The following is a 72,089-nucleotide window of genomic DNA, read 5'->3' as shown; positions in this document are numbered from 1 at the left end:
GCACGTGTCACTCCAGCATATAAATTTACTATTCTCTTATTGTGGAAAGAGCCTACAGCTATAAGGGGTGTAGTTGTTATGTGTTTGGTCAACTACCCCCGTTATTATATTATATTCAGACGGTTGCGTTTGAATGTGTGATGTGATATTATATGGATCTCAATTAAGAAAACACATGCGGGTATTAATATAGTTTTATATTTTGTATGAAGCACAATTAATAACACTGGTGATATTACACGGTCGGATAACACGACAATATATTAATGTATATGAATTGACAAGTACAGGTTTAAAATAATACTTTTACATTTGCTAATTTAAGGAAAGGACTATCCTAACGACTACATTTTGGAAGCTCTCGTTGACAACTGTTTTTGTTTCCGTCTCGTTATTGTCCATGTTCAAAAAATGTGCATATACAATAACATGCCAGTTGTAGAGTTGGATAAAACCTCTATACTGTTCGACATTAAGGAAAAATTACGCCGCAGTATAAAGCGCGGTGATTTACATAACAATACTCTTTTTCTCACTCCTGCGGCAGGTCGTAGGTGTTGCAATGCTAATTAAGTTATACGAGCAGGTTACGTTGGGTTCATTTGTGGTTGATTTGAAAATGACTCTCTAGTAAGCTGGCTAAATAAATAAAAACAGAAATTGTTCAAAACTTAAATAAATCATAATATTATATATATTACAACTGAATATACATATATTTTTTACATTTTAATGACTCAATTTCTATCCCAAATTATAAATTAAAAAACCTACCCAACTTCTAAACAGAAAATATTGATTTATTATTGCCTTGAAAGTCGCGATAGAGTGAGTAGGAAGTATTTTTGGTAATATATTTGTTTCATTCCTGATACAAAATAATTCATAATTAGATATTATTTAGAAATCATTCAATTGTTTTAAAAAATAAAAAATAGTTCAAAGCAATTATTAACATTAAATGATTTGAAAATGGTATTAATAACAAAAATCGGTACAGTTCGGTTATGAGGAATACAGCGGCAAACACATTTTGAAAATAGCCGATATACTGAATTATTTGTTAGGTTAACCTAACCTAACCAAACCTAACCTAATTTAACCTTACCCAACCTAACCTAAACTATCAAATAATCCAGTATATCGGATATTTTCAAAATGTGTTTTCCGCTGTATTCCTCATAACCGAACTGTACCCAAAAATCTAGTTTGAAAAACGTAATTCAAATATTTTATCTCAGCTATAGCAGCCACATCAGGTGAAACATTCTGTACCCAGGTAAAAAAACCTCGACAAACAAAAGGAGTACTTGGAAGATTTAATCAAAAATGTACCCACCTGTACAGGTGTACGTTCTCGGGCTCACAGAGACACCCATCAATCACGTAGGGATGTTATTATTTTCACTTGGCATATTATTAAAATCTTTGCAAAAAACAGATTAGTCCAGATAGTAAGATTTGAAATTTATTTGAAATTTATTTAGAGCCGTTGAAATATCACGAAAAATGATATAGTGATTTGTAAGTGCCGTGAGATCTTTATAAATCAACTAGAATATTGAACTGCCAACATGACGGATTGCATTTTGGCATGATTGGTAGATGTAATTGATAATAATGTCCGTAACTCACTTTAATGATCTTACTGAACTAGCCTTCATGTATTAACTGGCATTTTATTTATTTAAAAAAATACACATTGAGCACATAACAAATTATTAATTCAAGACGTTTATAACATGACATGAAAGTACGGGTAAATCAAATTGGCAGAGTAAAAACAAACCAAAAAATATTTTTATAGAAATAAAAATAAAAATATTCAAGATAATTAATTACAAGATAAAAAGAACTTTTTATTTACAACGTTTTTAAATTTTCTGTTGAATCATATAAATTTGACTTGACTAGCTAAAACGATCAAAAAAATTTGTACTTGATAGAAATACTGAATAAGTATAGAATACTGAAATGTCATTTTGACATTTCATATTGATTTTCATAGTAACGCAAGTATATATTAATAATTTAGTTGCTAGGACCCCAGACTCTAGCAACCAATAGTTGTGTCGAAATAACTTTTCATACAAAACAGAATTAACTGAAAATGAATTCAATTCTATTTAAAGATGGCTAAAAGTATTAAAAATGCTTTGGCATCGTGTTCTGATATATTCTAAAAATTTCAAATGTCTAGCTAGTTGGGAAGTTAGTTAAAAATCGATTGCAAGATTTGTACTGGATAAACAACCACCGGAAAAATAAGAATACGACCTAGTAAAAACGTTGTAAAAAATACGAATTAAACAATAAAAAAATTTTTTAGAGACAAAATACATAGTGCATCACTAAAAATGTCTACATCTTTAGTGTGCGGTCGAATATGCAACATCGGTGCGACGTTCTTACAAGGTTTGATTTATGGCTGTACCGAAGACAAGACGAGTTTAGTTGTGCAAGCTGACTGAGGGTACTGTGGCTCAGGACAAAAAAAGCAATAAGGTCTTTTGCAAATTGACCCTTATTAAAAAGCAGGTAGAGTCGATTCTTCCATCATTTTCATCTCTATTTATCTGCTTATTACAAAATAAAAGCATTTATTTTAGTGGAAATAGACATACTACAATATTTAATGTGTGCGGGATGTTGCCATTTTAATTTTCAAACACCACTTACTTAATATATATTTACGTCTATGATTCAACACATGTAGAGTTGGGTTTCGGGAATTCTCGAGAAATTTTCGAGATGTTCAATCCCGAATCTCGAGAATTTAAATTTTTAACATTTCGGGAAATCGCGGATCTCGAGAATATTTTCTCGTGAATCGGGATATCTTTATTATCAAATATTAATTGAAAAACGATTTTTCTATATGAAAAAGTAGACAGAAAACATAAAACGTTTACAGACTGATCGCCCCGACTGTGTTAAATGCCCCATTTAACACAATTAAGCCAACTTCGACTCAAAATAAGCGCAATTTTTCAACGTCAGGGAATTCTGTGTCTCAAAAACGAACGGGATTGTCAGACGCAACGATTGACAGTCTGGGTTTTTTGAAATTCCATTTTAATAAGTAATGTTTTGAATAATTTTTGTTTTTCTACTTCTATTTGTTTGTCTTCTTACATAAATAAAAAAAAATCATATTTTTTTTGAATTTGTCTGTTTTTACACTGATTTTAGGATTTTTTACAGGTTTTTTTTTAAATTTCCCGATATCTCGAGAATTCTCGAGAATTCTTTTCTGGAAATCCCGAATCTCGAGAATTCAAAATTTCATCATTTCGGGAAATCCCGAATCTCGAGATTGAGATTTTCTGGGGAAATACCCAACTCTAAACACTTGTGATAATAGCCGTACGATTCAATAAAAAAATGTACTTCTATATTATATTTCAACCCATTTATGCGGTTGATATATATCTAAAACTTGATTTTATTAAATTACCCATATTCCCAATGTATTATTATATTCATATACTAAGACAGAAACTCAATATTTAACCAAACTCAATGTATTTCGGCGAATTTACTTGTTGCTTCTGAGCTCTCTCACACCTGTCAATAATTGTTGATTCGCATACATACACGTGCCGTATAGTATATAATATTGTTGAATGTATATTATGCTGGTCTACGCTGTCTACAGAGATCTCTACAGCGTAGCGGTACGGTGAGGCTACGTTTGGAGATTTCGATACCTTACAACAACAAGGTTCCATCAATATTTTAAACAACATAATACAATAAATATTTATTTAGTTTTTGCTAAAAAAATGGTGCGTGTAGATTTTATATTTAACCCCACAATTATGTTGTGAATATAATTTTCCACGAGTACAAGTACGTTTAATGAAAACGAAGTGAAACAAAAAATGAAACCAAGGGGCATGCTTTTGTGAGAAAAATCAGACAGTCGAAGATGTGACTAACATCTGCATCTTGCGTTGCGAACCAATAACTTACCAGTTATTTGCTTTGCTTCAAATAACTTAGCTATGTAGCGGTCAACGACCTCGGACCTTGCCAGCATTATTTCGAAAAATTTAACTAACGCATAATCGTCCCATCACCAATCAGCATATTATACACGTATGACATTCTTCGATTTGGTTCGAATACCTGGGGCATGGTTATCAAAACGCTCGAAGTTGCAATAATGCAAATTTACCGAATATTCGTGAATATAAATATCGAGTTATAGTTGATGGGCTATTTTTAAAATCAATCTTAATCTCAGTCTGTTCAGTAATCGCAGTCCTTCAACATATCAGTCTTATCGTAAATTTTATCATTACTTAGCTCTGTCATTTTATCATTGTACTTATTTATTTGTCAGACATAAACTTCCTCCTCAATTTATTCGAGCTACTCCAAACAGATTTTCATATCTACACCTTCACATCTCAAGATATTTATGATAATTACTTACAATCGATGATTTACGTACCGATATTGTAATTTTATTAAAAATCGATCAAAAATATTGTGCAATATTATATATGATGATAGATTTATAAAAATATTGGCCAACCCCGAATATTATTGATAGATTTATGGAAATAGATTGAATATAAATTAAAATATGATACGTAGTTAATTAACTGTAATTTGTTATAAATATCTAACAAATACTGCGTCACTGATAGTCCACCTCATTCTAACTATATCAAACAAATGATAACTCACTAGGCCACTCTTTTGAATAGTTAACTACTTCGAGTGCGACACAGATAGTGTGCAATGCGTTGTTTTCACCACGTGATCCCCTCGGATTCAATTTTCGTTTCGCTTCGATTTCCATTGAACGGACTTACACACGTGGGTAAGTAGTTTTATTACGTTTCGTGGGTATACTTGTCTTGTATATAAAAAAAACCATAATAAATTAAAAGTTAATGTACTTTTGTTGACAAAACAATATTTTTTAAAACTGCTGTAACCACAGATATCATATGAAAAACTTTTAGAACATCTCCTCACCCACCTCCTAATCCCCAGCGTTATTATCACCAGACAATGTATGAGCAATTATGCGTCATGAGAGACCGTGTTGCAAAGAGACATTCAGTTGCATCTCGATAGCGGGCTTCTAATAGCTTTCCGTCGCTTAAGTGATTGACTCAATAGATACAGACTCATTCAGAATCTATCATCATCATTCATATACCCTCACATATAATCCATAAAACTGTGTCACAAAGTGCATTAGTGTACAAACCGGGTGACCCAAAACAACAATACTGCGCGAGCGAAAGTTTATACCAGACCACGAAGCCATCGTACATCATCACAAAGTTCAGTGTCTGGCATTCTGTTTCATCGCCCCCACCCCTAGATCCGACCTCCTCATCTTCCCACAAAATAATTCTCTTTTTCTTGGTCGTGCACTCATGGCTGAGTCGTCACCACATTTAAATTTCGCCATCCTTTGAGCGACCAAGACTTTCCATCCTCCTCGAATGGATCTCCACCTTGTCGTGGTGAGGAGGCTTGCGTGTTCCGAGGATTCGTAGGGCTATGCTGGCGGTAGTCTAACTACCGAAAGGGTCTCCCAAGCCAGACAAGTCTATGATGAGGAGCCAGATTAAGAGGGATCCACTGGAGGAAGGCAGCAATTTCTTCAGTACTGACTAAGGGTGGTGATCAAGGGGATTGAAACAGTCTTAGAGCAGACACTTGAAGGCGGTAATGAAAACATTATGAACGGTTTCAATAATGCGATGTGGAAGGCAACGGTAAACCACCACATTAAAGTCCCACAAAAACCACATGAAATGCAACAAAATAATTACAGTCCACTTAAAAAGCGCAACCATAAAATAACCATAAACCATAAAAACGTATTTATTTACATTGAAAATAATTCTCTTAGGTAGGTACATAAATATTGTATGTGATAAATTAATGTTGAATCATATGCTGAGAAAAATCATAATGAGTAAAGTATATTTTCTACATAGCATCTCGAGCATTATAGGTTCTCCTGACTTTAATAGATACCTCGTTATAAACGTAACCTAAAATACACCAATCATTGATTTACTCATTCTATTGGTATACATTAATAATTACAAAAAAACGACATGGAACCCTGTAATCCCGGGCCGTGATTAGACGGAGCGGGTCGATACCTCGCCTGGCCTGGCGTAAGAGCCTTTCACGCGAAAACAGGGTCGTAATTATCACGCGGTACGGGGATGTTTTTACTGAGGTTTTGCGGCAAGCACATACTTTATTCGTACACGCGTAGGTAAATAAAACCAACCGACTCCAAAGATTATGTTAAGTAATGTTTTTTTTCTGCTGACTTAAGTAAATAATTTCAAGTCGTGACTTAATGATGCTTTTTAAATTAACTGGCTTATTTTTTTTTTATCCTATCACACGTTATAGCCCGTTCAAGCAAGGAACGCAGCAGAAATCGCAGCGCGTCACAGGCGTAGAGGGTGTCTCGAATACCCAGGTACATCTTAGAGTCGTTTCAGATGGGACACCGGTGTCGCGCTCGTATATAATATAGGAGGACTCTGTATTCGAATAAAGAAGCCTATGTATTATGTTTATGAACGCCCCAGAGATAATGAGTCAACGCATAATGTCGCGTTACAAATTAGAACATAAAACTGGCTGCGGTAATAAAAACAATTGTATCGGCGACTTGAGAATGTAGCAGCCGACGGAAAAGTGTACTGGCCACGCGTTGACTCATTAGATCTGGGGCATTCATAAACATAATACAATGGCCCCTTTATTCGAATACAAAGGCTTCCTATTTTATATCGAGTGCGACACCGGTGTCCCGTCTGAAACGGGCCTTACACCTGCGAATATTAATCGAGCCTAGCATGAGCTTCAGCAGATCGCGCGCCAATTTACGCATTCGGTTTTTTTCGTGAACATTAAGAGTTTTGCTGTCGCAGTGTTGATAGGCTAATAACATTTTGTCTTGCAAAGTGAGCGATTATCAAGTAGTATGATGTAAAATTGGTGATGTGATTCCAGGAATTTAAATCGGTGAGGTAGACGTACCTTACACCAAGTAAAATACTTTGTTACGCGTTTATCGAGCGTTTGTTGGACGCACGTAGAAAAATAAGCAGTTAGTAAGTATTTACAAGCCAAAAAAGATTCTTGGCGATCCGTTTATTTGTTGGTTTTTAAGGAACACAAAAAGAAAATGTGTATGGAAAAAACCGTTAGCGCGTCCTCTGCTCGGGTGTTGCTAGAATTTGAGGATGTCGCGCACGTGTTTGAGGAATCATCCACATGGCAAATACACCGCGAATTCTGCCACGTTCTTATTCATATCATCATATTCTCACAGGTATGTGTGAGTATGCGGCATGAGCTACTCCAGCCACCAGCCTCTTGTGTCTCGTGTAGTGCGACGGATTGAGCTAAGAAGAGCTAAGACATACGGCGCTACAAGCTGTCTGCCAGACGTGCATTGCATTGCCTATGCACCAGTGTCCGTGTCAACTCGATACCTATAAACAAAACATTTTGCAGCGTCGCGTATTAGCTCTTAGTCAGTCTGATTGAGAGAGAACGCTAATATAAAAGTGAGCATACTTACCAGTGGCGTAGACTTTTTACCGAATGAATATTTTAAGATTTAAAGTTCTCCTTGATTTCTAAGGAAACCATTTAATTACGTGATATTTTTATTTATCAACTAAAGTGCTAGAAACAATATTTACCTGTATTCTAATTAATTTTTTTTCGACCATGTCTGATTCTAATAGGATCATATGGGACTCCACAGAGTAGAGGTTTGTATCTCAGATTTTGTTTTTTTTTTACGAGAAATGGATGTCAGCCACTTGCTCAACCTATTAGATACATACCCTAACTCACGCACAAATTGAAAAACAATATGTGTACTTGCCAGATCCAGGATTCGAACCTGAGACCCACGGCGTGATAGTCAAACGCTTATGCCGCGCGGCCATCGTGGGTGTATTTTATTATAATTAATTTTAATTAGGCAGTGGTATCTGTCAAATTGCAATAAAATCTCTGGATTATTCAAGCCTACTCGACTCTTTCAAAGTATAAACAAATACAGTGATGACGTAATACAAGTAAAATCTGCGTTCTATGTGTAAAACAAGGCTATTAACAAGGTGCTTGCCACAAACAAAAAACCAAAACTGCATTTTTGTAAAATACATAACAGTCCAATCCTGAGTCCGATGGCGACTTATTATTCTGCTGGGAACGTTTGGTTTCAATATCAGTTGTAAATATTTAGAAAAATATGCTGACTTCAAAGCACTTTTAATTTGACCATGTCCGATCCTAATAAGATCATATGGGCCTCTACAGAATGAGGTTTGTATTAACATATATTGTTTTTACGAGAAATGGATCTCAGCCACTTGCTCAACCAATTAGGTACATACTCTGACTTATACACAAATTGAAAAATAATACTGTGTAGGTATTAGCCAGACCCAGGATTTGAACCTGGAACCCACGACACTATAAGCATTTATTAAAATATAATTGAATTACTATGAATAACAACACATACAAAATTATGGTAAATACATAAATATATTATATTATATATTAGCAAATAGAAATGCTAAGGTTTGTGGGGAGTCATCACTGTGGGAGCCATGGAGTGGTGGATGAAGACGTCGGAAGGAGAGATGAGAAGTCAAGATTTGGTGGTTGATCCGATGGATGGAGGACCGAGTTTTATTTGCAGCGTAAACAGTCGGTACAAGAGTATGTTACAGTAGTTATGTTACAATACTTATGATATGGTTCCGAGGTCCGAAACTCGGTGGGATGAGATGCTGTGTGGGGTGATATAGAAAGTGAGATTCTAACAGGCTGGGAAATTATATTCGAGTGACAATATGTCCGATGAATTATGATCCGTTATTTATTGATGTACTCACAATCAAAATAATATCTTGAAAAGAATATTTAGGAAATAATTATTGTAATTGAGTCAGTCATATGGAGTTTGCGTCATCGGATATAGCTGTCTATGTGGAAAAATGGATATCGCGAAAACAATTTGCAGTAAGCTATTTGAGTTAACAATAATTGGGAAAACTCCGGGAAATGGATATTATTAGAGAATTTGTATTTTTGGTAATATATTTAACATCGCCGATCAATATGCTGACACGGATTGAGTTGTTTATCACCATAGGTTAGTAAAAATAAACAAATGAATAAAAAATATAAAATAAAATCTACAACCACTTTCCGTTCGCTGAAAGAAGTCACTCCTCGGAGACGTATCATATCACATCCAATCGTAATATTGAATACACGATGGCAAAATAAAAAGTTTATCCAGCCGGGAGCCATAACTTTGGCAGTGTTTTGATGGACGTCTCCAGTGCCAAAAAACCAAAACCTCAAATATAAATGACCCGTAAAAGTTTTTCGAGTATTTATTTTTCCGTTCGCCCATTTTCCTGGCGGTCAGAAATAAAAAGAAAAACATCATCGGAGCGGCAGATGTATCGATGCTTTTATAGGCTTGAGTGTTTTCTCTTTGGGGCTCATAATATATTATCTATTAGACGATAACGTATCTTTTTCCCGGCAATATAATATGTTATAGAAAGAAAATAGGTATATGAAAGTCGATCAATCTCAATAAAAACAAGTTTTTATATTATAATTGAATATAAAAGTTGCGAAACTTTATCCATTCTAATTTAACACAACACAAAATCACATTACATATTTATCAAAGTGAGACACTAGTTCAAATACTAATATTAGCATGATTAATATTATACATTTTTAACATGCTATACTTTATTAACATAATATAACATATTATCAGGGGCGGCTCTATATTAAGGGTTCATAGGGACCACCCCCACATCGTTATCATGTGGAGAATGCGTAAAAAACGTCCGATATTTTTATCATCGTCCCATTTTTAGAGAGATATTTATTATTATTAGGTAATCACATAAATAAAGCAATAATTGTAAATTATGTAACAACATAATAATGATTACGCGGTATTAAAATAACTTATTAATTTAATACGCCCTATTTCACGGTGACACCTATGTACAAATTAAGAAAGCAATGGCATCTATTTTTCGCTAATCGGGGTCACTCTGTCCCATCCCGTTGCTGCGGTACAAATATCTTTCTACAAAATGTGTGAATGCATTAGCGTTATTATACGTATACTAGGGACCAAATAAAATGTCCCCATCGGTGAGTAAAAACGCTCGTTATATGTTGTTGTTCAAAACTGATGATGGTAAATCTCTAATAATTACTATTATTAATTAGGTTTATATTTTTAGGCACGATTTTTAGATGTGATTAAGTAACGACTCAGATAATCATATTGTTTATTCTGAAAAATTACTCATTTTCTCATTAATAAATTCATGTTATTATAAGTAGCTTCGTACCTAATGTACCTATAATAATATGAGAATGTAGGTAGGTACATAGTTGTACATATATTTAATAATTAATGACTAAACCCCACCACCTAGAAAGTCATCGAGCCGCCACTGCATATTATACATTATTATACATTATTAACATGACACTAGTTCATGCACTAACTTTTGCTGTTGAGATAGGTGGCGCGCTGGAGCTGGTGACGAACTCACACAACTAGTATTATTATCATGGTACGGTTTACCTCACTTGATTACCTTTCACGGTTACATTTGTTTGGGATGAAGATGGTACTGAGTTTACGATAGACGCAACGTTTGCTCTAATCATGGCAAATGTAGAAGCAACGAAGGTAGAAAGATAACTGATGAATGAGTCACCCTGTGCGAGTGGCGATTTACGCTCAAAGCCAATGCATTCTACCTATCTTGCACTAAGTGTCCATTATTTTCCATATTATATGTGTTTTTCGAATAAGACAAACAATCATCTAGACCCTAGGCAGGGGTAATTAACCTGGTCCCTACCGCCCACTAGTGGGCGTTTCAGCTTTCATGGTGGGCGGTAGGGGTTTTAAAAACATTTTCATTATGTTTTCATAAATTGTTTCACAACATCAGCCTCAGGGATCTCATTAATAATTTAATTATTTAAATGTAATTTCATTAGACTTCATGCTTCTATGTACCCAGGTAAGGTATAGATAAAAACATAGATTTAACTACAGTAAGTTGTTTTTTAAAGATTAATTCTGCTAAACTTAGCGAAAGTCTGACATAAAATATTTGGTAAGTAATTATTATTATATGCGTTAACTTGCTGTAATTCTGCTTTATAAATTTTAGAAAGTAAAGTTACTTCCCTACTTTAAAAATCACAATTAATGTGGAACCGGTTGGCGGTTAGAAAATTTTACTACTAACAGAGATACAAAAGTGGGCGGTAGGTATAAAAAGGTTGACTACCCCTGTTAGAGACTCAAAATAAATGATTAACTTTCAACAGTGTGTTTGAAACGCATTCTGCAGTTTTTTGAACATATTTTTCGGCGCGGATTAAAATATAATCTCGAAAAAACGTTGATTTTGGATAGTCTCCAGGGCAGGAAAAGCAAAGGAAGAGTTATGGCATACTGAAGCGACCAAGACATTAGTGAAGGGGATTACTCTGCCATTATAATAAGAATCTTAGTCGCTGAGAAGAGAATGACCAAAAAGAGAAAAGAAAGTAAGAGAAGAATGAATGAAACACACAATAAAAGAACTTAACAAAAGTAAAACACTTAGTATTTTCTAAATGAGCCATAAGAGAAAAGCTCTAGCTGTAAATACGATGCAGTTAAGTGCCATTTTAAAAGCACTCTCCGCGTAGTGCAAAGCTCATTACTGCTCTAGTTGTCTATTCGACCGACGTATATAATATCTACTAACAATTCTTAGAAAAATGTTCTTACTGCGAGTACGTTTACACAGGTAAAATTCTCTTAAGCGTGATGAATGAAAAATTGTTTGATCATATTATTCATTCATACTTTTTTTCTTAGAAGTACACTATTTCCTAAGTAAATCTCACAAATACTAAAACAAGCCCATCAAGTGAAATATATTGACATATTATATCCAAAGTAATTTGGTTGACTACATCTATTATCCTCTCAAATGGAATATTCAACGTTCTGCACTCTAGGAAAACAAATACTTGTTGTTCTTATTTACTTAACAGAGGCATACAGATTCACATCACTGAGTCAATGGGTCCTTTCACCAGACCAAAACCAAGCACACATTAAAAAACCAAGATGCATTTATTGCCAACCACGGATTAAAATTACATTATTTTATTAGCACATAAAAATTAATCACAGGCGAAAAATTCAAAATCGAGATCGGATTTTTCTAGACTTTTTTAGTACCACCATAATTCCAGTGGGTTGATGTAATTAAGAATGACAAATAAGCGCTGGGAATCATCAATCAGAGATGAAGTTCAGAGTGTAGAGAACAAAATGGAGGATTCTATTTATGGCGATCAAGACGTGTCCGGAAACTTGTACGTATGCAGTTCGCCGTATCACACTTCATGGTGAAATGTTGTACTTTAAAGGAAGTCATGTGCAAACAAATTTTGAAAATAGCTAATATACTGGATTATTTTTTACCACGTTTTTATTAGCTCGTATTCTTGTTTGTCCAGTACTAATTTTTTCTTGTGTGTCCAGTTCATTTTTTTCTTGTTTGTTCATGTTTTGTATTGGACGATTGAAGATTTTTAACTAACTTCCCGACTAGCTAGACATTTGAAACTTTTAGAATATATCAGAACACGACGACAATGCATTTGTTTAATACTTTTAGCCATTTTTAAGCAGATTGAATTCATTTTCAGTTAATTCTGTTTTGTATGGAAAGTTATTATTGTTGGTTGCTATGAGGGTCCTAGCAACTAAATAATTAATATGTACGTGCGTTACTATGGAAATCAATATGAAATGTAAAAATGACATTTCAGTATTCTATATTTATTCAGTATTTCTATCAAGTACAATAAAAAGTTTTTATTAATACATAGAATTTGCAAGTTTATATGATTCAACAGAAACTTTAAAAACGTGGTATGTAAAAAGTTCTTTTTATCTTTTAATTATGTTAGGTTAGGTTAGGTTTTCATTCTTGAATTCATGAATTTTGCCAAAATTAACTATAAAAATTGAATTAATGTTCATATTGAATCTAATAAAATTGGAGACCGTATAGTACACGCTCATTTCTTTCCGATAAGAAAGCCCACGGTGAACTGTGCTACGGTGAAATGTTTTACGTACGATTTACATGTAACCGATCAAGATCCACCCCTAGCTGTAGTGGTAGAAAAGAATAATAACATTGAGGGAGTTTAAAAATCTTATGAAATATTATGATTTGCGACATCTGACTTGATTCCAACTAACGATGTGCATTGTCGAGGGAGCCAACTCGATTGGCCGAGAGTAACATAACACGGTGCGCGATTGCTTTTAGTAGAATATCCTTACTTCCGAGTATTAGATTCTTATTAGACCTTTGCCTTTCAGAAAGGAGATTGTTCGTGGAATTGGCAACAGAGATGACTTTGATACAACTATTATACAATATTATACTACCACAGTATTTTCCAATGACATTGAGTAACAAAACCTTTTATATTAGGTAGGTACCACATAACTGAACCATTCAAATATTTTAGTATTATATACTGAAATACTGTACCCTGTCATGCCACATTATTGGTGGGGGGGGGGGGGGGGCTGATAGGGCTCTAGCCTAGGGGCCCGGGCTCAAGGGCGTCTGGCGTAGCGGGTCGCCGGATAAACGAGATACACACACATCTTAAATTTGCTCTAAAAGTAAAAAACGTCACTATTTCATTTCGGGGTTACTACCATTTGAAAATATAAAATTGTGCATAATTCGATGTGTTAAAAATCGATAAAAATACACGAATGAATTTCATTTGCCCTTTATCTATATGTATGATAAATGGATTCTGTACCCACAAAAACTTTGAGAAATCAAGGTCTTTAAAATAATTTGAAAAATGCAGCACTAAACCATCCAAGTGTTCAATAAAAAGATTCTTGCTTGTTTCAATATTCTTTGAGTTCAAATACCCTTTGAATCACTTTTGCACGAGATAGCCAGCGAACTTCACAATAATACAGAAGTGAGTGTAATAGCTTCCATATCTACACACAATTTTGCAAACAGCCTAGATCTCAACGGACTGTTCTTAATGTAGTTTATAATTTTTGTAAAAATGTTGTTAAGTTCCTCGCTCATATTATTTGACACTAGAGCTGCTCTATGAAGCATACAGTGCGTCCAGATAACATGTGGTGCTTTCTTTTTAACTAATGCTTGAAGACCTGCTTTGTGTCCGGACATTGAGTGAGCACCGTCAGTAGTCAGTACACAGTCCAATGCAATTATTCCACGTTATGTCGTTTTCTTCAAAAAAACTGTCCATTATATTAAAAATTTCAATGTATGTGGTCCTTCCAGGAATGGGTTTGCAAAATAATATATCTTCTAATATATTATTTTCCCCAACATATCGAACATATGCAATTAAATGGGCATCTTTATCTATATCAGTCACCTCATCTACTTGTATGGCGAATTTCGAAGTACGCAGCCGAGAAACTAATTGATCGCAAATATCTTCAGATATATCATTGATTCTTCTTCCGACTGTATTATCAGCAAGCGGAATTTGTCGCAACTGTTTTGCATATGAGTCGCCGAACATTATTTGAACCATATCAATAGCTGCTGGTAAAATTAGAGTTTCTCCTATTGTATGTGGTTTCTTAAATTTTGTGATTCAGAGACATGGTACGAAGCCAATAATAATGCATTTGGTGTTACAGAAAATATTTTTTTGAACGTTTGCTTTTGGTTATTAAGCTCATTCAATTTTCTTTGAAAAAATTCTATGGGCTTATCAACATATTCAGAATGTAGAGTTTCATGGTGCCGTTTTGATTTGACTGGTCTCATACTATCTGAAGCCAAAACTTTCGAACACAACAAACACATTGGTTTTTCCAAGCCATCTATACTAACACTAGTAAATCCTAATGATAAATAGGATGAACTGTATTGTCTTTTCTTGGGAGCTTTACTTCCTTGTTCTATTTCGGTTTTATTCCCACTAGTATCAGCATCTTTTCTCTTACAACCACTCAAAAATGTATCCATTCCACTAAAAAATATTTTATTATTATATTATATTAAAGAAATCACGTCAAAAACAATTTAAAAAAACAATATCACACCCTGCCTACACGCTTCAGATTGTTGACACTTTAGCTACGAGTGACATTTAAATTTGAGGTTATTGTTTTCATGCAACCAGCGGTCGTTTTGTGCATTACCGAAACAGAGCGTTTGCAAAAGCGCCATTTTTAAATGTCTCCGCTCCAAATATTTTTTAATAGGATTTAAATATATGTATTATATATTAAAATAAACATTCATGCACTGAATTTTTACTGTTACGTTAAGATATGAAATTTTATTTATTTGTAGATATTATGGTATAAAAATTAATTTATTAAAAAATTTTGGCGCCTCCCCTGGCAATAGATCGCGCCTCCCAGGTTGGAAACCGCTGCTATAAGGGGATCCGGAACACATGTCCCAACCACGTGAAGCGTCTCTTCATAATTATTGTAGGCTAATTTATCTGACATGCTCAAGTCGAGTGTTAATAACGCGTTCGTTCCAACGGACCCATAAGATTTGGCGGAGACATCGATTCTCAAAGATCAAACGTCGAGACCTTTGAATCTTAAGGCCCCGTCCAGCGAACGGGCGTTCCACGGAGCGTCGAGCGGCGCGCGCAACTCAAACGTATAATCGTATAAACGTATAACCAAAAAAAGACATTGTCTACGAACATTTTCACACACGGTTATACGTTTGAGTTGCACGCGCCGCTCAATGCTCCGCGGAACGCCCCTACGCTGGACGAGCGCTAAGGCTTTAAAGGAACACAGGTAGTATGCACTTATTGAACATCAACGTTTGATCCTCATGGTTACATGTAAATTGTACGTAAAACATTTCTCCGTGGCACAGTTCGCCGAACCGTCCGTAGAGATGACCGTATAGTATACGGTCTCCAATTGTATTAGATTCAATATGAACATTAATTGAATTTTCCTAGTCGATTTTGGCAAAATTCAAGAATGAAAACCTGACCTGACCTAACCTAACAAATAATTCACTATATCGGCTATTTTCAAAAATTATTTGCTGCTGGCTTCATGTAAAGTGTAAACCGACAAAAACCGAGTTTAATTTAGGCATGAATTTTATGTCAGTACTACACGACCCAAAGAGTTTGGACGGTCTTTAATATACAGACATATATTTCCGATACAACATTTCACGGTGAAGTGTGATACGGCGAACTGCATAACCCTTGTTCTTATTCTATCGTTTGGGCCCCGCATCAGCTGAAGTACGGCCTTATGGTGGAGAGAGTCCAAAAGAAATTTTTGAGACTCCTTTACTTTCGGCTGTATGGACATTATCCATGGCTCTATCCGACTGACTTTCTTTTAGGTATGCTTACATACTGTAGCTTAAAATTTAAAAGGGATCTTTATTTAGCTATATATTTTTTCAGACTTATACGCGGCGTAAATGTGAACCCTGCCATTCTTGGTGGTGTTGGCTTGTGTGTCTCTACCTTAGGAGCGGCTCTCGTGGTGCAGTGGGTACGGCGTTGGCCTTCCACCCGAGAGTTCTGGGTTCGATTCCTGGTCATGACAAAAACATTTATGTGTTTTTCTCAAAGCCTGGGTGTTTGTGATTGTTCAAAATTACTAACAACCACGAAAAAGCAAGGACAAGGTTATTAAAAATTTAAAAAAAACATACCTTAGGAATCGAGGGCATCCGTTGTTTGTTTCCCCAAGGTGCAGAACTAGCCTACCATTAGTGATGCCAATTAGGAGGGCAATAACCATGTTTAATGAAATCGCTTCGGATATTGATATATTCTACTTACGTGGAGGTGAATTTAAGTGGATGTTGTTTTATAAGTTTTTAAGATAGGGTCTATCGATAGTTTACCCTGTGTGCTTCCATCTCCTTTTATTTTTGTTGCTTTATTTTATTTCTTTTCTTATTTGGTTTCTTATTTTATTACTTATTGTATTATTAAGTCACATTTCTCTGTATTTTTATTTTAAAAATTGTTAACACTTATTTTAAGTCATGTTGTGAACGCTTTGAATTTGTAATTTGTAATGTTCATTATTTGTAAAATAAATAAATTTGATTTAATTTGATTTGATTATATATACTATATACTGGATTATTTGTTAGTTTGAGTTAGTTTAGGTTAGGTTAGGTTGGGTTAGGTTAGATTAGGTTTGGTTAACCTAACAAATAATCCAGTGTATCGGCTATTTTCAAAATGTGTACCGAATTTTCAAATCCCCATAGTAATAAAATTCAAATTGTGGAACGAAATTCAAGACTGACTGATGTTGTTTTTAGCATGTTTCGGAGCAACCTAGTGTAGCCATTTAAAAGCCGACATGACGACGAAGGAGAAGCCAGCAAAGTTTATCTAGTTAATTATAAAATACAATGGTTAAATCCCAAATATGTCACTTTACACCGTTAATTTCCCCATTATACTGTTAATGATAAAATCCTTCAAATATTGCTTCAAGCCTTCAGTGAAGCACTTCCCAACGAGCCGTTAACCCACTGAGCGCGTTCAACGCGAAAGTTATACGATAAAACTTAACACGGGGGGGAAATATCAACGCGTTCCCAGCTCTGGTTTTACGACCTGACATTATTTCAAGGTCTTGGTTTTATAATAATACTATTATAACCACGATTACACATACTAGTGGTAAACATTGCTACTAGCAAAATAATTGCAGGATCCTAATTACATCATCTAGGAGTATTTTCATTTGTCGGTTAAAATTACTCATCTCTGTAGTGGCATTTTGGTTCGGCGAAGGAGGTTGCATGTAAATTGTACCTACATATTACATTTCACTGTATCATGTTTGCCGTGAGCTTTCTTATCGGAAAGAGATGACCGTGTAGTATACGGTCATCTCTATTTGCATAGCCGATTTTGGCAAAATTCATGAATATAAGAATGAAAACCTAACCTAACCTAACAAAACCCAACTTAATCTAACCTAACCTAATAAGTAATCCAGATTTTTAAAATTTGTTTGCCGCTTGTTTCCTGTAAACCGACAAGAACACTGTGTTTTATTTAGACATGAATTTTCTCTCAATACTATACGACCCAAAGAGGTTTGGTCGGTCTGTATTGTACGACCATATATTTTTGATTCAACATTTCACGGTGAAGTGTGATACGGCGAACTGCATACGGACAAATTTCCGTACACGGAAAATAATGGCTAAAAATATTGTAAATATTATAAAGCAAGGTTAGCAAACCTTTTTACGCACGCGTGCTAAAATTATCCAAATATTATTTTTGACTGTCTAACATGCCAGTTCTTCATAGGGAAACAAAAAAAAAATAGTTATTATAATTCTATTAAAAATGTTCAAAAAACATAAGAGTTCTTGTGTATCGATCAAAATCAGAGATTCGCGGCGCGGCTTCCCCGCCGCCTGTTGGGGTTAGTGCGATACTACTATGTGTGACGCATAAAACCTAAGGACCGACATATGAAATTAAAATTAAATGTAATGCAATGCGATCTGTTATTTATGCTTGAATTTCGCCGTTTCCGTTTGCACATCGATCGGTGAATATTATTGGTAAAAATATTATTAAAAACCAAAGAAAATACGCATGGCTATGTTGTCGTTATTTGTTAATATTATATAAAATATATTTATTTATAAAACTTTTTTGTAAAAAAAAAATATTTTTAAAATTATGATATCTATTTTTTTCTCTTCGACATAAAACATTCGCGTGATATGCAAAATCATCTCGAGTTTTACTAGTGGAACGCGTGCCATAGGTTTGCCATCACTGTTGTAATGTATCGAATCAAAATAAAATAAAAATAATATTCTAATTTTTTAAAACTATCGAACGATCGATATTGACAATTTTATTGTATAGATACTTTTTGAGGGCCCTATCCGCATTATACGGCGATATTGCTGATATTTTGTAACTGCCAGATGACGGTTGCAAGGATTGTATACAAACTGTATAGTTTGTAAATATATCGAGTTCGAATGTGCTATTTTTTATTCGACTAAAGTGACATTAATTTTTCGATCTGGACAATAATGGTCGGCACAAGTCACCGAGTAAAATTTGAGTATAACATTCACTGGCACGTTTAGACTCGACAACAGGGACACATATCTATCTACGGCTATGTGGTGTCATACTAACTTCCTTCTGGCATATAGGCATTTAAAACTGAACTTTATATACACTCACGGGAATTGCATTCGGTCGTAAAATGTATTAAGTAATTGACTAGGTAACTGCCGAGGGATTGTGACAGGGAATTGAAAACCATTCGAGGTCTTGTTGTAATAAAAACATTATGGCGTTGAAACATTGGCTTCCTCACAATTAAAATATTAAAGTTAACATGACGTAAGGAGAATAACATCTTTTAATTTAAAATTTGGTTCATCAATTGTATTACTATTGTATTAATTGAGTAACTAAAAATACTCGTAGTGTCTCATAGTTTGAAACACAAAGCACTAAATACTTATCCGGGTACTCCGGGTTCAATTTCCGGTAAATTCACAATACATTCACGAGTCTCGGTGTTTTTTTGTTGTTGATATTTGTATCGTTTTACTACTACTATCCTGAGGTGTTCAAAGTTGCAATCTAACCCCCCGTTAATATATTGTTCAAACTGTTGCGATTGTGTGTTCAATGCAATGAAATTAATATGGACGAAGCATCTGGAAAAAAAAATGACACTCACTTTTTTGTCGGGTCTGCCGAATGGCATAATCTATTCTAACGCCATTACAATAAAGGTGATATTGCTATAAATTTCCGATGCTTTTTGTCGGGTCTGCCGAATGGTTCGGTTCGAACGGGTTCGCTCAAATGAAAATTAACACTAGAAACACTGTTCTAACGCCATTAAAATAAAAGTGATATTACTGTAAATTCCCGATGCGTGATATCGCATAATGGAAATTGCGTGACGTCTACCTATACATGTGCGAATGAAGCTATGCGCGAATTTATTTGCTAGCTACTGTATTGAGTGCGTTGTCCATTAATAATATCATTGGTTAGATGTGATACATGTAGTATGAGTCTCATTTACGGAAACACATGTAGGCATTTATATTGCTTTATATTATTTAGTATGAAGCACAATTACATGGCAGGATAAAATGAGAGTACCTAAGTATATTTATTTATGAATAATTGACAATTGCAGGTTTATAATAATACTTTTAAACTTAGATAATTTAAGGGATCGTCTACATTTTGGAAGCTCTAATTGGCAACAGTGTAGGCTTCCGTTGCGTTATTGTCTATGCTCTAGAAATGAGCATAGACAGTAATATGTCAATTATAGAATTGTGTAAAACCTCTACATCATAACACTCATTGCATGTTATAGTACTAAAAAAAAGTACATTAATTCAGTTATGGCTATCAAATATTTGAGGCTGTGTCAGAAAGGTGCAGCTTATTTCTGGTTCAACCTACATATGTGAACAAACATTTTCAATTATGAATATAAATAAAAACTATTTACTATCAAGCATCACCGATGAACATTTACAAACAGTTTTAAGAATCTCAACCACAAAATAACACCTGCAATTAAAAAAAATGTTGAAAAATGTAAAACAGTTTCATTCTTCTCATTAAATTGTTGGCTATTAGAGAATCATTAATTTTTTAATGTTGAAATTCTCTGATATATCTAAATAATTACAAGATAAACGGAACTTTTTATATACAACGTTTTTAAATTATCTGTTGAATCATACAAACTTGACTTGACTAGCTTAAACCATCAAAAAAATTTGTACTTGATAGAAATAATACTGAAATGTCATTTTTACATGTCATATTGATTTCCATAGTAACGCACGTATATATTAATAATTTAGTCGCCAGGACCCCAGACCACTAGCAATCTATAATGGTGTCGAAATAACTTTTCATACAAAACAGAATTAACTTAAAATAAATTCAATTCTACGTAAAGATGGCTAAAAGTATTTGAAAAGAATACATTGGCATCGTGTTCTGATATATTCTAAAGGTTTCAAATGTCTAGCTAGTCGGGAAGTTAGTTAAAAATCGATTAAGTACAAGATTTGTACTGGACAAACTACCACCGGACAAACAAGAATACGAGCTAATAAAAACGTTGTAAAATAGTATTTTACTTGCAACCCACCGTTAATTTTATATTCCTAATGTGGCCCTTCATCCAAAAAGTTTGCCCAGGCCTGATCTTCATGATTACGTCAGTCACAGTGGATTGACGTGTCACCTTAAAAACTCGACTATTTGTAATGCGGTCGTATCAGTGTGCAGATTTCAATTATGAAAACTCAAGAGTCGAGGTCTTTGGGTCCTGGTAAAATTCCACGTCCATATTGTAAAATTTTCATAAAACACCTGCTACCAATTCGAATACCTTCTATTTTAAATAAACACACCCTTCCCGGTCACCCTTTTGTTCAAAATAATCACTAAATACAAAGCGAGAAAAAATCCTACAACTCCACAACTTTGCCAGATAGGTAGGTTATCTATACATACTGGGTATTTCATTGTAGCTAACAAATAAAGCGAATTGGTTCTACGCTCAAACAAAAGGTAGTCAGAATAAACAGAATTTTGCTTCCAAGAGCCGAGCCATACCTACATCACTTTGACAAATGACCTCTTATTTCTGTAATAATTTCAGATCGATGAGGTAGCCAAGTTACGAGCGTTAGAGTTATTTATGTGTTTATGATCTCTACTAGTCTATCGAGTTTATAATTCTATTTATTGTATAATAAAACTTAGGGGTGATGAAAAACCTCTTTCAAGAATACATGAGAGTATTTATAAATGATTACAAGATAAAAAGAACTTTTTATATACAGCGTTTTTAAATTTTCTGTTAAATTACCATGCTAAATATGCTCAAACTTGTACTTGATATGAAGTAAATAAAAAACAAACAAACAAACAAATATAGAATACTGAAATGTCATTTTGACATTTTATTTTGATTTCCATAGTAACACACGAATATATTAATAATTTAGATGCTAGGACGACCACTTCCTTAGCAACCAATAATAGTCTTGTACTTTTTACGGATTTTTCTGAAATAACTTTACATATAAAACAGAATTAACTGAAAATGAATTGAATTCTGCTCAAAGATGGCTAAAAATATTAAAAGAATGCATTGGCATCGTGTTCTGATATATTCTAAAAGTTTCAAATGTGTAGCTAGTCAGGAAGTTAGTTAAAAATCGATTGCAAGATTTGTACTGGACAAATAACCACCGGACAAATAAGAATACGAGTTAATAAAAACGTTGTAAAATATAAACGGATTCGATAAATTAGTTTTCATATTTTATGTATATTGAACGAAAAGAATGAGATAACAAAAATATTTACATTATCATAAAACCGCATAGCATAGCAAATAAATGCAGATCGAAAAATGTTGTAATCTCTTAAAATTACTGGTCAATTGCAAACTCCAATGTAAAGTTAAAACACATCATAATATGTGCAATAACTATATTCTACCAAATCGTTTCATATATTAATATATTCCACGTGAATGAGAATGAGTTTTTTTATGTCCGATCCTAATAACATTACATGGGCCTCCACAGAGTGGAGGTTTTTCTATGAAAAGATTTTGTTCTTACGAGAAATGTATGTTAGCCACTTGCTCAACTTATAAGGTCCATACTCTGCCTCATGCACAAATTTTAAAATAATATGTGCACTCGCCATACAAATTGAGATAAAATATGTGTATTTTGCCAGATCAAGGTGTCGATCCTGGGACCCACGACGTTATATGCCGACGCTTAAGCCACGCGGCCATCGTGGGCGTTTGTGATGAGTTTGGGACTTTAGGTCACTCACTCTTTTTATACTGTTTTTGTATTACTGCTTATATTTATTTGTTTTTTCATATCATATTGTGAATGTTTTGTATTTGGAATTTGTAAAGTTCATTATATATTTTCAAATTTGAATGTTATATTTAAGGGTTGCAATAGGGTTGATTGGAAAAGTGGTAACGTATCAGTTTATGATGTCGTAGGTTTCTGTAATAAATTCCAGGTCTGGAAAATTCACATGTCATTTTTCAATGTGTGTTTGAATCCAAAGCATTGACTTATTAGATTGAGCAAGTGGTTAATATACATTACTCATAAAAATAATATTTTACGAAACTCCTTCATGGGGTGAGATCCACACCGGATTGTAGAGCCAATAAAAAAACATAATTTGGAGTCACTCAGAAACATACAAATTGTATAATAATATGGTTATCATATTGTAATGCTTTGTTTACACCAGATAAATTCATAGACATATGTAATCATTTATAGCCAAAAGTATTCTACATACCTTCTTTTCAAAATCATCCGAAATCTACTGTTGGCAGTTTATTTCGTTACGAAAGATAAGAAAAAAATCCTTTTTGAATCTTCTCCGGATAACCCAATAAAACCTAAAAAAGATAGGTACCTAAGTAATTGTAGAAATAAAGAAAGTCTATAGATGGATAATTTCCAAAGGCGACAAAGAAAATCTACTCCATATATATGTAGGCTGTGTATATGAAAATGAAGGGTTACATAGGTTATTAAGACTGATAATTAAATTTATTTCGTTTTGTAGAATTATTTGTAGCGTAATTAAGGCTATACCTAAGCTGGGGCATGGTCTAAAAAGAACGTGACTAGGCGATGCGCGGATTGTGTAAATGACGCGTGCCGAACGAAATATAATTTGTCATAAAAATTAAACATGCATTTAATACTTTGGACGCGGAAGACGCACACGGTGCGTAATAACCAGGCGGCCGATCGATGTAATTAACGTGCATTTTAAAGATGCTAATTAAAATCTCATTATATAGTCAGCAGCGAATGCGTTAATGTTTTGTTGATTGTTCTATTAGTAACAATAATAATATATTCATTGACATGTTTTCTTTTAAGTAAATGGGTAACGTTGCTTAGTCATCTTTACACGATTTAAGAATTAATACCCCATCGCCATCACGAAACAAATTCACGCGTTCACAACTCGACTTTCGCTCTCCGATTGCCAGCGAGTCCAAAATTTCGTCGCACCTATAATTGAAAATTATTTGCCGTTTCACTGAAGTATGATCTTAAAACTGCATCTTTCAAACTCATTCAACTTCAGGAAAAATAATATTATCAGCTACTAATAATATTAAAAATAATGGGCTGATTTTATAGTAACGTCATATTTTTTGTTGCTTACCTGCTAACAGCTATTTTACGTGATCGTTTATCTAAATATTGATGGTTCATTGTATAATGGAGAATGTGGTTTTATACCGATGGATGTGGTTTTATATATTTTACAACGTTTTTATTAGCTCGTATTCTTGTTTGTCCGGAGGATGTTTGTCCAGTACAAATCATGCAATCGATTTTTAACTAACTTCCCGACTAGCTACAAAATTGAAACTTTTAGAATATATCAGAACACTATGCCAATGCATTCTTTTAATACTTTTAGCCATCTTTAAGCAGAATTGAATTCATTTTCAGTTAATTCTGTTTTTTATGGAAAGTTAATTCAGAAAAATCCGTAAACAGTAAAAGACTATTATTGATTGCTAAGGGGGTGGTCCTAGCAACTAAATTAATAATATATACAGTTGTTGTGTGCACACCTACGAAGGTTTCTAAATAAGTATTATATAAAATAAAAAGTTGGTTGTTTGTTTGTTCCTTCCAATTTTGAATTTTTTTACTACATATTAATCTCTATATATATAAAAATCTCGTGTCACGATGTTTGTGGTCGAACTCCTCCGAAATGGCTCGACCGATTTTTATGAATTTTTTTATGTATATTTGTTAGGTATGAGAATAGGTCAACAAGTATATCTCATACCGCTAGGTGATTAGGGTATCTCTATCCAGAAAATTTTTTCTTTTATTTTTTTTGAAAATTTCTTTTTGTATTTTTTTTATTATTTTGCATCAAAAATTACCTATGACCCCAAATTTTCACCCTCTTACCCCCACTTTCCCATTTTTTAATCGCGATTTTATTATTTTTGTATGAACAAATTTAACCGTCGTTCTTATTTCAAACAGAACGAAATTATTTGTGTTGTTAAATTACAGATGGCGCTACGTCCGAGAAGAATTCAAGAGAAGCGTCGCGTCATTTTGACATTTCATTCGGCATATCACAACGCAGTGCGTGCAAAATTTTGTACGATTTATTTAATTTTATCTATTTTTATGTGCGTGTATTACAGTGCACAATGCCATCAAGACGCAAGGGGGGCCATTTGGGCCGTCAAACGAATAAAGCAACAAACATGCGAAATAGTAAAGCAGAAAGAACAGACGAACAAATCCAACAAGATAACAAAAACGTGCGTGTAAGCATGTCGCAATTGCGTGCATCCCAATCACAAGAGGCACGAGCTGAACGAAATCAACAACGACAATTGGAACGGAGCCAAGCGCGCCGGTTCGTAGTTAACACACGCAGAGCAAATGACCGACAACACCAACAAGTCCATCGAACATTTACATCCGCTTCGTTCCTTTGTATCGCATTCGAGTACGAGCCAGATATTGAATATTCCGCTCATCCGAAAGTGCTGATTGGTGCTATGGACAAAAAATGTCCCCATTGTCATGCGCTCAAATTCAAACATGAGTCAGCCGGGATGTGTTGCGCATCAGGAAAAGTGCAACTACCAGAAATTGAGATACCACCAGAACCATTGAACGGCTTGCTCATCGGCACGGTTCCAGATTCAAACCTGTTCCTGAAGTCCATACTCCAATCGCACATTCAATTCATGCTTCCAAAAGACTTCGTTCGGAGCAACAGAAATAGTTCACAATACTGTGGCAAATGGTCAACAATTCCATTCTACGTTCAAAATCAAAGGCCAAGTATACCACAAAGTAGGCTCATTGCTGCCAATGCCAAAGGAACCACATAATTTTTTTACAAATCTACTTCATGGGCGGTGAGGACATCAATCATGTGGATGCACGTTGCAGCTACAATAGCCTCAATTTGCCTAATGCCAGGCGCATCGTCGGCGAACTGGACGTCCTGTTGAATGAGCACAATGAATTATTGAAAGCACACATGCACGAATTGCAAAGTGACAATCACGCTATTGTCATCAATCCTGATAAAATACTAGCTGGAGAGCACGTGCGTCGATTCAATGCGCCTGTTGTTGACGACATTGCTGGAATCATGGTTGGCGACCGCACATCGACGCGAGAAATCGTGATTCGAAGAAGAAACAATAATCTGGAGTTCATCGCTGACACACACCGTTCATACGACGCTCTCCAATATCCGCTAATTTTCTGGAAGGGACAAGACGGATATTGCATAAACATTAAACAACGAGATCCTGTCACAGGTAATTCATTCATTATGGACATCATTACTCAATTTGAATTGAGAAAATAAATGGTTGATGTTTTTTTTGTTTTTATCGGCGGTCATCGTCTACAGCGCTCTATTCCTCTTTCTGTCATATATCCCATCCCCACACACTTACGATACATTCGTTATTTTTTATTTAACAACCAAAATATTCACTAAAAATAATTTATATGGCAGAACAACGTTTGCCAGGTCAGCTAGTACTATTAATAACGTTTGCATATTTTGGATTCGATTTTAATTTAGTGTTCTTTTGTTTGACCTTTACTCCTATTAGAATTACTTTCATATTGCCATATTGTATTACACAGATATTTTAATATTAAAAAGATAATTACTAATTATTATTTTTTAAATATCTATGCTAAATGTATCCACGAAGCTACCTTGTGCGAAGTCGGGTACTTCAGCTTGTTGTATTATAATAATATTTATGAAAAATTCTTATTTGTTAAGCCTCAGTATATATCCGAAAAGAACTGGACGCAGAGGAGCACGTGAAGGATAGTAAAAGGAAAAATGTGCTGTATTATTAAGATTATTTTTTGGTTTGCATGACGTTCTTATCACAGTGTTGCCCTAAAAAAAATGCCACAGTGTAAAGCTTTATAAAAATAAATCTGCAATGACAAATTCCTTGCGGATGATTCAATTATTTGATTGAACTTTTTTCATCTTCACTTTCTTATATTACTTAAAAACTCAATCTGGATTGAAGGTTGATTCAACATCTTTGAAGGTGACATATTCAAGTGTTAAAAGATCCCGAACCGAGGTAGTAATCATCCCTTAAGTTGTGCGAAATCCATTTCCAATCAACGTAGAGTTAAGTGATACCAGTGAAAGATCGGCCGGATTTCGAAGGGTTGAAAAAAGTACCCGAAAAAACCTTCACACGACATTGCAAATTAAAACTGTGAGACATGCAAATTTAATGTTAATAAAAAATCGCATTTTTATTCGAATTTCGCCAGACGATGGCCAACGTAGAAACTTAAGGTAACTAAATCATTACCAACCCTTGTATTAAATACCATTATAAATATATTAAAATTAAAGGACAATGGCTGTTATCAATGTGATAGCAACACCTCTAAAACAGTGTGGCATGTCATCAACAACTGCCCAATATTAAAAAAAGAGCTATAGACCCTCGGAGCCTTGGGCATTTATCGCAATCACGAAATTGATCTCCAAAAATCTGTTATTTCTTCAAACCTTCAGGTATAATAGAATCGATACCCCCAGTTCAATAGGGGAACAACTCATAAAACCTTGTTCCAAGATAATGGCGTTTTAATTTTTTGCAGTAGATCTCATTTTAATTTTAAAGCCTTGATTTCGTTGAAATTGTAGGTTTTTTAATATTTAATTTAGTGGAATTCATCAATACACAATAAAATTGTACATTTTAATAAAAAAATAACCAATAAATTTATTATATAACGGAATTACTAATTAATCTCAGAAAGGGTTATTCCATTTTATGACACATTGAAAACATTTTTGACTATTTTTTTTTGCTGAATTATAAAAAGGAGACTTTTCTACATCGATTGGCATTGTTAACTCAAAACCTTTAAATTTTGAGTTGTTCCCCTATTGAACTGTGGTTCATGAATGGTTTTAACTGTTCCAATGTCGTTTTTAAATCTTATAACAAATTGACTACATTATCAGAATTCTGCATCAAACAAAATCGCCACTAGAAAAAATGAGGGACGTTTTTATTATTAGTTAAAAAGAGCAAATTAACATTGACATCTCTGCATTTGGACTATAGAGTACAACTTGTTTTTTTTTATTTAAGCTTCATTGTCCGTATTGGTAGAGTTTCTGTGAAGAATAAAAGGTTGGAGGCAGAATAGTTTGCAATAAATTCCCATCAAATTTTCTTAATAAACTTAATTAACCGTAGAGCCAAGAGATAAAACTAATCGATTTTTTTCCGAATAAAACACTTATAAACACCTCAATAAATTAACAAATCGACTCACGTAAATTTAATATACCCACCTGAATCGCTGGTTCGCTGTATTAGCCACCTACCCCAACCCTTGAAGCTTCTTTTCGGGGAATCCCCGCCTCTAAAATTCAGGTCGCCGTAAGCTGATTAAAAAAATAAACACCTGTAGACACTGCGAAGCAAAATTAATCTAGAATATCGTATTTCGTATCCGATCGCAATTTGTCGTTTGGAAGTTGTTTTTCGTTTCGTCTGATATTGGTTATATTTTAACTTGCTAAGTGACTGCTTGACAGATTTTGTTTATTTTTTTATTTTTATTGAATATTGTATTTTTATCAACAAAAAAAAACTCTACAATCTGATGTTAATTTTTACGAGAAAACCGTTCAGAATATTCGATTTTGCGTTGGATCCTGACGTAGGTATGTACGTTGAAATACAATATTTTAATATTTGATGCTGGATTTACGGGTTCATATACGGACACCAAAGGCAAAGGGTGACTTTTGGAAAGAAGTAGGCTGTGGGAGTATCCATGCTTGTCGGATATATTTACGGGAAATAAGAAGATAACCCAATATTACTACTGATGAATAGGTACGCGAAATTTCAAAAGCGTAATTGGTTTGTTATAATTAGTTTATAAAAATAAGCAATTAGTTTGAATTACTTATGTATTTTCATTTATAACATTTATAAACGTAATATATGCTCAAAATATAGTACCTATCATCTTTGAAAATATCCGTTGTTGTGTATAGCTATATTATATTCCATAACAATATATAATTTAACCCGTAACACTAGACATTTTAAAATACTTCTATATTTAAAACACAGACTTATGTAGGTACAATATCAGATATCTAAATTGTTTAATGAGTGAACTAATGATAAATGAAAATCACTAGATAAGTTATTTTATATTTTTAACAACAATCAATACATTTATTTATATGATTGAATCCCATAGAAATTATTTTTTAAATTATCTTCTTATTAATTATTTTGAATAAATGTGCTCTAGCGATGTAAGCGCTAACGAAACGACTTGTAGATTTGTATGCGGGACGCCAGAAATCTTGAAATCATGAGAAAAAATCTTTTTTTTTTAAAAAACTCAACGATTCACACCAAAATAATCCCATACAATAATGTGAAGCGAAACGCGGTGTGTTTTATTTGTTTAAACTTTCAAGAGATGCTATAGATTGTGCTTATTGAAATATTGGAAAAGATCGTAAAATTATGACAATTATACGATAGATGTCTTTGGGCATATTGAATATATTATTATTTGTGATTATGTAAATACGTCAATATGAAAATAAAAATTATTTTTCTTAAGAAGGTAGGCTTTAAATAATCGCCTAGTATGGAGTCTTCGCCACTGATGGACACTATCATTTATCCATCATATTTGTATTGCATATTATATTCAAATAAAATAGACAAATATAATCATTCATATTCGGTTGCCAAGTAAGTATTCAATAAAACAAATGACATCCTTCTAAAAGTGTTTTTTTAAATTCTTTTTTTTTTACGCCTATCCGTTTCTTAGTTGATGCATATTATGGACACCACGCGGCACTTCCTATGAACCTCAGACTTTATGCATTCTCCCAAAGCATATCAGCATACTTTATTTCTCCCGTATACACCATGTGGATGGGATTTAGTAGCCTTTCGGTGTGCCGGAATCCGGTTGGCCTGAAGAAAAGGCAGGTCAGGTTGAAATTCGCCTCTTCCAATGTTGCTATTTCACTTCAAAATTGATGAGAACTGCACGGTCCGAATTTTTATCTCTTTGTTACAATAAAAAAAATGTTAGAAAATGAGCTTGCGTCAAATTGTCTAGTTCTCCCGACTGTTTCATACTTTTATTGTACCTATTTAATTATATTTATTTAATATTTGCTACGCCTTTTAGTGGACTGTAGTAGAAAAAGGATGGTTAAGACTCTGGGGGGGGGGGGGTTTACAGGGACTTCAGACACTAACTTTTAATGTTGATAAGGCGGGTGCGCCGCGCTGTCTCCGTGTTCCCGGACTCCCCGCTATTACTATCAATCTCGTGCAATAACTTTTTGATGAATTATCCTGTGTCGTGGCGATCGACGCTTAAACTTATGCCGGTAATGATGTCGCGACAGTAGATAGGTGTTTATGTCACAAATGATTAACAATGACAGACTTATTAATAGTGTGCCTGGCAAGGATAATGGTGTGAGGTAGGTAAGAAATTTGTATTGAATTAGGGCTGCCATAATTGGCCCAAACACATAATAAATAAACAATATTGTATTTTTATTTATTAAATAATCTTTAGTATTGTCACATTATTGATTCATTAAAACATTTTAGTCAACAATTTTTTATTAAACTATGTTAATCAATTGCAGTGACGTGCCGTGGGGGTAGGCAGATTAGGCGTCGCTTGGGGGTGGCAGTTACTTGAAGGGCGGAAAATCGAGGAGAATTATTTGGAATATATAGAAATAGCTATCTAAACTTAGTAATAACGCTAATATCTTTACATCAACAAAATCAGCTCACTGGTTTTATCGGGTTCGCGATATCTAGTTTACTTCCGTTGCCCTTTGACGTAATTGGTGACCAGAAACGACACATGCAGATTTGCGAATATTTAGTCTAATATTTTAATAGTAATGTATCCATACAACACATTTCTTAGATATTGGACTCATAAAAGGATGATAAAAATACTGTATAAAAAATGGGGCGATACTAGGGGCGGCATTTTATCTAGGGACGTCACTGATAAATTGTATGTGTTGTACTTTCATCACTAGATGTCCAGCGCTACGCAATACTTCACTTCGTTTTAAGAGTAAACTCTTGTACACAGATCAAAAGATCGTGTTTACATACAACGCTTTCTCAAGTTAAAAATACGCAAAAATATCCTATTTCAAATGCCAACCCGTCCTTCAACATAATTAATTGGGTTCGGCACTCAAATAAATCCCGGCCAATTGCGCCGGAAATATTCCGTCAATCCCGGATGACACGAGTTCTAACGTCTAATGGTCGAAGCGCGACCGTAGAGGTCCTTTCCGAGCGGGGTCGCAATCATACCCCACTTATGGCGAACGAGTTAATTTTCCACAAGTTTTCCAACGCACAAAAGAAATCCACGCTCTCGCTCGACATTATTTCGGATGCCGACCGTGAAAATGTGACCGGGGAGATTGACAATATAATATCGTTCACGTGGCCAGTGAATAGTGACCCAGTTCGAGCGGTTAACCTATTGAATTTTTCACGTCATCTGACACCCGTTCTTAGTACCCAATCGTTTCGAAATATATATATCATGATACGTACTGTCATTTCTCTCCATTTTCGAAAGTGAAAACATGCTATCACTTTGCTTCGTTGTATGGATTTTCGTCTGGATTCGAGACTTGGAGGTGAACAAATAACACACCGGAATTATGTTGGAAACGGCAAGGTATATTTACGTTAATATATTCTAAAGGTTACATTTTTATAAAAAATATTTTCAATTTATTGTTTTGTCGGATAGCGAGGTTAACACTGCTTACTGCGTTGCTGTCAAAAATGCTTCTCCCGCTAAAACAAACGGTCGCTTACGAGCCGTACAAATGCGGCGTTGCCATTCGTATTTTTTTTAACGGCATTCAGACAATGTTGCCGGTCAGATATTTAACATTATTTAAATATTTTCGCAATCAACTCTTACTATTTGTTGATTTGATATCGATTTGGGCCTCTCCAGATTCACAGAGACATCCCCAAATGGGGGCCATTTGGGAATGTAACAGTACACATATGGGGATAAACAACTCAATTCGTGTCTCCATATTGATCGGCGATATTAAGTAACTGACTGCAATTATAAACTCCTTAATATCTATTTCCCGTAGTGTCCAATTATGGCAAACTCAGTGCTCATGACTCACCGACTGCAATGATAATTTCCACATAGTCAGCCATATGCAATACAATAAATTCCAAGTCTGGTAAGGTTTTGCAAGTACAAATATTGTTTTTCAATTTGTGTATGAGTCAGAGTATGAACCTAACAGGTTAAGCAAGTGGCTGACATCCATTTATCGTAAAAATAAAATCTGTTAATACTAACCTCTCTACTCTGTAGAGGCCCTTGTGATCTTATTAGGATCGGACATGGTCGAAGAAAAAGAAGTATTCCCGTAGTGTCTATTTATGGAAAACTCAGTAAATAGCTTACTGCAATTATAATTTCTGCAATATCTGTTTTTTCACATACTCAGCCATATCCAATGACGTAAACTCCATATAGAGTTGCTGACTGAATTATAATAATTATTTCCTAAATATTCTTTTCAATTTATTATTTTGATTGTGAGTACATCAATTAATAGCAGATCATAATTCATTGCAGATGTCAGTCGAATATGAGTTCCCGGTCTGTTAGTATCTCAGTCACTGTATCGCTCCGCACATATCATTTTACCGAGATTCGGACCTCGGAACAATATCATAAGTATTGTACCATAGCTACTGTAACATACTCTTGTATCGACTGTTTACGCTGCAAATAAAACTCGCTCCTCCATCCATCGGAGCAACACCTAATCTCGACCTCTTAATACACCATACAACGACCAAATGAATTATAACGCATGAAGGAGGAATGGTGAATGAATGAAGGAAACAAAGAATTAATGGGAACTGAAATACCTAGTACGAGTAACGTAACGAGTGTGGAAGAATATGGGAAACAAGTATCCAGAATACTTCATTCTAAGCTTGTCCTTCGTTCTGACAACTGCTCTCGGTTTATGCGCTGACGCTCATTTATTATTACTATATTTGAAGATTGCAACACACTAATGCACGTTTATAATGTGTGTTTCATTTTCGTAGGACAGTCACATATTCAAAACTCTGCTTTAAAATATGCTGTATTGGGGGGTATAGCCTATGTGAATTCTATTTATTAATTTGTTCTGTGAATTCAAAGTTCCTAAAATTTTACAAGACTCTGACTGTCCTTCCTGTTTTCGCACATTAAAATAACGTGAATGGTCAGTAAATGTTGACCCTGTTCAAATAGTTAATCTATTAAATATCTCACGTCCACTTCCGTAATAATAAACGTTTCGAAATGTCTTTCATTCGTATTCGATTGATGTGTTGTTTTTTCTGGAAGCTATTCGTCACACTTCTACGCAATCAATTTATTATTCTTAGATAACAATAACATTGTGTTATAAATACACAATCAATCTGCCATAAACATAGTAAGGGTGTAAAGTATGTTGAGGCTCAAGGTGAATATATTCATTTAGAGGCGTCCAAGATACAAATTGAACCAAACAACTTTTGTTATTTAATAATGTTTGTATTTTATAATTCATAAAGATTAATTTTAAATAATATAAAATATTAATATAAAATTACAAGATAAAAAGAACTTTTTATATACCACGTTTTTAATTTTTCTGTTGAATCATATAAACTTGACCATTCTATGTATTATTAATTTAGGACAAATAAGGCAATTGTCAACAAATCATTTTTGCTATTTTGCAACAAACAAATATAGAATACTGAAATGTCATTTTGATTTCCATAGTAACGCACGTATATATTAATAATTTAGTTGCTAGGACCACCCCCTTAGCAACCAATAATAGTGGATTGGATTACGGATTTCTTTCGAAATAACTTTTCATACAAAACAGAATTAACTGAAAATGAATTCAATTCTACTTAAAGATGGCTAAAAGTATTAAAAGAATGCATTGGCATCGTGTTCTGATATATTCTAAAAGTTTCAAATATCTAGCTAGTCGAGAAGTTAGTTAAAAATCTATTGCAAGATTTGTACCGGATAAATTGAATTCATTTTCAGTTAATTCTGTTTTGTATGAAAAGTTATTTCGGAAGACATCCGTAATCCAATCCACTATTATTGGTTGCTAAGCGGGTGGTCCTAGCAACTAAATTATAAATATATGCGTGCGTTACTATGGAAATCAATATGAATGTCAAAATGACATTTCAGTATTATTTCTATCAAGTACAAATATTTTGATCGTTTAAGCTAGTCAAGTCAAGTTTATATGATTCAACACAAAATTTAAAAACGTTGTATATAAAAAGTTCTTTTTATCTTGTAATTATTATTCATATCAAATCAAGCTTCGGTATGGTCACAATCGAAGGTTCTATTTCGACGTTTCTAATTCATTCACAAAAGTTTCAAATTCATATCGTCACAAAACAGACATCCATTAAGGGGGAAGGTGTTCCATGTCAGCTATTTTCTGGTATTTTCGGAGGTTAAGCCTGAATCTTACGTAAGATTTATAGAAAAACTATTTATATAATTATGAAGCTTATTCATCGGCAAATATTTATGTTAAACATTTGATAACTGCATAAAGTATTTTTATGACGTAAAATAATATTCTTTGGAACCTTGAAATGTAATAATTGATAACGAAGCCATATTTTTGTGACATTAATAGACTGTGTTGATAACCGTTTTTTCCACTAAATATTATGTCAAAACGTTTATTATAGATAGCTTTAATGTTATCAAACATAATGTAGTAAAATATATTCAGTATAATTATAATATTTGCAGTTTCTGTTCCCTCTAAATCTAACGGAATCGACTAGACATTTTGTTATTAAAATATGCTATAATTATAGACATTCCAAATAATCTAAAGCTACGTATCAGAAGGGTTATCATTAATCATTGAATAAATGATGAAACATCTTGTTAATTATAAATTTATAATACTAAATAGTGAAATATTTTAAACGACAATTTCCGTGAAATTTTCGACAAGCTAATCTTCCATTAGAATCGCCTACGAACTGGCGCATGATGTCTAGTATTTATAGCTCGTATTATTTTCACTTTATATGTCCAAAAAAATACGCCAACACACTAGTATTGTACACAAATTTGTTTGTAACACTAAATGCTACAAATTGAGCACAAAAATAGGTTAAATAAACGGATATTCAAGCGTATTATAGCAAACGTAAAATCATTTTGACAGAAGGATCGGAAAGCAAAAAAAATCTGAAGAAATTTGTGTTTGCGTAAATTCTACGTAATGTCATACTAAATCATACATTCTAATTTTTAACACTGTTGCAATCTATTTTGCCTAATATTGCAACATAGCAGTTAGTTTTCTGTCCCTTTCTACAACTATCTCCCTCTACATTCAAAATAATTATGATTGTAGTAGGTATGTATTTTATAAATTGTGATAGATTTTATTTTATTTCAGTGAAATATATCGGGTCGTCCAGTATTGCCATATCTACTAAAATATTATTGGATTGATATTTTAGTAAATAAGTGAATGAAGTTTTTCACCATTTGTATCTACTATTAGTTTTACTATTTTTATTTAATAAATAATACACATGAGGTTTTACGAATTTCACATTTGTTATTAAACATACTTACATAATTTAGAACACCCCAAACACATCGCGAAGTAAAAATATCTATATTTTTTACTTAGCCAAATTATGAATCTACCTAGGTTAGGTACCTACTGATATTTATATTACAGAAAATTTAACTTTTACTAAATTATGAATTTGCGAGATTATAATAATACAGATGATTTTAAAGAATACTTTCATCAAATAATAACATAATAATGGATGCCTGTACTTACATAATATTTTCCAATGAAATATTTTTTTCTTTTAAATTAACTTTAATTTCGAAAGTTTAGCCTGGCAATACTATGAACGTCATTTATTTCAGCGGGAATGCGAAATTTTCATCCTCGGTTTTTGACATAGGTACCTAACAATATTATCACAATTATTTATATCGATTGTACTTACAAAAAATGCCACGAACTCACTATCCGATGGCTGGAAGTTCCAAAAAAAGACGTAGGAGAAAAGATGGAAATATTAATACATTAAAAACACAAAGGTTTGAAATTATTATTTTATAATTTTACATAATTATACATAGTTGAAAAAACCACATTTCACAGAAAATTTTGGTTCACAATATTTATTTATCTTGCAAAAGGAAGTTTTGCGTATTACTTATTAATACACACAATTAAGTATAATGATCATTTGTACTTATATTATGTTTGTGCCATGTCTTATTCGAAATTAGTGTGTCTGTGACAAAAATTATAATCTGGTACAATAATTAATAGCAGCTATACATTTTGTTTTCTGTTAACTATCTACTAAACTAATATTTTTGAATGTATTATAGTATTGATATATTGCCGAAGACTATGCCTGAGCATGGAAATCCTCAAAGCATACTACCTGAACCAGAATTTCATCCCACATTTGAACACGAACACGAAGAATTTATTATAGAAAATGAAATTGAAGATTCAAGCCCTAAATTCCGTGTAGAAGGCCGTAGAATTATAGACTTTTCATATTTTTTCCAACAACTTCAATTAATTAGCCACCATGATTCTCCATTTAATTGTAATTTATCACATTTAGAAATTTTTGGGGAAAATCGGGATAACTTTAGTAGTACATTTTTTATCCAATGTAAACTTTGTGGTAAAAAATTAAAATTATATACCACTGAAATGAACAAAAACAAAATGAATCTGTGTGACGCATTTGTATCCAGTATAATCAGTATCGGCAGTGGATTTTCAAATCTGGAAGAAATGTGTTCAGCAATTGACGTACCATCGATTACAGCAAGAACATACAGAAAGAGTCAACAGAAGGTGTACGAGTGGTTTGAAGAAACCAAAAATAAGAGTATGGAAAACGCTGCGAAAGAAGAGCGACAACTTGCAATCGAAAATGGTGACGTCGATTCTTCTGGTATTCCCATGATATCAGTTGTTGCAGACGGCTGTTGGTCGAAACGTTCATACAGATGCAATTATTCCGCAGCATCTGGCGCTGCCACGATCATTGGTCAAAGAACCGGAAAGATTTTGTACATGTCAGTGAAAAATAAATATTGCGATTTGTGCGCCAAAGCTAAAAATAAAAATATCCCTGCTCAACAACATAAATGCTTTTTAAATTACACCGGTCCGTCAGCTGGAATGGAATCTACAGCAATATTAGAAGGCTTTAAAGAATCTAATAATACACATGGATTGATTTATTCAAAATTGATTGCTGATGGAGATTCCAGCACATACAAAAAAATTCTTGATTGTCACCCATATCCGAATGTAACTGTCGAGAAAGTTGAATGTAAAAACCATTTAATTAGAAATTATTGTGGCAAAATAGAGGCATTAACCAAAGACACAAGATATCCCTTGAATGTAAGAAAAATCATTGCGTCAAGAAAAAGACGTCTGCGGAAAGCCGTCATAGGTGCAATCAAGTATAGAAAACTACAAGATAGTACTTTCGAAGAAAAGGTTATCGCTTTGAAAAAAGATTTAATTAATGGACCGCACCATGTTTTTGGAGACCATACTTCTTGTCTACCAAATTTTTGTACAAATGAACCAAATACAGAGGACATGCTTGATGTAAATTATGTACCAGCATTAAAAGAATGCAGTCTATTTTCTCAATTAATGATATATAATTCTCGTTTGGTGCTAAATTCAAAAAGTTTAATTTATAATTTTTCTACTAATATTTCAGAATCTTTTAATAACATGATTGCAAAATTTGTAGGCGGCAAGAGAATTAACTACTCTCAAAGACAATCGTACATGGGACGATGTGCAGCGGCGGTAATCGCATTTAATACAAATAAGTTACATTGCACAATTCAAAAACAAGTTTATAAAAATAGCCCAAAAGCCTTCATAAATCGCTTAGAATCAAGAAGGTTGAAAATAAATAAAAAGAAAATAGGAAAACCTTGGCGAAAACCAATACATTCTGTTCCTTTATCTAATCCAGATTATGGATAGAGTTGCCAAAAACCTGATATGGACAAAAATCAATATCAATAATTGTTAAAAGAAACTTTTTTGAAAAAACTCAAACTAACAAACTATGAGAGGAGGGATATAGAAAGACGCACTGTATTACAATCTGAATGTGCAGAATGGCTAGAAAGGCGACGAAACCTTCTTACTGCCTCTGTTTTTGGAAAGGTGTGTAAGCGGCGAGAAAATACAAAATTTGGGCCTTTGGTAAAACGTTTATTATATAGCCAATCATTAGCCAACGTGAAAGCGGTAAAATATGGTAAAGAAAATGAATCAATAGCTTTACAACAGCTTAGTGTACAAGAACGAATTAAGATTGAGAGATGTGGATTGTTTATCGATGATGTGTATGATTTTATCGGTGCAACGCCAGATGGCATCAGCGATGATGATACAATTATTGAAATAAAATGTCCTTTCTCAGCTGCTGGAATAAGTGCAGATGAAGCTATTGTACAGAAAAAAATTAAATTTTGGAAAGTAGATAAAGACAGGAATATGGTAATAGATAAAAATCACGATTGGTACTTCCAGATTCAGGGGCAGCTTCATATTACTAAGAAAGATGTCTGTTTATTTGGAGTTTGGACGGGACATAATTTTCCTGTTAAAATAGAATTAATCAAAAAAGACGAGACATTTTGGATTGAAACGATTGAAAAAAAGATATATCACTTTTATATGAATTGTCTACTGCCAGAAATAGTAGATCCCAGAACCAGTAGATCTATGAATATTAGAGAACCAGAAAGGCTGAATTTCTAAATTTTTATTTTAAATTTTATTATGCTTAATATATTTTCAACAAGTCTATATTACATCACTATTTTATAGTTCATCAAGATATATCTAATTTACTAATATAGTTTACTGTTACGAGACACCTAGAACGAGTGTAATTTTATGAAATTCAAAATAATATGTATACTTACATCTAAATAATGATACCTACAGATTTTGCTGGCGATTCCACTGTGCCATATTTTGTATAAGCATTCGTCTCTGCAGCCGTGGGGTTTGGTTCCGTGTAAAAAGTACATTTTGTTCTCAAGGTCAAAAACCAAATTGGTTGTGCCAATGGCTTATAACCATTCCTCATAAATGATTATAACTGATATCACCTCATAACTGATCAGTGCCACGCACGAGTTAACTCGCGGGATCTTTTAAACGTCATAACTTCTGAATGAACTGTTTGTGTATATTTTCTTAACAATATTTATCATTTTAGTGTGAAAATATTCACGTTAAACATGTTGATTTGGTAAATTTTCACAAATATTTATCATTCTATTCTTATTTCATATTTTTTAAGGGATTCATTTTATTCCAAAAATAACTGACCTACAAGTACCCACCTGGTAAAAATTGGATTTGGATTGGATGGAATTTCCTAGTAGATTTTCCAACTAAACAACATGACGCTTTCTATATATTATTTACTGTTAGTTTTGAAATTATTGTATTTGAAATAAATAATGTATCAATAATACACATAGAAATCAATAGATATATAAAATAGATATCACAGTTTAAAAATCAGAAAGATCAATGCATATTACCATTGTTTATGTTACAATATAAAACAACATTTATCATTGAACGTAGGTACCAAGAAAAATAGACTTCATTAAAATGTGTCAATATAGTATATACCCGATATAATTATATAAATTATTATATTGTTAATTACTCTGTGGGGTCCATATATACTGCTTCAATTGTAATTTAATTTTACAGTATAATTATTTATGTTAAGTACTTGATTTACTTATTATATGTACAAATGTAATATACTTACCTACTTATTAGGATATATCTTGGTGAATTTTAAAATAAGAGGAAATTAAATGGAGTTCATCGTGTCTAACTAGATGTCAGCCGTTGTTAAGTCTTATATAAATATTTATACATTATTAAATTGTTTTTCTGTTTTTTATTGATGTAAAGACATGGCATGTATTCAAAGTAATAACAAATTAGCTGTGTACTATTTATTTAACTTATATTAAAACCCCAAGATTGATTTCGTCTTACGACATATTTTATTCTTCTAAGTTTTACTATGACATTGTAATATGAACCATGGATATAGTATAGTACTTAAAAAAATCAAAACTGGTAATATATTATTTCAATATTTAATTGTCAATTTTCATTTGAAGTCAGCATTTAATTACTGGTATAACACATAATTATTAACTGATATCTACAACTTCAGATGGACAAATTAATTGATATATCATAATATCAGTTTTCATTTCCTTTCAACAATGTATTCATTCTAGCAGCTATTTTAAATATCTTACTAGTTTTTATGTCATGGCACCTTACAAAGGCTCCGAGCAACCGTATACTGAGCTTCGAGAACAGATGTTTACGACGGATACTGGGTGTGCGGTAATTTTAGAAGTAACGGGAGATAAAAGAACGCACCAAATAGCCTCCCATCACGCTGAGAGTGAATACGCAACTTTGTACCTGGCCCGGCCACGTGCTGCGAGTGCCTGAAGAGAATCCCAATCTGGTTTGCCTGTTCTTCAAGCCAACCGGATTCCGGCGTCCTGGATGGCCACTAAATACTATCTATATAGCATATCTGGCGGAGTTACGGGCTGCTAGTATGACCTGGAACGATGCAAAAAAACTAGAGTGACAGAGATTCTTGGAGGCGCCGCATTGTATCCATATGCTGCAACTAAGATGCGGATATAGCCGAAGAGAAGAAGTAATTAATATACAGCATCTAGAAAACTTAAAGCCTTTGAAATGTGTGTGTATAGATACATGCACCTTTCATTGGTGTTGGAAAGACAATTTTTCTAATATCAAAGTGATATTGAGGCTGAAAAAGACAAGACTTGGAGAGTAAGCTCTACCAAATGACATACCTAATATGATACAAGTAACTGATATGCACAATTATATTATATTTTATATTACGAATCAAAATAGCAACTTTTATATCATTATCGATAATAATAAATTTAGTGCAAAAATGTTTTTATAAAATTGTTTTATTTTTTAAACATTAGTCACTTTATATTTACCTTGTGTAATTGTACTATTAAATCTATAAAATGGGTGTATATGCTTGATGGTCGACGTCATAAATCACGCCATGTTCGAAACGTACGCCGAAAGTTGGATTTATTTCATTATTAATTAAAAGATTTATTTCATTCCATCTTATTCATATGAAACCGTCGACAAGCAAAGATCTCGGTAGACATTTTCTCCATCTGCAAAAAACATAACATAGGAACTGTTAATAGTGTGATTTTTAATCTTTTATAGTTGGCGACTGTTTGAAGAGTGGTAATTAAAACGGATTAGTGATAATACAAAGCATCAAAAAAGATTGATTAACTAAAATAAAGTAATCAGGTAGGTAACATGTTTAATAACAACTAGAACGCCTTAGATTATATCAAACAAATATATATGAAATCACAGGTTTTATATAATTCTGGAATGAATGTAACTAACCTCAAAAAAAGGATTGTATTACGTCGGAATTATGAAACATTGAAAGTATGTATAGACTAAGAAAACAATAAATAAACACTTGAATAATATATGCAAAACACACAGAATACTACGATAGTAATAAATAACATAATATTGTACTTACAGATAGTGTTTCTTATTCCTGATATAAAACACAATTGTTTTAGGTACCTTGCAATTTGCAAACATAATATTTGACAGGAGAGAGATTTTTATATTAGTCTATGGCCAAAAATACGGATTTATTTGGCCGGCTAAAAAAAAGATTTTAATATAGCAAGAACATTTTAAATATGCGACAAATAAATAAAAGTATATATAATATAGTTGTTAAAAAAATCTGTGTACATTATAAAATATATTTAATATTATAAATACATATATTTTTTAAATTTATGTTATAATTTGTAAACGACGAAGCACGTCAGCTAATACGCATAGTAAATGTTTAAACTTCGGTAATCAAATTCGAATGTGACAGAAAGAGAAAGAATAACTTTTTAATCATATTAGCATGCGTAAAAGAGATGTAACATAATATCACTTTCACTTTAAAAATCATACCTAGTATTCAATGTCATAGTTCAACTTTAAATGAAAAAACAGAAACTCTAGGTAAGCATGTGTGCCCTTTGTGACGCCAACAATAATAATCATAATTATATAATTTACATATTTGAATGCATTAATACTTTTCATTCAATACTTAATTTCACATTAGTAACAATATTCTGAAACGAGACAACTAAAAAATTAGGTCGATATTCCATTCATTGTTTGATAAAAAATAATTCATACAAATATTTTGATATTTGACTCATGGATTATTATTGTATTGTCACTTTCAGAATAAATATTGAAATATGGAATGACGTCACAGAAATATCACTTTCATTTCCATCAATTCAATATAGTAGGATATTATATTACACATTATAGCTACGAAACCCTTATTTTGTTCTATATTCGGTTCTTATTATTCATAAAAAAATCTTGACAGAAAAAATACAAAAGGTACGTGTGTATTTTGTTTTTGAATTAGCATTGTTTTTAAATGGCGTGCATTTTTGAAGCAAGTATTAATAGACAATTTTGAAAAGTTTTTAAATAACAACTGTCAGAATTTTAAATGAATGGTAAGTATTTATTTCAAAGTAACGGTATAAACCTGCCAGTTTTAATGTTCAATGTAAAATATTGGTACAGCAAGAAATAATATTCAAAAATCAGTAGTAAAAATAAATAATCATTATTTAAATGACATGTGCCAATAGATAAAACCCATATCTATTATTATTTTGATAGTATGAAAAGTAAAAAACATTCAATGGGGTGCAATATTTCCCGAAAATTATTTAAATAATTCCCTAAAATAATTTAAATACTTACCAAACATCATTTTTTACTTGCTGTTCATATTAAATAATTCCCACCTTTTTAATAGAATACTTGCTTGTTTTTTTTATTAAAATACTTGCTGTTATTGCATATATATATATATATATATATATATATATATATATATATTATACTATAATTTGAAGCCTTTTTAAATGATATAGAGCGGTGTTTGTTTGTTTAGTCTATGTTTTATGAATGCCTTGATTTTAAACTTTAAATTCCAATTAAAACAACCAAAAACAATATATATATATAATTTTAAGGGTGTTGGTATTCAAAGGGGGAGGTAGGCTGTTAAGATCTGCCATAAATAGTCCGCATTAAACTTTGTTAGTCATACATATTAGCTTTTATTGAACTAATACTACAATTTAAATAATATGGTGTTGGTTAGTTTTTAAAAATCAATTAACCCCTGCCTAAACCAAACCATAATAGTCTTGGCATACTTATTTATCTATACCTTATACAATTGAATCTAATGATGTTATGAGTTAGCACGTTTTGAAAATATATTATGGTACGGTTTGCAAAACCTGTGTATCAAAATGATTTTAAAATTTACGTTATGAACTTACTGTCGTTTTCATAACGAGGTTTTGACTGTGACCAGCTGTTATAATATCGCCACTTCTCTTGTGCGGGTCCATTGTTGAAGTCCTCTTTCAAATTCTATTAATAGTATTACAGTTTTACCGACCTCCTCCGACATCCCCAATGCCAGAGAACATTTCAGTTACATGATGCTCTCAAAGACATATATAAGACACATCTCTACTCTGTAGGTTAAAATTGGGATATTGCACAGCCATAATAATATGTCTTTTTGAAAATCACATTCATCGCAAAGCTGCAAATCGGTTCTCCCCATACGAACATTAAATACCCACTGGGTGACCTGATCTTAACTTTAGTATTAACCTAACAATACGTCAATTTAGACAATTTGGATTCAACCAAAGACGTTGAAGAAACCTTATTCTATAGAGATAGAGCCTAAATATATGAAATTAAAGCAAAAATAATGAGAACCACTGGTCCACTTATTAAGTTAGCTACATGAACTTTACACTAATGCAATGATATTTATTTCTCAATCCGTCACGATAAGTAGGTAAGCAGCCAATAATACTACACTTCAGCATTATTATTTAGTTGAAAAATTATGTAAATTTTTTGTAAATATTCGAGTAAATGATTCACAATGAACATCAAAAAAATGACCGCCATTTCGGATGGAAGAAAACAGAAATAACGTACAAGACCAGCGTTGCCAACTTAGCGTTTTTCCTAACATTTTTCGATAGGCATCTAGCTTGCATAAAATGTATCTAGCTTATGGCATTTTTATTAGCGTTATTTGATGCCTTAAACAGCTTTAAAAGTACTGAAAATAAGCTTGATATTTAGTTTATTCATTCATATATTTAATAAAAGTATGTCGGTACTTGAAAAGTAAAACAACACAATAAAACAATAGGAGAATTCTTGGCGTTATAGTGATATAATGGTAACAAATATTATAATTTTATTTGTGTTTAGGCATGTGGCCTCGGTTTAACGATTATCGGAAATTCCACTCTCTGGTATTACCTAATTATTACTTATCATAGACTGTTAGATTAATTAATTATTTTTTGACAATTTTTAAATGAGTTTTTGGAAAAATGTGGTATGATTTTTTTGCACTTTTTTTTCAACAAAAAAAAAGGTACTTATTGAAATTTTATTTTCACAAAATCTAGCGTTTTTTCCTGTGAAATAGCTTGTTTTCGTCCACTGTCTGGCATGTTGGCAATACTCCTATTTAACATCTTATTTAAAGTCCAAATAATTTGAATTCATCACTGTTTTTGTTGTATTTTTTTTATATAAATGTAATCAAAAAATTCTTTGAACAACGCTTTAAAGCATTATTTATTTACACAACAAATAAACATGTGCCTAAAATAGTAATAAATCCAAATTTACTAGACATACGCAATGGGAGTTAGCACGTTTTGCAAAATGTATCACGATCTACGCTAACTTTGTACGGTGGGTAGTATAATGAATATTTTAAGTACGCACATCTGAGACATGATCCAGTATTAATGTATCAACGTGAAAACAAAACAAAACATGTGCGGTAACAATATATTCAAATAAAACGTACCTACAAGATTCGTGCACATCTGCGTCTGCGTTTTGCCCTAAAAAAGGTCACGATCCACGATCCAATACCTACTGCTCAGGGAGCGCGTGACTTTTTTCGCCGAATGCGATGTATTTATATTGAAGTGTTTTGCCTACAGTCCGGAATGAAAGACCTTAAAAACCTCCCTTGGGTAAATAAGCAGTAAAACGAAGGGCGGTGTCAGTAGCAGTGCGAAACTTGAGCGATGTATTTTTGGAGGTAAAATTTAAAGAAGATCAAAATAATAAACTTTTTTTCCCGACCATGTCCGATCCTAATAGGATCATATGGGCCTCCACAGAGTGGAGGTTTTTATTAACAGGGTTTGTTTCTACTATGTATCTGCGTCAAAGTGCTACCTCTTTGTAATTATTATGGTATTACAATGACTTAGCTGGGTCAATATAGATGGAGTGAAGAGTTATATTTTTTAGTTTTGGTATCCGTGATTATGCTAATGATTTTTTTCTAAATTAAACACTGATTAAACACGTGACTTAAGAATACAGCATAATTTCATAATGTTTCGTAATTTTAATTATTATTATTCGGCCATGTCCGATTCTAATAAGATCATAATATGGGCCTCTACAGAGCTGAGGTTTGTATTAACAGACTTTTTTTTACGAGAAATGGATGTCAGCCACTTGCTCAACCTATTAGATCCATACTATGACTGATACACAAATTGAAAAACAAAACGTGTACTTGCCAGTCCCAGGATTCGAACCTGGGACCCACGACGCTATTATAGGCCGACGCTTAATCCGCGAGGCCACCGTGGGTGGCATTATAGTATGTTTTATTTATAAAATAGAAACACCGGTTTTAGTATTTACTCAGAGTTCACAGAGATTTAATCAATACTAACAGAGAATACTTCAAACGGTACACGAAAACAGATTAACAAGATAATATGACTCGCTTGACCAAATAATCAGATGAACTTGCCAAAGGATTAGTTCAGTTCAGGTAGGTATCACATTTGACAACTAGAAACCACACTTAGAAAACGAATCTCGATAGTGACTTTTACTTATATACTTTGACTAAGTTTACACGACTTTAAGTTTAAGTTTAAGTACCCATAGAAGAGAAGAAGACGTAGAACAGATAAAAAATAATAATGAAATATGAATGAAACGCTCCAGTGGGTCTATTCTATATACAATACGGATATCAGCGGCTATCGATGGTAGTTTATCATATTTGTTATGTATTGAGATATTACAATTGTTATAATAAGTTAGCCATCTAAAATGTCAAAACTGTCTATCTCGCTCTAAAAGTTAACACAGCCAAGAAAGTATCTGTTAAAACATAGCATTTTTTGACAGTTTTCAGGGGTAGTCAACCTGGTCCCTACCGCCCACTGGTGGGCGTTTCAGCTTTCATGGTAGGCGGTAAGGGTTTTAAAAACATTTTCATTATGTTTTCATTAAATGTAATTTCACCAGACTTCATGCTTCTATGTATGCAAAGTATACATAAAAAGATAGGTTTAACTAGAGTTAATTGATTTATAAAGATTTATTCTGCCAAACTTAGCGGTTTATTTGGTAAGTAATTATAATTATATGCTTTAACTTGTCTTGCTGTAACTCTGTTTTATAAAGTAAAATTACTTTCATACGTTATAAACCACCATTGTTGTGGAACCGGTGGGCGGTTATAAAATTTTACTACAAACAGAGATACAAAAGTGGGCGGTAGGTATAAAAAGGTTGGATACCTCTGGTTTAGACGGTTTACAATTTACAGTAATATTACAGTTCTCGATACATAAGACGGAATGTGGTGAGGGGTGGGTTGGTTTGGAGGGGTCTATGTATGTGTTGTTCTGTGATATTTACATACTTATATCGAATTCGTGTAGGGAAATGCATCAGCAGTCAGCAATGATGGGAAACATTGACTTTAAAAATAACATAAATAAAAGTGTAAATAACAACTTTCCTGAATCGCGTTAGATGCGGGCACAGTTTGTACTAGAAAAGTCACAAAAAGCAGGTAATATGAGATGGGTGAAATTCGAGCCAGTGTACGAGTTTTTTTCCCCAAAGTGTTTGCTTGTTTTATAGATTAAAGATTTTTCCTTCTCCAAGGTGTCAATATCCTTTCATAAAAAAAATATCTAAAATTGACTGGGGGTTTGTTTTTAAAGTATTTTTTTTCCTAGAAAGCAATCTCGATTTTTATTTCTTATGATGTGCTATCGTCACGACATTACCTTCTTTCTGATACATTCTTCTGATCAAGAGCTTGAAGAAATCATTTAAACTTCTTGTATAACAACACTTGATGGCGATTACACAATTTAACCTACTGCAGTTAAGATTTATACTCTTAGTACGTATGATGATATAATTATTATGTAGTGTCTGTTTATAAATGCTTTATGTGTGATATAATCAAACAGTTTTGACTTTAATATGAAGAAGTCTTAGCGTAAGGCCTGAGTGGATGGCGTTCAGCGGAGCGGCAGCGGCGTGCGCAACTCAAACCTATAACCGTGTGCAAAATGTTCGTAAACTAAATGTCTTTTTTTTGGGAATTTCACACACGGTTATACGTTTGAGTTGCGCACGCCGCTGCCGCCCTACCAAACGCCGTCTACTCAGGCTTTAGGCCCCCGTCCAGGGTAGGCGCGTTCGGCGGAGCGTTGAGACAATGTTTTTTTTTGGTTATACGTTTATACTTACGTTTGAGTTGCGCGCGCCGCTCAACGTTCCACCGAACGCGCTTACCCTGGACGGGGCCTTACGCTTATGCACATCTAATACTAAAAAAATATGTCAACTCTTCAACATTTTTTGTATGGTTTAAGTGTGAATGAATTTGGAAACTTCAATTTTTTAGATTTTATTAATATTTTTCTATTTTAAATAGTCAATAAGTAGGTATATAAAAAACATTAAACATATTTTTAAATTGAAAAATTAACACAATTAAAAAACAAACATTATTATATAAAATATGCGTTTTTGGAGGATATATTTTTATGGGAACATAGATTTTTATGAATTTTTATCATTACAAGTTTGACAAGTTCGTTAGAAGGTGACAAAATTTTTCTTAAAATTCATGGTTTTAACGTATCTTGTCTCTAATTTATAGAAAAAACAATATTAATTTTATTTAATTAAAGCTCTATTCGATATAAGCATGAAAAAAAATCAAGTTATACGCATTACATTTTTATTTATTATAAATATTGATATGTTGTTAATTAAAAAAAACAATATTTCAAAATTTTCCAAGATCGTTTTTTAATCAAAATACGTTATATAATATAATATAATGTTCTTAGATGTATATTGATTATTTATTAAAATGCGGGTTTTCCTTAAAACGTTACTCTCTGCCTTAATAAACAGCTACAAATATTTTGATTTATTAAATGCATTTACCACATATTAATTACGATGTGTAAAATTTAATTTTTTCGTGATACTATGGTCTGGCTCGAGAACGGATAATATTTAGATTAACTTTACGTTTAACTAGTGATTGAAAGTTAAAAACTAAAGTCATGGTACAAAGCCGACAAAATCAGAGAAGTCTGGGCCAAAGTTCCAGTTTTGGAAACCATCAATTTGAGGTTGTCAACCGGTTCACATACCTGGGTTCCAATATTACAAATGAGAACGAGGAACTTTAAGAAATAAAAGCTCGAATAGCCGCTGCAAATAAATCGTACTTCTCATTGCTGCCCATATTCAAATCCAGAAATGTCCACAGAAAAACTAAGACCCGGCTCTATAAAACCGTCATACGCACAGTCGTTGCATACGGGTGCGAGTCATGGGCACTAAATATGAAAGCAGCTGAAATGGTGGACTGCTTTGAGAGAAAGATCCTGAGTGCAGATATATGGACTCATGAATGATGGTGGGGAGCGGAGAATTAGGTATAACACGGAACTATACCGCTTATACCAAGATTCAAAACTCTTCACCTTCATAAAACTTCAGAGGCTAAACTGGGCAGGCCATGTCCAACGCATGCCTGAGTCACGGATACTGAAGAAGATCCTCGAAGGAAACCCAGGGGGGAAAGGCCAGTGGAAAAGCCACGCACACGATGGAGTGATAACATTACAAAAGATTCCAACCAGCTGCTAAAAATCAGGAACTAGAAAAGACGTGCGGAGGACCGTTCCGGCTGGAGGACGGCGGTGTAGGAGGCCAGGGCTCAACTTGAGCTGTAGCTCCATCGAAGAAGAAGAAGTGATTGAAAGTTAGTAGTATCTAATTGAAGATCCTGATTCTTGGTGGGGATCTAATACCGCAATCAAATCATCTCTAAGTATGGCTCTATTGTTGATATCTTTTTCCACCGTATCACTTCAGATTTTATTTCATAACTTCTCCATAGCTTGAATACGTCAAATTTTACCTTTACCGCAATCAAAAGAAATATTCTACGCAGGTAAAGGAAAGTCGATCTGGTATTTCAAAATTTCAGTGAAATAAAATAGGAATTTTCGCTCAATTTCACAAGTCGTAAGAGATAGGTATTTATCAATTGTTCAATTGACCTAAATTTTCATATTCCATTCATTAGAAAATAATACAAAGGTACCCATCTACTATACAAAACATTCATCAAAAACCCTCTTCTATGCGGATGCAAATTTTGAAATGAAAATGAAGATGAAAATAGAGCTACTAAAACTGATGATAAAATTACCTGTTAGTAGTTTTATAATCATTCAGATTAATTTCCAGCATGGCTCAGAAGGGTGTTTTGATATTTATCTATCAGGGCTCGTATACGTAGTTATATACTATATCATATTAGAATGCACCGATACGTCATGTAGTTCGATGCATAATTGTGAGAGGTAACTTGACTGAACTTATTTTTAGAAATTTTAAATTTCTTAAGGTAAACAAGGTTTAAAAAAATAACCAACAGACGCCTTCCTAATCGCAGAGTGTCGGTTCACCTGAGTCTTTGGGGGATTTTAGGCCTTATTTTAAACCTTAGACCCGTTCTGTAACTGTCCAAAATTCTGGTTTGTAGTCTCTTTTGAAGAGAAATGAGCTTTAGCTGATACTGAGGCTAAGAACAGAACATACAATGGGTAAAATATTTGATGTCCTCATGGGGAGAAGCGATTTGCAGCTCTGAAATGATTGTTATATTTTGGAGGACATTGTACATATAGTAGTACAATGCCTTAAATATGAACGACACAGAGTACAGCTGCAAATTACGGACATCTTTGAGAAGAATGTCGACGAATTAAAAGGTGCCCTGGCGGTGGGTAAAACGGAAGAGCTTGGCAGAATTGTAAAGTTCTTTAACAGAATTGGAGTGAGGGCCTGATCGGCGGATCTTCTTCTAGATGAGAAAAAGCGATATGACAGCGAATCGCAGTCAAAGCCTCGGTACAATCATAAAAAAACTGTCCAAAATTATATTTTGATATTTTTAATTGTAAAATTAGTTTTTTTTTAAAGTAGGTACACTAAACTCTCACATGTATTAATGCATGATTCACTGTCGTAAACTTCAAAGTAACCCTAAGTTTATTGATACAGAAGGTTCATTTACCAATAAAACTATGAGTTTGTTATTTTCTCAAACTAAATTTGTCATCGGCACTTTTTCCATTAAGCCACAGATACGTATTTCAGACCAAAAAAATCTGGTTCGATACGGTGCCAGAAATAAACACAACCATCTGTATTTTGACTGACGAAAACGAAATTTAATTTATATGAAATGAAGCTTCACACTCTACGTCAGAGCGACGTGTTATAAGGATGATACTCAAAGGTGATATTATATTAAACATATCAACGCAGAATATTTAAATTCCAAGAAACCGTATAAATAAAGGCACATAGGATATCGATAGCACAAGTTATTTTATATTTTAATACTGTTACTATAATATGAAAACAGGTGTTATTGCAGACTACATAAATATACATTTTTTCTATTGGTTATAATATATTCTCTCAGAAAGTGTTTTTCAAAATTATGTATGTTATATGAAATCCCGTTAGCAAAAATACAAAAACTTATCTATAAAATACTCATTTGGCGAGTTCTTTCACGTGTTTTGAGTTGGGCCGAATTTAGGTTTGAAGTAATCTAGTTTGGTTCAAGTTATGCTAGTGTTTTAAATTGTAATCTTAAGAATCAACCCCGTCAAAAACATAAACGTACTACTGAAAATATCGATGTTGTGAATCAAAGTGTCGACGAAAATTCAGAACAATTAATTACACGTCGTTTTCAAGAACTTGGATTTTCTCATAGCATCTACATGGAATATTTTTCATAAAGGCGTATCATCATCAGCCGGGGTCAATCCACTGCTAGATGAAAGCCTCCCCAAGCTTCTTCCAATTCTCTCGGTCCTGTGTCATTCGCTGCCACGTATTTCCGCCGAACTTTACCAGTTCATCAATCCAGCGGCTTTTAGGGCGACCCTGTGGCCGTTTCGTGCCCCTTGGGTAACATTGGATGACGGCATTTGTCCAGCGGTCGTCCTTTTGGCGAGCAATGTACCCGCCCATTTCCATTTCAGCTGTTTGGCAACGTCTATTACATCGCGTACTCCTGTCTGCTTCCTAACCCATTCGTTTCTTTTACGGTTCTTTCGCGTAATGCCCAACATACACCTCTCCATGCCTCGCTGTGCGACTCTTAGTCTTAAGGCGTATAAAATACAGTTAATACAAGAACTTAAACCGAATGGCCATTTGGTGCGTCTAATTTTTGCTGAATGGCCTTTACAGCAACTTGAAAAATAAATATTTCTCTTATTTGATAACCCTATAAAATATATATATGTTAAAATAATAAATATAATATGTTATAATCGTTTATCTCCGTCCAACAGACCGCTTTCTTCGGGAAAGTTGCCATTTTATCTACAGTCTAATAATACAGATATAAAATAATGCAATGTCCACAAAACGTCATAAATTGGGCGAGCGAAACTATCGACATGCGGCGAGTCAACCGAGCCGACAACAGCTGACGGCGTCGTAACATGACGTCACGCATCCTGGACGGCGTCCAAAAGCGTCGGACGAACTTAAAAAGCACACCAATAATAATTTAATAATACACTCCGCGCGCCGAAAGGGTCAACGGTCCCTATGAAATCCCAGCACGTCAAAAGAGAAATAGAAAATGACAGCGAGTATCAGATATACTAGTGTAAAAACTATGTCATATAAAGATGTTGCATATAAAAGATATTATTATAAGTCTTATTTTGGTTCCCTAAAAACATACTGAAGCAAATTTCAGTTTGTCATAATATAATATCCCAGTTGCTAAGCAACAAATAATAAACAATATTATTTTGACATTTAAAATGTTCAATGAAGCAGTGGCGAACTCATATTTTAATGGGAAGCTTTACTGGATTTTTTAAAATAATATATTTACTATTTATATAATTCATGAATATCATAAAACGAATCATGGTTCAAAGAATCTTATTCAATTTACATCAAATATCTCTTTATAGTATATTATAGTATGTACGTTCGTTATATCTGATATATAAATTATAACAAATTTGTTTTTAAATTTTAGGTTATTAATTGGCAATATTTTTTATTGAATATGCATAATTTGAAAACATCACATGTTTACGCACGCAAAAATACGACACCCGACGGGAATTGAACCTGTGACCACTGGATTCGCCCCAATGTACTTTTTCCAATTAAGCTATGGGCATCCTATTTAATGAAAATATAAAATATAAATGAAAGTTTTATTGTAAATCACATTCATTGTAATCAATGAGAAGGATGAAATTGTTCATGTTGAGACAGATCATAATAATTTGGTTCCCTGGTTGTTAATTTTAGTCTGAGATGCGGTTCCACATCCAAAAGCCTGTTCTTTTTTTTGACTCAATGTCTACAAATGTTGAAAATGCAACTTCATATGGATATGAAGTTGAAAAAGGCAATATGTATTTCAGGACTTGCTGTGTTAAAATTAGATACACATGTTGCATTTGCAACGAGGATGATGTTAAAGTAAATACACTCTTTATATATTATATTGTTCAAGAATCCGTCTGAAGCTAATTCCAACAATTGCTCTTCTTCCGCATGCGAATAAACCTTCTAGCATGGATATTGTATTGATGTGTGGTATTAATGCTTGTTGTACCAGGTACATTCAAAGCCCGGTGCAGCTCGTACTCCCACCAAACTCCTCCCGTACCCCATGGGGTACGCGTAGCACACTTTGGGTAACACTGATTTAGACGATTAAAAGGGTTCTCGTCAGTAGATAGTCCGGATATTTTTTTTTATTTAAATACAAGCAGTATTTTAAGTTCTACCATTGATGCCACAATGTGGCAGTAGCGAAGGGTGGAGGTAGGCTGTTAAGATCCGTCATAAATATAGTGCACATTAAACTTTGTTTGTCAATCTTATTTGGTTTTATTGAACTAAAACTACAATTTAAGGATAGTTTTGGTTAGTTTTAAAAAATCAATTAAACTCTGCCTAAACCAAACCACAATTTTGGTATATTTTGAGCGATACGACAAAATTGTGCGCACTTTTTCATTCATACTTATTTGTTTTCGTTGGATTAAGAATACATAATATCACACATAGTATTGCTAATTTTTTTAAATTCATTAAGCCCTGCCTAACCCAATCTATAATAGATAAAAAAAAACATTATTCTATCTATAAAGTATCTAAAGTTATGTATGATTGAATTGCATAATTTTAGATGTTTTATAGATAGATGAATATTTTTTGACAATAATCTATTATGGCTTGGTTTTCGCTGGGTTTAATTAAATTTTAAAACTAACCGACACCATCTGTAAATTATAGTCTTATTTCGCATGAATGACAAAGTTTAGTGAGCACTGTTTATGTCGGATCTTAACAGCCTACTTCCACCCTTCACCACTGCAATGTAGTAATAGTTTAAGTACGTTTTTGGCACTGTAGTGAATGAGAAGGCCCGTGCCCCCGACACGTTAAGTCGCAGTTAACGTCTTGTTTGACGCGAAATCTGAAACGGCGCGAACCGAAACTGTACACGAGGGACTCGTATTTTTGTTTTCGTTTTAACATTATCTTTCCCTCTCGGCTCTCGAAGATTTGGCAAGTTTTTTGAAAGTATTTTCTTTCAGTTGAAAATTGAGCTCTGTGAAGTTGTTTTCTTTTCTTCATTGTAATCATTGGTGAACTTTGTTGCGGTAAATTTAGATTTTACAATTGCGATTTAAAAAAAATAATATTCACGTTAATTGGTGTACTGAGGATTGTAGTAATTGAAAAGGTAAATATCGCTACCCGAGAGCAACAGTAAGATAAAATGAAAAATGTCGTTTTGAGAAAAGTTTTCCAATCGCTTGCTGAAAGGTATACCTATATACTGAATCACTGAGATTTAAGAAAGTGTAATACCCCATTTTAACAAAATAATTACAAGATAAATTTATATACAACATTTTCAAAATTTTTGTTGAATCTATATAAACTTGACTTCACTAGCTTAAATGATCAAAAAAAATTGTACTTGATAGAAATAATACTGAATTGTCATTTCGACATTCATATTGATTTCCATAATTATGCACGTATATATTAATAATTTAGTTGCTAGGACCCCAGACCCTTAGCAACCAATAATAGTGGATTGGATTACGTATTTCTTCCGAAATAACTTTTCATACAAAACAGAATTAACTGACAATGAATTCAATTCTACTTAAAGATGTCTAAAAGTATTAAAAATATGCATTGGCATCGGGTTCTGATATATTCTAAAATTTTCAAATATCTAGCTGGTCGGGAAGTTAGTTAAAAATCGATTGCAAGATTTGTACCGGATAAACAACCACCGGACAAATAAGAATACGACCTAATAAAAACGTTGTAATAACATGTCAGATGCGGAATTCGTTCCAGAGACCCATGACATAATAAGTGGACAATTTATCACCAACTTCACAAATTACAAATTCAATACGTAATAACATAGTAAAAATTAAGATATATAATCAGTATTACAAAAACAGCCAGAGTAGGCATAATTAGTGAATACAAAAAATATGAAGTACATATAAATACCTAAATAGGATGAACTAAGTAGACCTCTTATAAAAAATATAATTTACGTCCATCCGACTCGATTTAGTTGAACATAACTTTACTATTGTCAATACAATTGGATCACCAATATAACGTTAGTTCTGCACCTTGGAAAAACACACAAATGATGTTTCCGATTTCTAAAATAGTTCAACACTGCCAAAAATGACAGAGAATTATAGGTACTTAGGCAAAACTGCCCTTCTAAGGAAGAACGCAGTAACTGACTCTCACACACTTGATAATCTCACACACAGATAAATGCTATAATGTGTTTTTTTCAAGCTTTTGGACCGTAAATTAATAAAAAACGGTGATAATTTTTATAAGTAGTATATTAAAATACAAACAAAGTAATAATAAACGAGAAGTAACTGCAATCAATAGGTGCAATTACTGCCTTTTTGCTAAAAAAATGTATTGTTTTAGAAGATTACTATTTTTTCACTAATTTTAAAGTGAACAGAATATAATTATAGCTTTCAAAATTACCTAACGGGTGGCATTCATAATTCAATTTCACAAATTTTGCGAGTTACTGCCTTCTTCCTTGGAAGGGCAGAATATGCATAATAATGAATTACTAAAAATAAATAAGGATTTTCATCATTCTAAATATTGAATTTTGGATATTTTTTATTTTGATTATATTCAACATAATTAAGAAATTTAAAAAAAAAATCGAAAGTATTTGGAATAACATGCATATTATTTTGGAGTTGATTATTTTTGCATCTTGCAAATCGATTCATTCATAGCGCATTAACTCAAGCTAAATTACATTCAGATCGAAATTCAAATTCTGATATTTTTCCAGTGTCGTGAATTATGATTTGATTTGTTTATACCCACGTCCAGATGTTGGGAGTTCATTTTGAATTATACAAATAAATATACCGATAAAAGTAAATTATTCGTTTCCGGGCTAAAAAATACGCATTCAAAAAATAAACATTTGCCATTCATGTATCTGTATATATGTTACGCCGAATGTGCGAAATTGACTATTACATGAAATGGGAAAAAATTTTCCTAATTCATGTAATAGTCAAGCCCGTTGCCTTATTCATGAATTAGGTAAATTATCTGCCGAGTGCGTGAATTCGCCAGGGTATGGAATTCTTAAACTGTCAACATGACAGTAGAAAAAGTAAATTTAATACGGATGGTTTTATTAGTTATAATTTGACATACTATACTAATATTATTATTAGGTTAGGTTAGGTTAGGTTTTGTAATTCTGAATTCAACTGAATGTTCATTTTGAGGTTAGCTAACAAGTGTCAACAAACTATCAAATCATACTATACAACCAAACAATCGACCATTGCACGATTGATACCCAAGCACGAATCAAATCGCGAAAATACCATTTAATAAAATTCTTCCGTTATCATATTATAGTTCTAGATTTTTTTTGGGCATAGTAAATGGATATGAACGTCATTTTAGTTATTGATTGTTATGTTTTTATAATAATCAATGACATTTGACACATTTGGTTAGTTTGATTAGTTGCAAAAAACACCACCGGAGCGCGACCATCTATTTTGACCAATGCATGAGCATTTGACACATTTGGTTTAGTTGCAAAAAACACCACCGTGGCGAGATTATCTAAATTGCCCAATGCATGAACTAGGCAGAAAAACTACTGCCGAATTCACGCACTCGGCAAATATTTTGCCTTATTCACGAATAAGGCAACGGGCTTGCATTTTTCACGATTAAGGCAAAATTTTGCCCATTTCATGTAATAGTCAATTTCGCATATTTGGCGTAATATATATATGATATTTTAACATATTTTTCAAGTAATGCTTTTTAACTTACTTCTCTGGAAAGATAGTTGCTAGTCTGAATGAAGGCATCCCCGCGTAGAAATCAGATGTCGATGAAAAAGTTTGAGTAATTTACCTGAAAGAAAATAAAATAAAATATTAGGTACTGTTGATTGAAATAGCAATAGCAAACGCCAACTCAAGTTTTATTAAGGCCTAATTTGACCAGCAGACTTACAGACCCAGCCAGATTCAACATCAACCAGCAATCGTTGATTTTAAACAACAATTACATGGAACATTCAGCTACCAAATCAATCATGTTGGTGCTTGTTTCGATTGGTTCATCATACATGATCAGTTGCTAGTGAAAACAATAATTATTATAAGTAAAGCAATTAATACAATTTAGATGAGTACATATCGAGTTATTCATTGTATTGACTAGGATAGATACAACGTTTTTATTTGGTCGTATTCTTATTTGTCCGGTACAAGTCTTGCAATCGATTTTTAACTAACTTCCCGACTAGCTAAACATTTGAGACTTTTAGAATATACCAGAACACGATGCCAATGTATTTTTTTAAATACTTTTAGCCATTTTAAGGTAGAATTAAATTCATTTTCAGTTAATTCTGTTTTGTATGAAAAGTTATTTTGGAAGAAATCCGTAATCCAATCCACTATTGTTGGTAGCTAGGGACCTAACAACTAAATTATTAATATATACGTGCGTTACTATGGAAATCAATATCAGTGTCAAAATGACATTTCAGTGTTATTAGTACTATCAAATACATTTTTTTGATCGTTTAAGCTAGTCAAATCAAGTTTATATGATTCAACAGGAAATTTAAAAACGTTGTATATAAAAAGTTTTTTTATATCTTGTAATTATTTTTGTTTTATTTATTGTTTTTTAAAATAATGAATAAAGTCAGGCAGTATTAGGTAACGTCAAATTTGTGTTGTTATGTCAAACGCAAGATAGGTCATGCTCGTGCGGCCACTCTTGGAAGCTCAATGTTACTATTGACGCGATCGTTCCCAAAAAATAGGAATTATTCCAATTCGCTCACGATTCCAGGGAACGACTCAAAAGTGACTTTTCACAATCGAGGGCGTTTGTGGTAGATGGGTGCCGGACGAAATCCTGAATGCTGAAATCCCGAATGGCCGAAATCCCGAAAGCCTAAATCCCGAAAGGCAAAATCCCGAAGGCCGAAATCCCGAATGGCCGAAATCCCGAAAGCCTAAATCCCAAAAGCCGAAATCCCGAAAGGCAAAATCCCGAAGGCCGAAATCCCGAATGGCCGAAATCCCGAAAGCCTAAATCCCAAAAGCCGAAATCCCGAAAGCCGAAAACCCGAATACCGAAATCCCGAATGGCCGAAATTCAGAATGGCCGGAATCCCGAAATCTCGAAAAATAAAAAATACAAACATCAATAATTGCGCAATCTTGAATTACGCAATTTTTACAAGAGATATAAAAACCATTTTTTGAACAAATAGGTTTTTGTCTCTCCTGCAAAAAATTGCGCAATCTTAACATTTATCTTGAATTGCGCAATTATTGATGTTTGTATTTCTTATTTTTCGGAATTTCGGTATTCGGGATTTCGGCTTTCGGGATTTAGGCTTTCGGGATTTCGGCCATTCGGGATTTCGGGCTTCGGGTCTCCGGCCTTCGGTATTTCGACCCAAACCCGTGGTAGATAGTTGAGCCAGACGGTTGGCCTAAGAATTTGCCAATGTAATTTGAGGTTTATTAACATCGAATAATCCTGGAACAGAACATATTCCCTCCCACTCTTGTATGCGCGCCTGTTCCTGATGACCAAGCCTACAAATGCGGTGAAATGAAAATATACAAGATTATCTAAGCTGAAGAAAATTAAATTGCATCTGCTAACTTCTACAATGATACTTTGCAATCAATCATCCCTATAAAAAAGGAAATGGAGTAGGTCCATTATACCATCCCCACGTTCGGTGCCCTGGTTTGTAGAGTCTGATTTGAAGAAAAATGAGCTTAAGCTGATACTGAGGCCAACAACAGGAAATACAATGGGCAAAAGATTTCATGTCCTCATGGAAAGAAGCCATTCGCAGCTCTGCGATGAATGTCATGTTTTGGAGGATATTGTACATATAGCAGTACAATGTCCTAAATATGAACGACGCAGAGTACAACTGTGAATTGCTGATATCGACGAATTGAAAGGTGCCCTGGCGGTGGGTAAGACGGAAGAGCTTGGCAAAATTGTAAAGTTATTTAACAGAATTGGAGTAAGGACCTGATCGAAGGATCCTCCTCTGGATGATAAGAGGCAATATGATAGCGAGTCGCACTCAAAGCCTCGGTAAAATCGTTAAAAAAATCATTAAAGACATGGCGAAATAGTATTGTTTGCAAAATCACAGTTTTTAAAATAAAGGAAAGTAAATAATTTTTGTTGTCATAAGCAATTTGTGAAAGTACGTAATCCTTAACATCTGCTCGATTAATTGAATTAAATTTGTGGGAAGATAATATAGAGATGTTTTTTTCTGAAAATAAAAAAACCCACCTTGTTTACTCTATGAATGAGATATTAATGGGTCCTAATACTGAAGGGTAACTTGTTGAATCAACATCATAAATTTGTTTTATTAGAAAGCCTCAAGATTGTATATACATAATTCGCCTATCAAAATAAAAGAACATATTATATATACAATACATCCAATATCGGTGGTTATTCCGTATTATATATACGAAACATTAATAATAATGCGCTTCGTAGCACCTTGTACTACGCTTTAGCATATAATTTCCAATGATTGACAGATCGTATTAGGTAAACGGTCGCAGACAGAACAATTTGAATTTCTTCGTATATGTATAACCAATCTTAAGCATACAAAAGTGGCTCCCAACCTTCTTTATCGCCCTCCGAAACGTAATATTATATTACTTTATTTACACAATTATAAATAAATAAATATTTATGATTTCAATAACTTAGTATACAACACAAACATGGACCCTTCCAAACCAACCTGCCCCGCACCACACTCAGTCATAATCGAGCGTTTCATGAAACCCTACGTTTGGATGTGAAGCATCAACAGTTTTTTACGCCGGGAATGCCTCAGAAGTAGATGCCCAAGACTGAGATTGCCACGCTCTCAAGTGAGCTTTGACTGAATTTACTGAAAGACGTAATTTAATAAAAAGTGCCATGGGAGAGAAAAAAACGGAGAATTAGCAGAAATAAATGAATTTAAAGCTAAAACAATACGGACAAACAAAATTATGTGAAGAGATCTTCACGTCCACAATAAGATGCCGCAATTTTTTTAAAAGCAGTATAATTGGCTTTTTTGGCGACCAAGTCGGACGGCCCGATGGGTCCAACAGCTTGTTGGACCGACTTAAGTTTCTCTTCCCTCTCGGAACACATTCTTGGACATTTAGAGAGAATGTGGTTTGCATCCTTAATATACAAAATAATTGTTGTTTAATTTAATAAAACGCATTTTTTTGTACTTATTCCACTTTTAATCAATAAATTAGGACCGGTTTCGTCCGCCTCAGAGGAAGTTTCAGAGTTGAAAATGTCCCTCTGAGGCTGACGAAACCGGTCCTAATTTATTGATTAAAAGTGGAATAAGTACTAAAAAAAAATCGTTTTATTAAATTAAACAACAGTACAATGCAGTTCCACCATGAATTGACAGTTAACAAAATAAAAGAAAATACAAAATAATATTTAAAGATCTCGATATAGAGGGGCCGAAACCGCTCTAGGAGGATGACCCGGGGTTACTGTGAAGTAGTCGAGATTGGTGGTTGCTCCAATGGATTGAGGAGCTAGTTTTTACTGCGGCGTAAACTGTCGGTACAAGAGTATTTCACAAGAGTTATGATACTGTTCCGAGGTCCGAGGCTCAAAATATGAGATGCTGTGCGGAGCGATATAGAGACTAAGATACTGACAGTCCAGGAAGTTATGTTAGAGTGGCATTTCCAATCAATTGTGATTCGCCATTTATCGATGTACTCACAATTAGGATAATATCTGACTATATAGGAAACGGATATTAGGGACATCATAATTGAGGTCAGCTATTTATTGAGTTTGTAATAATTTGATACTGGCTGACTAATACGATAAATGGATATTAAGGAAATTATAAGTGCAGTCAGCTATGTCAATTATTTAATCTCATCGATGTATATGCTGACATGACCTCGGTTGTTGATTTCCATTAATCTAATATGTATAAGTACTTAAAACAAAAAAACAATAATTCTAAGACATTATTTTTTATTAAAAAAAAAATTCACTAGATCTGAGAATATAACGTTCTTTATTGGACACACATAATTTGAAAACACCTCAAACCTGTTAGAAAAAAATATAAAATAAAATAAATAAGGCGCTCAGCGGAATTCGAACTTAAGTAACGTGCGTTCTATCTAAGAATAGATGGACCAATAGTAAACTCGGTGAGAAATGTTTGGATCTCACGAGTTTACTTGGTTAAAACAAATGACACCTGTGCCGTGCTTTTATTCTCACAGGGTAACCGTATATTGAGCTTTGAGAATAAATGCTTGCAACGGTTGCTGGATATGCGATGACTTTAACAGTAACGAAGAAGTAATAAGATGGACCTTAGGTTACATTTAAAGTGAAGAGGTGACTTTGGACCTGTATTGGCCATATACTATTAATGATTAAAGCGTGTTTCAACATGATCTGGCTGTTCTTCAAGCCTACTGGATCAATCCATCCTGGAAAGCCGCTAAATAGGCGGAACTACGGGATACTGGCATAACATAGAAAGATGCTAAAAAAATGTGAAGCGACAGGGATTCTTGTGCATATGGTCCAATTAAAGAATGACCATTGTGTTTTCTCAATTATTTTACACTCGTTCCAATTTACCGTTACACGTTTGCGTACCCCACGTTGAAAAGCGCTGGCGTAGAGGTCTATACGGTGAGCTTTTGAGGTCGGTAGACGGTTATAATTTACATAATCAAATTGTATAGAAGCCTCAATGGTTTAGACATGGCACACGTCTGTTACATTATGACGTGCTTGAATAATGAAATAGGTAAGCTTTAATATATTGCTATCGTTGCAGCTTTTGCGATGCAGAGAGCTTTTTCGACTGTTTGACACACGGAAGAAAATAAATGGAAAACACTCAATTACTACTGTATATTAATTGATTATTGAACATACATAATTATATTACAATTAAAATACACAACACTTCTGAGAAAATATATTATAACCAATAGAAAAAATCTTTTTCTAAAATCGAACCTGAAACTCTCGGGTTTCGCGCCCATGCGCATAGACCACTATGCTAAAGGCTCCATACTTAATTGCGACAAATTTTAACTAATGGCTCTTAATACTCTCTGAAGCGCTTTCCAAATTGAGCTACTATTGGCGATCGACTTTTGTATTTAAAATCAAAGTAGGAATTACTTTATAATTAAACGTCTATAATTAGACATCGGTTAATTCCAAGATTTTTTGAGGTAACTTACTTTAAATTGATAATAATTTTTAATTACTTAACTATTAAAGAACATTAATATATTTATTTATTATATTATTTATATATTATATTATTGAATATTAATTACCGAATAATTCACAAGATTTAAGAATGTAACATTCTAATTATTGAACATACTCGTACATAGTTTTGAAAACACTTCTGAGAAAATATATTGTAACCAATAGAATAAATCTTTTTAAAAAAAAGTAAGACAACCCCGCAGGAATCGAACCTGCATCTCTCGGGTTTCGCGCCCATGCACATAGAATTGATTACTAAAGCTTTTCAAAAGAAATTCTAATACATGATTCTCAAATCACTTTTTCTGGCATGGCTGTACGGAAGTTAAACGAGGAAATGTCACAGATTAAGGCCTACGAGAATTGGCTATATAGATGGATCCTTAAAATTCCGTCGACTGACAGGGAGACGAAAGCTGACGCTCTCAAATGTATGATAATTATCTGAGAAGTTTTACTTTGTATCAATAGTATATGAAAATTCAGAGCTTATGCTGGATTGGCTGATTTTCTTAGAATTTTCATGTTTCACTTTAATAAAACCTCAAATTTACGTAATTATCACACTGGAGAATTCAATACCTAATGGTTTTGAAATAAAGTTTTTTTGTTAATTTTGGTGAGTTATTTACGTTGACAGCTGTTGCTGGCTTTAAGACTGTCCTCAAAACGGTATACGATAAATAAGCCTAAAAACTCCGACAAAAAACGTTCATGCTCAGATAGTAATAAATGATATACTTAATGAGAAGGTGTAATATGTATAAGTATATTATTAGTTATTTTTATTCTCACTCACAATTTAGTGTCATCGTATTCTGCCATTAAGGCCAAAAAGGCAGTAACTGACTCTCACACACTTTCGAGATAAATGACATAATGTGTTTTTTTTTTCCAATTTTTAGTACTGTGAATTAATAAAAAAAAAACTGTCATATTTTATAACGTTTTTCTTAGCTCGTATTCTTATTTGTCCGGTGGTTCTTTGTCCAGTATAAATCTAGCAATCGATTTTTAACTAACTTCCCGACTAGCTAGACATTTGAAACTTTTAGAATATATCAGAACACGATGCCAATGCATTTTTTTTTAAATACTTTTAGCCAACTTTAAGTAGAATTGAATTTATTTTCAGTTAATTCTGTTTAGTATTAAAAGTTATTTCGACACCATTATTGGTTGCTAAGCGGATGGCCCTAGCAACTAAATTATTAACATATACGTGCGTTACTATGGAAATCAAAATGACATTTCAGTATTATTTCTATCAAGTACAATTTTTTTTGATCGTTTGAGCTAGCAAGTCAAGTTTATATGATTCAACAGAAAAATTAAAAACGTTGTACATAAAAAGTTATTTTTATCTTGTAATTATTTATTAGTAGGATTTTAAAAAACAAACAAAGTAATAATAAACATGCAGTAACTGCAATAAATAGGTGTAGTGACTGCGTTTTTGTTAAGAAATGTGTATTATTTTAGCAGATTAACTAAGGATTTTAACGGTATTTTAGAACAGAAAATATAGCTTTCTAAATTACATAATGGATGGCATTCATAACTCAATTTTACATTTTTTTGCGAGTTACTGCCTTCTTACTTGGAAGCGCAGTATTATTTTATTTTTATTAATTTGTATTAGGTACTTTAATGCATTGTCTTTACTTACCAGAGGCACCTAGCGGAAAAATACGAAGCTTGCAATTTGAGATTTGTTTTTGATAATTTTCAATTTCAACTGTATTAATTAATAAATATGTATCTTAAAACATTAAAACTAAAATTTTTTTTTATTTATAAGTCAAAGATAAATTATGAAAACTAAAGATAAACTGTGTAAAACAATGTTGTAAAATGTGAATTTGTCAATATATACATATATTTTATGGGCATATGTATTTATAAAATTTAGTTTATTAAGTTTTCTATGCTGTATTTAAGACATTTTTGACTAATTCATAGTTTTAATATTTTTTATATTTATTTTAAAAACATCGATTTTTATAAAAAAAAAAATGTGTACAATTTGAGATCCTTTTTATTTATATATGAAATCTTATTTAGGTATGGTCTAATATTGAAGCGCGATTTGATTAAGGCTATTCCTCAGCTGGGGCACGGTCTAAAAAGATCTTGACTAGGCGTTACAAAATAAATCATGATTATCAAAAATATTCAAGTAGTAATAGCAGCATTTCCTATTGTATCGAATCACTATAAAACACTCAGTAGAAGAAAGCAATTTAGTCAGTCAGTTTGCAAAGATTTAACCTTAAGGTTATCGTTCCGCTCCGCTCGGCCAAACTACGCAATCCATCAGAACGCATACTCGTGATTTAACCCATCTAGATTATAATCTGTAAACTTATCTGTAATAATTAAATCAATATTTGTTTGGAAGGAGATAATAAAACTAGGGTTCATTTCATTCACGCACCAAATTCTGGTGTTATCATTTGGGAGTCAAACCAACCTACCCTCCGGTTCCTTATTCCATCTCACTTCCTCACACCTATAGTTTAAAATTATTTGCGGTTTCACTGAAGTATGCTCTTAATAATTAATAATTTATTTATTTTTGTCACATCAAAGCTCAACTTTGCTGTTATAAAATAATCTTGAAGTGTTATCTATACCTATACAATAATATCTTCGTATACATTAATGATTATAATGGTAAATATAAAGAGGCGTAAAACTTTTATGTCCACTAGGAATGAGGTCACTGCAGTGTATCAACTATTGGCAATAAGCCCTTCGACGAACGGGTAAATATTTAACGACATTTCCATTAAGTCGCCAAATAGTAAATGAGAGAAAAGGGTAAGTCCCGAAAAGGATTACTTTTTGGGCTAAACCATAATACTGGCGGAAACAATTTAAGCTTCTGAGTAAAAAAATTAACAAAGGTTTTCTGACAGTAAAAAGGAAACGGTTTTCGTAAATATGGGGCATTATTCATATAATATTGAAATGATCAATTTTATTTATAATATCGATTGTAGAAAGGTGAAAGGATTTAATCCTCGGTTTTTTCATAAATATTGGATAATAACATTTTATACGACTAAATACACTTTTTTTCCAAATGATGTACGATGCACATATCAAATTATTATCTAAATCTTGCTTGTATTAAAAAAAAACAAGTAAAGTCGAAAAAAGACTTAACCATCATTTTTATTCCCTTGTCTTTAATTACTTCAATAATTAATTAATGTCAGATTGGGATAATAAAATACATTTTTTTTTACTTTATATAATTATCTTAACTTTGACCGAAAATCATAACAAAATCGTTTTTGTATATCCTGTAAAATTTAATTTGTGTGGGTTAAGTCATTTTGCATTTTTGGAGTTGATAATTATTATTGGGCAATTAAAACACGCCTCTTCATAATCAAGTGTATCACGGGATCCTCAGTTTAGATATGAAGCATCAGTATTTTTTATGGAAATTATGAGTAAAAATGTGTCTGGAACAGTTACCCAAAACTGAGGTCACCATGCGCTAAAGTGTACTTTGACTTAATTTATATGACTTTAAATCAGGATTTCAAATGAGAAATTACGCAGAGGAAAATACTTATGTTAATGTAAGTAGTGTAAAAGCTAACATAAAGCTTCCAGTATGACGCCACAAATTTTACTGGTTGAATTGACTTACGCAGTTCTTTTTTTTCTGTACATATAGCATACTAGAAAATTACTAGAAGATAATGTGGTATGCATCCTGTATGTCTCCGCCACGGGGGAGTGTTAGACAAGTAACATGAAAATGCTCATACAGCTTACCAGCAAAACCATCGTGTACAGAGTCATATTGGAAGAGCTTGGCACTAAAAAGCGTTTTTCATTTACATACACGAGATGCGTTCTGTACTTCGAGCAGCCTGGAGAAGAAGATGATCACATCGAAGAAGTCGGAAAGGCCTGCGCCTTTCAGATAGAGTATTGCCAAAAAGAAGATTAAGCCACCATTAAGTAAGTAATGCAACAAGGTCAGTGCAGAATCTTTTGGATGAAATGTGATTTGAGGAAAGAAAAAAAATGAAACAGAACCTATAGATTCAGTACTCATTATCCTCAATAATTAGGAAATAATATATAAAGATACAAAATAACTACAGTAGATCACGACAATTGAATTTTAATACTTATATTTAGAAAAAAATCTGATAATAATCGTAGATGAATAACTTTGACATTTAAAAATATCTTCTCCCAGTTAAAAGTTTATCACGAAAAAAAAAAAGAAATTAAATTTTTACAACCTAATAAAAATGGACGGAAAACTTTGAAGTGTGAAAAATGTCGTATTACAAAGGTGTATGTAAAAAATACGTCTACATGAAAAAAAAATATTATATTTTGCAACGGTTTTGCTCATAATCGATGTAATAATAAATTGAAAAGGTGTGTATCTACAGAATATTGATATTAACTGAAGGTATTTGGCCCTGAAGGCAAGGGAACGGAAGGCAATTGATGCCTTTGAGATGTGGTGTTGGAGCCGAATGCTTCGCATTTCTTGGACGGAGCACAGGACGAACCAGTCAATCATCCAGAGACTGAAGATAAAGGAACGGCTCTCGACGATATGTCTGAGAAGAATTCTGCAGTTTTTTAGACATATTGTCAGGCGCGGACCGGACAACCTGAAGAGACTGGTAGTTTTGGGTAGCCTCCAAGGAATGCAAAGCAGAGGAAGAACGTCTGCGCGATGGAGCGATCAAGTGAAAGAGCTGACTGGGGGCACCATCCATTCTGCCCTGAGAGAAGCGTAAGATCGAGAAGGATGGAAAGTCTTGGTCGCTCAAAGGATGGCGAAATTTAAATGTGATCCTCAGCCATGAGTGCACGACCAAGAAGAAGAGAAGGTATTTGACGAATTTTGGTTTTATTGTGTATCACGCGTCAGGCTTATATCGTCGGTGGCGTCAGGGCTCGAAGCACTGGTCTGGAAATTTCACATATTGTTTTTCAATGTGTGTTTGGAGTTTGGACGCATATTATGGAACTAATTAATTGAGCAAATGGCTCACATCTATTTCTCGTAAAGTCGTTTAATTGAATTTTAAAAACTAACCAATACCATCTATAAATTGTAGACTTAGTTCAATAAAAAAAAATACGTATAACTAAGAAAGTTTAATGTACACTATTTATAACGGATCTTAACGGCCTACCTCCACCCTTAGCTACTGGTAGGTAGTCAGTAACTAGCCCTTGACCGTCGCTCTGGCGCGTTCTAATCTAAATTTCCCCAAAGTGTGTGTGCCCGTGAAATATTGATAACAATAATAATTGTTACTTCTATCAATATCTATTTCTGATATCACATATGAAAAGCAAAATATACTTAATATTTAATATCCCTGAATCCGTAGTTTTAATAAACGTGAAAACAAACCCTCCGACATATAAAGCCTATAAATATTTTTGGTGGCTTCTTTGTATACCGTTGTAGTATGCGATACGGATCATTCGACTTTTCGTCACACCTAAGGAAAAAGTACGGCGCTGGACCTGGGCTGCTACTTGAAGAAAGGGATATGGTAAAAAAATGTTAATCATTGCGAACCAGCACTTAATCCCTACTTTATGTACTATAAATACTCGTGTAAGAATCGCTCTTTTTGGTTTTTCTTGCAAAAAATCTATTAGACTCCGTTTCACAAAGCGATTCCAATAATGTCTTCCAAACAAACGAAATTATAGATACAAAAATGTGGTAAATATAAATATTATTAGATCATAATATACTAATCTAAATTTATTTATAATTTTAGTCAAAGTAGACGAAAAAAATCTTGAAAAAAAAAACGGTACTGTTCGGTTAAAGCGGATACAGCGGAAAACGCATTTTGAAAATAGCCGATAAACTGGATTATTTGTTAGGTTAACCTAACCAAACCTAACCTAACCTAACCTAACCCAACCTAACCTAACATAAACTAACCCAAACTAACAAATAATACAGTTTATCGGCTATTTTCAAACCAGGTACTGGTCGATTTTGAAGACTAAGTATACTTACTAGCAATATAAAAAAATACTTAGTATATAAACTTATTCCAAAATACTTACTAGTATTTGGAATACTTTATAGAGCAGTTGGCGTGCGTATGCGACATAAGTCTCATACTAAACTGGAACTAAAATTTAACTCTATATTAGTATTTGAAATATCGGCTTCAACAGAATCGCTAAAAATTCACTGAATTGGGCTTAATGTCCCATTTATTACAAAATTTTAAACACATTTTAAATTTATGAGTTGCTTTTATGTTATAATATTCTTGTTAAGATAAAATGAATAACAATGATTTTTTTATTGTAAACTGCGTCACCTCACCACATTTCCGAGGGAATAATATGCTGCTACAGAAAATTTATAACCTATTTGTTAATACATAAGATGATGTCATTCGCATGCATAGACTAATAAATTAAAATATGTATTCTAGTGCTACCTCGCTCGCGCGCATTTTAAAGTCAATAGTATTGAAAATCTACCAACTAGCCAGCGACTCGCGATGATATTATCATCACAAGTTTTTTGGAACAAGTTTATTGGGCCACACGTACTGAGTATGGGTAGTTTCATCCAATACTTGAGTACACAAACTAGAGACAGTATTTCCAACTCACCTCTAGGTAATACTATAAACATGTATAGTAAATGTATTTAAAGTACAAAAGCCGATAGCCAATGTAGCTCAATTTTGAAAATAACTTCAGAGAGTATTATAAGAGTCATTGGTTAAAGTTTGTCGCAATTAAGTACGGCCCATTTAGCATTGTGGTCAATGTGCACGTGCGCGAAACCCAAGAGATGCAGCTTCGATTCCTGCTGGGTGTCTTACTTTTTTTTTTAACTTTTTTTCTATTGGTTATTATACAAAGAAGTGTGAGAAAAAATGATGTATGTTGAACATGTATAGGTAATACAACATAATTATAAGTATTATGGTAATTTCAATACGTCTTAGTCTGATTACTAACTGAATTGACAGCCATAGAAAAATACACATTTTATATCTTGGCGTATTAAATAATATCCATTAAAATATAATGGCTGCCTTTTCCGTAATAATTTAAGAGGTATTATGAAGTGGAAGAATTAGAATGTCATTGTTACGTGGATATTTGGATGAGTGTTTATTGGTTTATACAAGAATACACTTAATACAATAATAAGGATAATAACGTGATATTATAATCGATTTGATCCATCAAGAGATTAATTCTATTGAATTGAGAAACTTAATTCGAATAGAATAGCGGATGTACTATATCGAGTGAAGAACGCGTGACAATAGTAGTACGTCTCGTGATAGACTCAATGAGTTGAGTGAGGATTCATATATTGTCCTTCTTATTAATTTATACTAATGCAGGGCAATATATTAAAGGGGGTATTGTCGTAATTAACAATCAAAATAGATCCTACTGATGTAGTTATAACTGAGGAAACGCTAATATGGTTTTGTTTTAACAACAAAACCTACATATTAAAGTGTATCACTCATTTAACGCTGAGCGGTATAATTGCTAAATAATATACTAAAGTTTTTTTTTTTTAAATCTAAGTGCAGTCTCTGGTAAAAGAAATCAGCACTCATTTGCTATAAATGAATTTTAAATGTTGCTACTATATGGGTAGTGGGGTACTGCTATTTATTTAAGTGATATCCTTAAAATATATTTTTGAAGTTATACTTCTTTAGGCGCATTTGGAAAATCAGATCAGAGTGTATTTTTGGCGTATGATATGTAACACATTATTTATTTTATCACACAAAAATAAACGCACTCGATTGGATTCGAACCACCGATTGTTCGGTTATCAACCAAACGCACTACCTTTACGCCACAGTAAGATATTCCAATCGTGACAAACGTAACTTACTTACGTAAACAAACTATTAAACGTCATAGTAGCAGTTGTTACTTTAAAAATAAAAACAACGATAAATAATTATATAATTAAGTAATATAAGTTAAAGTGTATAGAAATAAACCAACGGCGTTCCATTAAGCGGTCCTTTTTCTTGAGTGTGTAATTTAACAAGATAATTAAGAACTAGTCGACGAATCTAGTTTATCACAAGTTATGTTTTTGTTTTGTTACGCCAAAGAAGTATACACCGATTTTTTTTAAAACTTTACTTACATATTTTTAGGCTCCGCCTCTACAGAAGAAAGTTTTCTTCAATATCTTTGGTTAGACTAGTAGTATTCAAAGTGTGCGCTGTGATAAATTCATAACGGCGTGTGTTATCTGTCTACGTTGATTATTTTAGTAGTAATTTATTTGAACGCTGAATTCTTTATATTTTTTTTTTGGAAAACCCACATTTTTACTTTACGTAAAATGAAAAAGTTTGAAAACACTTCACAGACATATAACTCAGTGACATGTAGTGAATGTAGTGAATGTCAAATTTCAAAAAAATGTCTGACGACACCAAATATATTTTTTGAATATGGAATAGGAAATGTATGTTTGAGTAAAACACTTAGATAATGCGGTGTCTAAATACATTTACAAGTGCAAATCACTTGGGATATGTATATCGTTGTCTACCTTATACGGGAGAAAGCACAGAACGCGTACTTAGGAGAAAATATGTATAATAATTTATTACAACCGCATGCCATGCCAAACCACGCACTGACGCTTGGAAGCTTTTAGCGTCTTAAAAGGGTATATTGGCATTTGTGAATTTATTAATCTCCCAGTAGCACGAATTCATTTTTGTTAATAATTTGAAATTTTATTATTTTACCACGTTTTTCTTAGCTCGTATTCTTGTTTGTTCGGTAGTTGTTTATCCAGTACAAATCTTGCAATCGATTTTTAACTAATTTACCGACTAGCTAGACATTTGAAACTTTTAGAATATATCAGAATACGATGCCAATGCATTCTTTTAATACTTTTAGCAATCTTTAAGTAGAATTGAATTCATTTTCAATTAATTCTGTTTTGTATGAAA

At 33.2% G+C, this 72,089-nt stretch overlaps 1 long non-coding RNA gene across 1 annotated transcript; it reads right to left on the bottom strand.

Annotated features, from left to right (window-relative positions):
* Positions 1 to 36,532: 36,532 nt before the first annotated feature.
* Positions 36,533 to 42,637, bottom strand: LOC147069112 (uncharacterized). The gene is made up of 4 exons (XR_015071224.1): positions 42,583 to 42,637; positions 42,143 to 42,272; positions 41,559 to 41,750; positions 36,533 to 41,136 (listed from the first exon to the last, which is right to left on the bottom strand). It is a non-coding gene; the product is annotated as an uncharacterized LOC147069112 (long non-coding RNA).
* Positions 42,638 to 72,089: the final 29,452 nt, after the last annotated feature.

This window comes from Rhyacophila brunnea, unplaced genomic scaffold, assembly GCF_057557595.1.
Source record: "Rhyacophila brunnea isolate RB1 unplaced genomic scaffold, BYU_Rbru_1.0 scaffold_24, whole genome shotgun sequence".
Taxonomy (NCBI): domain Eukaryota; kingdom Metazoa; phylum Arthropoda; class Insecta; order Trichoptera; family Rhyacophilidae; genus Rhyacophila; species Rhyacophila brunnea.
The sequence above is the reverse complement of the archived record's forward strand: the minus strand, read 5'-3'. Positions and strand labels throughout refer to the sequence as shown.